Source organism: Gossypium arboreum, chromosome 3 (assembly GCF_025698485.1).
Source record: "Gossypium arboreum isolate Shixiya-1 chromosome 3, ASM2569848v2, whole genome shotgun sequence".
Taxonomy (NCBI): domain Eukaryota; kingdom Viridiplantae; phylum Streptophyta; class Magnoliopsida; order Malvales; family Malvaceae; genus Gossypium; species Gossypium arboreum.
The window spans coordinates 38,946,999-39,003,374 of record NC_069072.1 but is presented as its reverse complement, the minus strand read 5'-3'; the positions used below and the strand labels follow the sequence as shown (position 1 = coordinate 39,003,374).

The window sequence follows — 56,376 nt, the reverse complement described above, 5'->3', positions numbered from 1 at the left end:
TCTTTCTTCTTCAGGTTTAAAAGCTTGGATATTAGCCTTTAAGCTTCAGGTGAAAACCATGGCGGACACTTGAAATCTCCTCTGTAAATATTCTTATACATCGCCACCAAGTTATCATCTTGGAACGGTAAAAACTCGACGAGAAGAACGTATAAAATCACCCTATAAAACCAAATATTTGCCTTGGCTCCGTCGTAACAACCCATCTTGTTTCAAATGTTCCGTGAAAATGCTGAATCCAAAATCGATGACCTTCAAATTGCCTTTTTTGTCTAAGAGAAGATTCTCCGGCTCCAAACCATAGTGGTAAACGTTGATGCTGTGGCAGAAATCGACGGCGAAAAAAAGCTACTGGACGTAAACCCTAGCAAAGAAGATGGGTTTTGGTTTTAGATGTGTTCGCCATTTTTGAACAATAAAAGCTCGAGAAATTAAAAAAAAAAGAAAAGAAAAAAAAGAAATTGATACCCATGGAGTAAAGATGGGTTTTCGATTTTACCTTTTTTTTTTAAAAATAGCGTCATCTATGACGTCACATAGGTTTACTTCATTGACTAGCGTTTGACTGACAGTCAACTCATGTTTACCATTAAAATAGGCTGATTTTTGAAAAAAATCATAACGTTAAGGATGTCAAAAAAAGTCAAGGACACAAAACCAAAAACCCCTAAACATTGAGGGTAGTTTATGTAATTATGCTTAATTTTAATAGTGTTAATCCTAGCAATAGGGGCAAGTGTCTCTTGATAGTCCACTTCATAAGTTTCAGTGAATCCCTTAATTATCAATATAGTTATAAACCTCTCAATCAAACCATCGACCTTATATTTCACAATGAACGACACTTGTAACTAACCAATTTCTTTTCAAGTAGAGGAATGACTAGCATTATGATTATGAACAAAGCAAAAACACCTTAACACTTTTGGAGGTTGACCACTCCATTTTGTACACTCGTACCAAGACTACTAGTTTGATGAATTATTCCATAGTTCTTCAAATAATCATCAAAATTGTATTTTGTGTCATTATCAATTCCCAAAATATTTACTTTAGCATTAAACTGTATATAAACCATCTTGTGAAAAGACTCAAAAGCAAAATATAAGATCCTTAATGCTTGGCCCATTGAGCAAGGGTATTCACCCTTATAATCGAATTGCAAAAATTGCTTGTTAGTAGCGTGTATGTGTGAAAATAGTTTGCTCTTGTTAGTAGTGTGAAAAAAAAAGGCACAAAAATACATCAATTTTCAATTGCATCGAATATACCTTATCATCCTAGTGCAATAATCAATAAAAGTATCAAACCAACAATTACTAATCAAAGATGTAGTTCTAGTAAGACCCTAAACATCAAAGTAAATAGTTATAAAAAGAACAACACTTTTATTATTTCTTAAAAGATAGGAATTTCTAGAATGTTTGGCATACTCACAAGCCTTATAAAAAGAGGAATCAAATTGAGTCTTTAAAAATATATTAGGGTACAATTTTTCTAATACAAAAAAAATTGATGTCCTAATTGTTAGGTCTGTTGTATTTTTTTCTTGGTTGGCATCCTTATTTCTTCCAAAATATACTCGATGTAGATGTAACTACTTCCCTCCAGTATATATAATTTATCATGCAATTTACCACTACCAATCTTCCTCTTTGTTTGAAGGTTTTGAAAAACATCATTATTAGAAGAAAAAAAAACTCAAGTTTGCAATTTAGGGCATTAGTGATGTCATTAACAGATAAAATGTTAACATGAAAAGAGGAACAAGAAGTACAGAGGACATTTTAATATTAGGTGCACAGTTGATAGAACATGTTGTAGATACATGAGTAAAAGATCCATTGACTATTCTGGCACTATTTTTTGTTTGACATCTAGAGTAATTTAGAAGATTTTTAGAGAAGCTTCTTATGTGTTTATTCACTCCATAATCAATTATCCAAGAGGCAGTGTCAACATAGGCAATAAAGGCCTTTCTTGACTTCACAAAGTGGGGTTGTACTAAAGGAGTTTATTAATTCGATTGATCATCGAAAATAGCCAAGACGAGTTGAATTAGTCTCTAAAAAATGTGGAAGTAAAAAGTACAAATAGAGACAATGAAAGCGGTGATATATAATGGTTTGACCCCAATTGTCTGCTCCATTTTCTCAAATTCTCTAATTTGACAACATTTGAGAACAATGTTTAACCTTACAATTTCCTTAAGATTTCTACTCAAATATTAAAATTGAAACCCCCTTAAGGTTTTTAACCAAATCTTAAGACTCAACCCTCTTAAAAAGAATAACAAATAAGAAAAAAAAAATCCTCACAAGATTAGGATGTCTGTAAATTAAACACAAATATAAGGAAATCACTTGAGCTGATACAAAATACAATGAATACCCACAAGTGTTTACAAGAAGAAGATAAAGAATTGAAGCACCAAGTGATTGGTAATGGATTTTTTATATATCTTAAAAGCACTTGATCTATTGTAATCTCACTTGTTGTGGTAGAACCTTTAGAAACTAGTATTTATACCTTCTAAATGATTTTCATGCGTTGGGGATAAAAATACCAAATCATTAAATTCACCTGCAACAAAAGGTATCGATACTTTTTCTATAAGTATCAATATTATTAGCATTTAATGTCGATTTAGTAATCGTTAAAGTTAGTTTACAATGATACCAAAACCATTTTATCAATACCTGGTAAGAGGTGTTGATATTTTTTTGTGATTGTTTGAAAAATCGTTAAGTCAGAATGCAAAAACATTATCGATATCAAAGATGATATTGATAAAAATACAATATGTATCGCTACTTTTTGAAAAGATTCGATATTTTTTCACTTTTGTTCAATTTCGTTTCAAGTCAATAAACAAGTTTGATATTGATCTTGAAAAAAGTATCGATTTAAAAGTGTTTCAATTGAGTTAAAAAAAGTTTAAGCTGTTTATGAACTTTTATCAAAAAAATTTCAAGTGTTCAAAATATTTTCTAAGATGTTTTGGAAGTCTTTAAATGTTTTTTATGCTTTCGAACTCTATGATTTCTTTGTTAAAAAAATTATTCTAAAACATTTTTGTTTGTTATATCAAAACAATTTATGAAATAAAGCTAGTTTAACAATCTCCCTTTTTATATGATAAAATATTTTGGTAAATTTGTTTTTGAATTTGCTACTCTCCTTATTAAAGTTCAATTTGAATTAAAGACTTGATTTTATGATTTTGAAACAAAGATTTGATTTTATAATTTTGAAACAAAGACATGAGTGTGAAAACTAGTCACTTAAGTGTTGGCATTAAAAGATTAGTCATTAAAAAAATCAATAAAATACCAATAAATTTAGGTTTCCTTCCCCTTTTTGTTATATAAAAATAAATAAATAAAGCTAAAAAAAGAAAAGAAAGTGGTTAGTCCAAAGATAGATATTTAAATATAAAAATTAGTGAACTAACATTTGCAAAATAATTATTAAAGTATCCTAAAATACCAAATAAACATTAAGGTACAATCACATAGAAATAGAAAAGAAAATTAACTTTAAGGATGTAACCATTTTAGCCATTTCTAATAATTTCATACACCTAATTGTATAGAATTAAAGCATGATGTATATGAATCATAGAAGATCACAAAATATGCAAAAATTGAACATTTATATCAAATAAAATCTAATTAAGCACATTCAAAGGTTTTCAAAAATTTGTATAATAGACAATATTGGTCAAGAAAGATTAATCATGCAACCATTAACTCCCCCTAGCTTTTTGCATGTAAGAGACATAGATCCTTCATACATCCTTTTTCAATTAATTTTAAGTCAAAAAATATTTTAAAAAAAATCAAAGTGCATAAATTTATTTGAACACAAAATCAAGGTAAGGTAGTAATACCTAGTTCTCTCCTAAGTGTCCAAAATCTTTCTTTTATCTAAAGGTTTTGTAAAAATATCATCTAATTGATGAAAAGTGTCTACATACTCTAGAACAATATCACCTCTTTGGACATGATTTCTAATGAAATAATGTATTATTTCAATGTGCTTAGTTCCAAAATGTTGTATGAGTTTTTTAGTGAGACAAATAGCACTAATATTGTCACGCTTGATAGGAATAATATCTATATTAATTCCAGTCCTTAAGTTATTGTTTCATTCATAAAATTTGAGCACAATAACTTTCGGTGATAATGTATTCGATTTCAGTGGTGGATAACGCAACACTATTTTGTTTCTTGAAAACCATTAAATTAATATGTTGCCTAAAAATTAACAAGTACCGGAGGTGTTCTTCCTATCTAGTTTGCAACCTCTAAAATCTGTATCCGAGAAAGCATGTAAGCTTAATGATGAGTCTATAAGATACCAAAGACCTAAATTAGGTGCCTTTAAGGTACTAAAGATTCTTTTAGTGACTTGTAAATGAGATTTCTTAGGACAAGATTGATATCTAGCACACAAGCAAACACTAAATATAATGGCTGGTGTATTTGTGGTAAGATAAAGCAAAGAACCAATCATTGATCAATATATACACATTTACATTATTTATTTTTGTCAAGCTTTGTAGAAGAGATATATTTTCAAACATTTACATTCCAAAATATAAATTTGAAAGTTTGAAAATATGATTTGAAAATTTCGAGTCTTCAAATTTGAGTGGTTGTTCAACATACACTTCTTCATTTATAAAACCATTTAGAAAAACATTTTTATCATTCATTTTTAACATTCAATTGATATAATTTAAAATCATTAAAACATGTAAAAGCTAAAAGTATTTTAATTGCTTCTATCCTAGTTACGAGAGCATAAGTTTTATCATAATCTATTCATTCCTTTTAAGTGTAACCTTGAGCAACAAATCTAGTCTTGTTCCTCACTGTGCTAACACTCATCTAGTTTGTTCCTAAAAACCAATTTAATACCTATAGTAGATTTATCACAAGGTCTTTCAATTAGGGTTCATATTATACTTCTATCAATTGGTTTAACTTTTCTTGCATATATCTAATATTCATCATTTAATACTTTTTTAATATTTTTAGGCTCAATGAATGAGATAAATGCAACATAATTAGAAGTATTTCTAAGATAAGATCTAGTAGTTACCCCTTTGGATAGATTCCCAAAATATTACAATCCTTCTCATAATTGTACTCTCTTGAATGATGGATTTCCCTTTTCTCTAAGGTGAGCTCCTTTAGAGGATCTTGTGTATGTTCTTGGATCCTTTTATTTGATGATTGATCAATTTTCTCATCATTGTTTCATATTCCTCTAGATTGAGCTCCTTTAGAGGATATTTAATACTTAAGAAAAAAACTCATGTAAATCTGGAGTAATTATCTACAAACACAAAAGCATATTGTTTTCCATTCAAGCTAGTAGTCTTAATTGGTCCAAAAAATCAATGTGAATTAATTGTATAACTCTACTTGTAGGTACATCATTAATAAGTTTAAAAGAAACTTTCTTATGTTTGTCTTTAGCAAATGCATCACAAAATTTATCTAAGTTAAAATTAATTTTTGGCAATCCTCTTACTAAGTCATATTTAGTCAATTTATACAATATACTCATACTAGCATGTTCTAATTTCTTATGCCACAACAAATAAGTATCAAATGTTTGAATTATGCAAGTCTTTTAAATGCACCATGTATGTATTTTCTATTTTATGACCAAGAAATATAATTTTATTAAACACAATGTCAATTACTTTATATCCACTTGACTCAAAAATGACATTGAGACTTTTATCACATAATTTGACTAATACTTAGAAGATTATGCTTAATACTGTTAACATATAAAACATTTTTAACAAAAATCGAAGAGTTTTTTACTAATAGAGTCAATTCCTTAAATGAGTCCTTTGGAGTTGTCACCAAAGGTAACTTCTCATCTACTTTTTGGCTTCAACTCAATCAAATGACTCTTGTCACCAGTCATGTGCCTTGAGCATTTACTATAAAGGTATTATGAGTTTTTGCTTGAATTGCTCACATTGAAGTAATGCTCCTTTTTTTTGGAATCTTATATGGCCATAGGACAAAAGTATGTTTTTTTTTGTCCTTTATGAGTAACCTCAAGCTTGTCACATATCTCCTTGGCATTGGAACAAGATGAAACCCTATTGTACTCATTTAAACCAAATGCACAAAATAGAATGTGAATGGCTTTAGCATTGATTTATATATTCCTTTTATCTTCTTCACTCCATTCTCTCTTACTCTTTGACACTAATTGCTCTCCTTGTTTTTGAGAAATGGAAGGAACATTCAAGATGATATCCCAAACCACAAGATCATTCACTTGAATGAAGAGTATCATTTTTGTATTCCAATAAGAGCAATTTGCTTCATTTAAGTATGGAGACTTTTAGATGAACTGAGAATCTTCATGGAAATCTGATCCGGAAGTGGATGCCATAGTTGTAAAATGCTTTGTTGATGGTTTGAGCTTTTCCAATGATCTTCTCTTGGTTGTTAAACCGTCTTTAGAGACTAGCTTTGATACCAATTGTTAGCTCGATTGATCACTGGAAATAGCCAAGAGGGGGGTGAATTGGTCTTTTAAAAATTTGTGGAAGCAAAGAGTATAAATAGAGACAATGAACACGTTGATATAGAGTGGTTCGACTCCAATTGCCTATTCCACTACCTTAGTTTTACACAGCTAAGAATTTTCCCAAATTTACTAATTTAATAACTTTTGAGAACAATGTTTAAACTTACAATTTCCTTAAGATTTCTACCCAAATATTAAGATTGTAACACCCTTAAGGTTTTTATCCAAATCTCAAGACTCAATCCTCTAAAAGAGAATAACAAATAAGCAAACAAAAAAATAATTATCACAAGATTAGGATGTTTGCTAACTAAGTACAAATACAAGGAAAATACTTAAGCTGATAAGAAATACAATGAATGCTCACAAATGTTTTAAAAAAGAAGATAAAAAATTGAAGCTCAAAGTGATTAGTAATGGATTTTTTATGTATCTTGAAGCACTTGATATATTATAATCTCACTTATTGTGGTAGAACCTTTAGAAACTGGAATTTATACCCTCTAGTTGATTTTCAATCGTTAGGGATGAAAATACTAGATCATTAAATTCACTTGCAACAAAAGGTATCGATATTTTTTTCACGATTATCAATACTATTAGGATTTAATGTCTGGTACAATGACCGTTAAAAGTAGTTTATAGCGATATCAAAGACATTTTACCAATACCTGGTAAGAGGTATAGATACTTATTGTGATTGTTTAAAAATCATTAAATTAGAATGCAAAAACAATATCAAAGATGGTATCGATAAAAATATAGTAGGTATCGGTATTTTTTGAAAAGTATTGATACTTTTTGTTTTTGTTCAATTTTTGTTTTAAGTCAATAAGCAAGTTTGGTATCAATCTTTAAATAGGTATCAATAAAAATTGTGATTGTTTAAAAATCATCAAGTCATAATGCAAAGATGGTATCGATAAAAATACAATAGGTATCGATATTTTTTGAAAAGTATCGATACTTTTTACTTTTGTTCAATTTTTGTTTCAAGTCAGTAAGTAAGTTTGGTATCAATCTTGAAATAGGTATCAATAAAAATTGTATGAGTATCAATACTTTATGAAAGGTATCGATAATTTTTGTAAGAAGCAATTTTTCAATCGATTTAAAAATGTTGCAATTGAGTTGAAAAAAATCGAATCGTTTTTGAACTTTGTCCCAAATTTTTCTAAGTGTTTAAAACATTTTTTAAATTGTTTGGAAGTCTTTAAATGATTTTTATGCTTTGAACTTTATAACTTCTTTATTCAATAATAAATTTTATTCAAAAGCATTTTTTTTTGTTATATCAAAACAATTTATCAAATAAAGCTAATTTAACAAAGTCAATTTGGGTGAGGAGACACTTGAGATGTTGGATTTCATCAGAAGAGAAAGTCTTTAATAGTGGCCATCTTTTTGGTTGATTTTGTGTTTTAGACAAATTTGCTTAATTTCGTGCAGACTTTACTTGTTTTCCTTGGCCTTTGGTGGGCCAACATGTAACTTCCAACAAGTTTCTTTGATATGTCACTACCCAAGTAGTCACAATGCAGATGGTCTTTATACAGGTCACAATGCAGATGCCATTCCCAATTCGCATGTAAAAGCGATCGCCTTCCATATTTTTTCTGCAACTTTCAAGCAAAAAAAAATGTCTTGGAAATTTGATATTTCATAAAGTTGATGAGCTGTCATCTTAAGAGAAATTTTTTAGTCCCATTGACTGTAAGTGCGATAGTTCACTGTGGTCTTTCTCATGTCACCGATATTATAGCTCTGCAATCTTTTAGCTTTGATGAATAATCAACATGATCGTAACCATACAAGATAGTTGTTTCCATCAAACTTTATGAGACTGATTTGTAAAGAGAGATTATCGAAACTAATAGAAGTAACCTTCTTATTCTCTACCATTTTAATGAAAAAATTGGCAAATCAAAACCGAAAAAGACCTTGAATAATTCATTTAACAATAGCCAATTTAATCAATAAAAGACTTTTGGACCAACACCAATTGAAGTTTGAAGTAACACGAAAGGGTCAGATATAGCAAAACGACATTGACAACAATTGAAAGTCAAGATTCTGACGAGGTGAATGTCATGCTTTGACACATGGAGTGCACAAAAGACATAAGGGGTGCATGAGGCTCACATGTAGGCTAGATGTTCACCGAACTTGTAGGGTTGGCTAGCAATGGTGCTCCAATTATTCTAAGGGCAACAGTGAGAGAAGAAAAAGAGGATAAGGGAGTAAGAACCAATTTGTTGTTTCTAGGGTCTGAGGAAAATGGAAAAAAAAAAGAGAAATTAGACCTTTAAATTTGAATTTTTGGCTCTAATACCACCTAGAAAGCAAAGATTAATGAAAAATAGAAAAAATTGCTTCTATTGTGTGTTGAGAATCACAATTACATGGGTATTTATGTACACCATGTGAGCCTAAGTTAGAAACCACATTGAATATAATATTTTAAAATGAAAATTTGTGAATTAACAAAATATGATTGTCAGAATGTGATTTAGTCAACAAAAACCAACGAGTTCCTACAATTGTAGTGACAATTGTTGCAACTGGTTTCCTAATTGAAATGCAATTTGTGCAACACATGCTGCCATTCGTGACTTGGCTTCTACCACCCTTGCTTCGTGCAAAGCCCTCAACTCTTCTTTGGCATTGGGACCACTTATGATGCTTAGCTCTAATACCAAGTTTTTAAGGTCACAGGTTATGAAACGAGCCAATGGGCAATTCAATTGGAAGTTTACTTCGATTGAGGGAGTCTTTCCCTTGTTGCGATTTCTGTTAAAGAAGAAATAATATAAGGAGCTCATTAAGGAAGGTCCTAATTTTAGAACTTGTGAAAGAAAGCTCCTAATTAGACTTGTTAGGAAAACAGTTTTACACGCATGTAATTTAGAATAAGATTTTGCTTATTTTATTACTTATAATCATTCCCTTAAATAGAGGTTACATAGGGTATTTTCTTTAGAATAGGAAACTAAAATTAAGGAAAACTAAAAACATTTCATGCAATAAGATACTTGCTAAAATAAATGGTTCTAATATTTTGAACTTAGTTGTCTTCTTTTCCATTTTGGTGCCTTTGACATCTTGTCTTGAGGAAATTGTAACATTATGATAACCGGTAAGTTCTAAAAGCATAAATTTGAAAGCAACTGTAGGGTTGAATTAATGATCTATAAGTGGTTAAGCTGATAACTTACAATTTGTATACTAGTATCTAACAATACAATAATTGCTTTCATTTCCTGTCCAATTCTTTCTTTGCAGAGTGGATGAATCAAATGCTATTAACACATCAATAACAAAACCATGTCCCAAAGATGCAATTTGCGATAAAGAGAAATATATTAATGCTAAGGTATCTAGTTGGATTTTTTCTATTGATGCTCATACAACAATTTTCATTTTTCACCATCCATTCATTCTTCCTCATCTTCTTCTTTCTTGCATTGTGCCATGGGGCAGCTGGCTGGGTTTTTCATTGAGCAGGAAACATCTTTTTGCATTGTCATTGTTGCCCTCTAAATTGATCTGTGGATTGTTTTAGCTGCTTATGGGAGAAGGGAATAAATCACTACAAGATATGATATGTTGTTCTTCATATAGAAGATCATTTCCTATTGGTTTCTTTGTTCTTTATGCCGTAAGTAATATTCAAGGCTGAAAAGCAGGTGCACTTGCACCACCTGCACAGATGTTCCATTTAGATTTCATGATTGCAAAAGTTCATGCTGTTTAGATTAGTCTTTCATTTCTCACAATGCCATGTTCAGAACTGTTATGATTTCCAAAACAAAGCCTAACATTATTTCTTCCCTTAACCAGTATGTAAACAAACTGCTGGTCAGCAGAGATCCAATGCAACTTGGAGTGTCTCAAAACTCAATAAACATCTGGCAAGCAGTTAAGGCTGATAATATACGAGAAGTATATCGTCTCATTACAGTGTCAGACACCAATATGGTAAATACCACCTTTGATGATGTTTTCAGCGTTGAGTGGTATCACCATGTTGATGCTCAAAACTCGTCAATTGATATCCATAATGAGCACTTGATACAGAATGATCCATCAGCCTGTCAGAGAATCAAGAATTCAAATGATCCGGGGAGTTGTCTACAAGGTTGTTCACTGTTGCATCTGGCTTGCCAACGTAGCAACCCTGTAATGGTTGAGTTGTTGCTGCAGTTTAGTGCCGATATAAATATGCGCGATTACCATGGCCGGACTCCTTTGCACCATTGCATTGCTATAGGCAAGAACCCGTTGGCAAAGCATCTACTAAAAAGGTAGGTTGCATATTTTGCATGCTAAACCAAAATAAATTTCGTACTTAAAGGAAAATAGATGATACCATCTAACTTACGTCCCTAAATGATAGAGAAATAAGTTTAGCCTAAGTTCCAACCCAAAGGAATAACCTATTAGGTGAAGTAACCGTCCATCCATAGGGTCGAGGATTGCTCCAGACCAGTTCTCTTAGCCAATTTGTGACAGCCTTATCAGGGGCCACCATGTGGTGTCTGGTGGTTTAGAACTCCTGAGTCGACATGACTGTACCTCCTGATTCACAGGGTTCCAAGGGAGGTAGACAAAGACCTTGGCCCTCCCTTGGTTCCTTCAAAAACCTTTGAAACTCTTCTATATCGTTTTGTTAAGAAAATGGTAAAATTCTATTTTGAACCCCTAAAAATTTATAATTTGATCCCAGCGCCCCAAATATAAAATTTTTGGCTTTGTACCAGTTGACCAAAGTGGCTATGAAATACCATTCGTGACAATCCCTGGGCTTCTTGGCTATTGGGGGATGGTTACCTTTTATATATGCCCAAGGCCAATCTAGTTTATTTACAGAGAAGTATGAGAGTTGGACACACCTTCCCCTTGATGAGATGTCACTGGCAAACAGAGCTGTCATGTGGTCACATCAATTGTGCACTATACGACTGCTTAAATCTTTCTTGGAAGACCAAATTCGTTCTAGTTTGCCTTGAAATTTCTAAAATAGCGGAAAGCTTATTTGTAGTAGGGCTGTGAGAAGACTTATGGCTAAGTTGTCTGTGTTAACTTTAAATGAAATAGTCCCTAAATCTGGAGATGGAAGCTTCACCACATACCATTTTATTTGATGAACCTTATTTCATATGGTCTAAAATATTGGGTCATTTACGGATTATATGCCTATAGTGCTTGGTAAAACGAGAATTATACAGGTTGGATTTCAATTTTTAATATAATGATTTATGCATTAGTTTCTTAGTCTCATCTAAATGATTTTAATTTGTCAACAATGTGCAGAGGTGCACGGTCTTCAATTAGGGATGGTGGGGGATTTAGTGCATTAGATAGGGCTATGGAGAAGGGAGCAATTACAGATGAGGGGCTACTTATTTTGCTCAGTGAAAGCGAATGAAGAAAACTCGATTTCCTCTTATTTGTAAGCTTGTTTTTCTTTCATGATTTCCACTTATGTCGGCTGTTGTTGCCTCTTTGCCTAATAAGAGTCTGCTATTATCTTCTAAGTTGTCAACATTTCGAATTGAACTATTATCTTCTAAGTTGTCAACATTTCGAATTGTTTCTCCTCTATAATTAAAAGAAGAATCCCAAGACTGGTGAGTGTTGGAAACTTCCCCTTTGCGCTTGCTGTGTTATATGATCTTTTCTGTTGATTGTATGGTCAAAATTTTAGCTATATTCGTCTTCAAAGGGGAAGCAAATTTGATGGTCTATGGTTGTATATAACAACAATATATATTAGGAATTTACAAGTAAAATTACAATACAAATCACAAATAATATGTCTGATGAATTAGAATTCAAATTAATTCAATACAATGCATAAAAGATTGAAAATCAAAATATATCCAAACCCAGATTAAAAAAAAAAAACCTATATATGAGTCACATATAGTGAAATTTAGATCAAGAAAAATCTGAGAAAGAAAACCTCACGTGACATTCAAGCAGTGAGACCCGAATTTGGTCCGTCAAAGTCTCAGTACTTCAACATTGCCAACTACATTATCATTGGCCAACAACAATATCCATTTTTACCAACTGATTATAAGAGTTTACAAGTATAAATACAAATACATATAATTGGAATACAATCAGACAAAGCTAAAAAATTACGACAATTGCACGTGAAGAGATTGAAGACTTATGCATTATATTTGCGTATGATAAAACTCAAATATGAAAGCTCAAAAATTAAAAGCTTATAATAATGAAAATGCCTCATTGGCTCATCATTATCTTTTTCAAAAACAATAACATTTATTTTTAAAAGTTTACAAGTACAAATATATTATAATTAGAGTATAATTATAAATATATATCTAGACAAATAGACTGAGAACTGAAATTATCCAAATTAAAACTTACACATAAATTCAAACATGATAATTTTCCATAATAGTAGAATTCAAAAGTGGATATACAAGATTTAGGACCTCACTTTACGTCTTTTTCAAGATCAAGTTTCATTGAGGGGAAAAATTACTTTATTTTCCTCGGATACATTGCATTTATTTAATATAGAAAACTGAGCTTAATTTGAAGTTGGAGTCTTTTTCCCCTTTGAATGGAGCTCAAGTGTAACAGTATTAAGTTGATTATATTTTCATATCTTAAAGGTCATATCTAAGTTAAGTAGTATTTTTTAATTCTACTTATTAGATAAAAAGAAAGTCTTTTATACTTGTTTATTTCTCTACAAGCTATTTATTGCTTAATCCTTCAATTTTTTAACCAAACAATGATTAGGAACATTATAATTAAGATTTAATATGATTATATATTTAAAAGGTATTTAAAACATAAGTTTGAAATTTGCAAGCAGACCTCTACAAATATTTACTATTAAATAATTTGAAGAAAGAAGAGAATGAACGTTACATTTATGTGTGGTTTATCATACAACTCACTATTTATTCTCAAAGCAACTTAGAAGTTTGCAAAAGAAGAATCCCAAAACCCTCTCCTACAACTTCAATGCAATCATTTTAGTTTGAGTCCTACACAACGCCAACTTTTAACAAAATTGCAAGGGGACAAAATTTAATTAAAGGGTAAAGAAAGTATAAGGCAAGGAGGCCTGGGAGGAGCATTCAAAAAGCTAAATGCATATTACATACCTAAAGACTTGGCTTGCAGACTTCTTATTAGTCGATGGGAAATGGTTGACACAAATTGACACCTTCTCCGGCTGTCAATAGCTTAGCAGAAAATGAACAAGAAACCCGTCAGAGCTGAAAATCGAGCATATAATCTTCTTCTTCTATTGTAAATAATCCACGCAATGTACCAAGAAATCAATTAGAGATTCTCCAAACCAAACCACTAGTATAATAACAAAAGGCTTCTATTGCTTTCACGTCTCTTGTCACCAGGACGAGGGTTTGAACCTCAACAACCCCTTCCCCTGATTAAAAAGAAATTAAATATTCTCCAACACCACCATTTGAACAAGATATCTCCTTTTAAAAAGCCTCTCCAATGAACCAGCTAAACATGATAAAACCGAACTTACTCTAGCCTTGATTCATAACTACTTGGGAGACAACTTTTTAAGTATATCAAAGGATATATTAGGTTCAAAATGCTCAAATAGTTAACTTTTAAATGGTAAAATTTGATTCTAACCTTTCTAGTCTTTCATTATTTCAAAGGGCTAACAACCCAACCAGTGATAGGATTTTGCCTCCGAACTCTAAATTTCTTTTGTGGACCACTTTGTAGCCGTTCAAGCACCGCATATGTAATTGAATCAGGTGTTAACCCCTGCTGTTTAAGTTTTGTATACAGGTCTACTGCCTGAGCAGTCCTGCCGGTTTTCTCGAGACAGTCGAGTAAAATGTTGTATGTCACAATGTTTGGACAACAGCCTGCAGCAAACATTTCATCGAATAGTGCACAAGCCATCTCAACTTTATCTGTTTTGCCAAAGCACTCAATAAGTGTGCTGTATGTTACAACATCTGGATTTATTCCTTTCTCTTGCATCTCCTTGAATCTCATGTGAGCTTCATCAATATTACCATTTTTCCCGAGGCAATTGATCAAAGAATTATACGATACAGTATCAGGTCTACAATCACTTTGATCGAGTTCCTCAAAGATTTTGATAGCCTCATCAACTTTCCCAGCCCTTCCAAAGCTACAGATTAGAATATTGTAAGTAAATATATCGGGTGAAGGACCCTGCTGTTTCATCTTTTCATAAAGGTCATGAAGATGGGATATTTGCTTTAGCCTACCAAGTGCAGAAAATACCATGTTATACATGAATGCATCAGTGTTGATTCCCTTTCCCTTAATCTTACTTACCAGATCAATTGCCTCAGTTGTTCTACCTGCACTACAAAGGCTTTCCAACATTGAAACACATGCATCCTTGTCTCCCTTATCGTGAAAGTTCCACATGTTGCAAAATAACCGGTGAGCCTCGCTAGCATGACCCAGCTTACTCAATGTCCTTACAAGATATGCATATATTGACTTACTCATATATTTCTTTGATATTTCAATAACTTCATCTAGTTTATTAAGTCGCCCTTCCACAACCAAAACATTTAGAATCACACTGTATGTAAATTCACTGGGCCGACAACCATTCTCGACCATTTCATGGAAGAGGCTAATAACCTTGTCAACCATCCGCCCATTGGCTAGTGCCTGAATCACAGTATTATAAATAATCGAATTAAGAGAACAGCCTTTTGACACCATTTCATCAAAAAGTTTCAGTGATTCATCACATCTACCGAGTTTTCCATTCATTTTCATCATAACTGTGTACGTATACTCATCCAGCACACAATGCTTTCTTTTCATGTCTTCAAAAACCATGTACGTCTGATCAACCTGTCAAATGCTGCAGATCAGATTAGCACCTCAGGGCACTTGAAATGGATGCATTCAGTAACAATATCAAAACTAGTATTAGTGCACACACACACACACATATATATCTAAAGGGGGGAAACATGTTCTGATGCAAAATGTAAAAGTAAATACCACAATTATCAAATCTAGGGGAACAAGTGCAATATTTTACTTCTACGTAAGACAATCATGTTCAAAATAGTGTTACATTTTAGTTCTTAATTCATTTTGAGTCAATTAATTTAGATTTGCTGTTCAAGTAACTGTTTAAGAAGTAAACGCAAATAATAAGTAGCAAAAAGCAAGTAACAAAAACACCAAGAAAATGAGCCTTGAATCTATGCTTTTACAATCAACCACAGGATTTGCTTTTAAACCCCAAAATACTTGAAATCAGAAAACCAAAAGAAACCATTAAGCAGTAGTCAAAAGAAAACCAAATCGAATTTGTAAGAACATATCAATCAATTAAGAAGAGAGTAAAATAAAGATCAAACCTTCCCATCCTTCGCCAAAGCATTCAACAACATGTTATAACCAAAGATATCTAACTTGTAACCTTTCCTCTTCATCTCCCCATAAACCGAAAACGCTTTCCCTGAGTCAAATGACCTTAAGTAAGCTTGAACCAAGCACTTATAAGTGTAAGCATTCATATTCAACTCCCATTTCTTCACTAGCCTCATACACGTGCCCAAATCCTCAGTGTTCCCGAAAAACCCTATAAGGATATTGACAGTGGAGATGTTTCCACGTATGCCAGACTTTTCCATGTCATCGAGGAGCGACCGTACGGTGTTGAAGCGATCGGGGCGCAAGGATTTGGAGAGGATGAGGAAGAGACGAGAATAGGTGAATGGGTCGTGGCGGAAATTGGGGGACAGGGAGGAGCAAAAGTGGAAGAATTTCAAGGCGAGGGAAGGGCAGTTTAGGGATTTAAGAATGAGGGAGGCTTCATTGGTGGTGAGGGTTGGGGAGAGGGACGAAAGGTACTGTGAGAGATCGGTGAAAGGGTTGGATTGGAATTGGGATTTGGTGAGGATGTGTGTCACTTTGCAGATGAGTTGGTAGCGTGGGATCGGGTAGCCGCGAGAGTCGGTGGCGACGGTAGGAAGGGAGACTTCGGCGGAGAGGGAGCGACCGCCCGGGGAAGTTGAGGTTATTTTGGCTATGTATTTGGTCGCGTAGTGGCGGCGGCTACTGGTTATAATGTGGTGGAATCGGCGACGGTTGGGACCGAGCATCACGGAGGGCTATTATTGCGCCACTTGCGATTCGCTCTACAAGGGTTCTTCGCCGTTTTGGTTCAAAAAATTGAGTGAAAATGAGGAAGTCAAGATCAAGGACTCTTTAGGACAACAACTAAACAGTGACTACAAAATTTTGGTGTTAAAATTGGAAAAGGATGGTTTTTAGATAAACTTACGGAAACTATTCGATTGAGTCGAATTAAATTAAAAATTTTTAATTTAATCGAGTTGATAAATCATATTTTAAAAATTAAACTTAATTTAAATTTTTTTCAAATTGAATCGGATCGAGTAAAAAAATTTTGAGTCGAGTTAACGAATCTTATTATTTATATAAAATATTGTGTTTACATGGATCGATTATTTAACTAGTAGACGAAGTATAAATAACTTAATGGTTTTGACTTTTAACTTTGAAAAAGGTAAACATTTATCAAAACGACGTAGTTTTGTCTTTTATTATTCAGATTTTCAGATAACTCGAATTGTGTAATTCATATTCGAGTTAAATCAAAAAACTTAATTTTTTACTCGAGTTTATCCGAATAACTTGATTAACTCAAATAACTCGAACTATCTAATTCAAAATTTGAATTTTTTATTGAGTTTTTCGAATTGAATCGGATTTTGCTCACTCCTACTTGCATCACTTAATTTTCCGTTCAATTAATTGAATTATTTAACTGGCTAATTTAGCGATATATGTCGTTTTTTTTAAATTAGGGTTTCAATTTTTTTAAAAAATTAAAGAAATAGATCATTTTTTAAGAAAAAAAAAAAGAAAACCTCGTCCAACTGGGTGTGTTTTCTACACCGTTGGCAAGAAAACGTGTGCGCTTCCCCCCATGGTTAATTCCAAGGGTAAAAAAAATTAAATGCTGAACAGTCCAAAATTTTTCCTATAAATACCACTAAATTTTACTTTTTTTCACTCACATCCTATTCTCTCAAATCTTTCTATTCTTTTAACTCTCTAAATTCTCTCAATTTTCACAAGCTCTTATTCTAAACTTTTCGATATTCTCGTTTAAAAATATTAGTTTGTTTTAATTATTTTGTATTTTATTTGTTCAGATTAAGTTTTCACAAATAACAACCTCTTTAATTCATTTCGACGAGAAGCACATTTTCGCAGCTCAAGTAGTAATGGTAGGACAAAATTTTAAATTTCGTTATTTTCAATTAAGTTAAAATTAATTTTTTAATATTTTAAAATAATTTTTTTTGTCATTATAAATAGGTGAATGATTCTATTTTGGAAGGGATCATACATAATTTAGCAATGCCTCCTATCACCGAACTTCATGGTTACTTACACTCATCAACAAGTTGGTGGAAAAACGGAGGCCCAAAACACACACTTTCTATCTTATATGCAGCTAGTGTACAACCACACTCGAGGACATAGCGTTATAACTCGGTCTACTGGTGGATAGGCTAGTCATCATGGAATCAACGATCGTTCTCGGTAAAGAAGACCTCGCGTGGCATTATTGGGCAATGTATCGAACTCGTTTGAAGGTGGCTGGTTACAAATGAAGTGGTTAGAGATCAATTTCAAAAAGCTTCCTTTGTACAAAACTGAGGTGGTCAAAAGACAATACGCCTGAGCATTCATTTTAAGGTCAATTAGGGGCTTTTTAATGCTTGATAAATCTCAAAATTTGGTGCACATAAGGTGGCTACTACACTTAGTGGACTTTAAAGAATGTGAAAAATTGAGTTGGGGATTGTCGTGTTGGCCACGTTGTACCAAGAGTTGTGCCGGGCGACGAAATCAGATATGATGTCAATCGATGGTTGCCTTCTCCTGCTGCAGTTGTAAGCTTGGTGGCGACTACCGTTTCTACATCCCTGAGTGAGCGACCCATACAAGTTCTTGTTGGTGACAAGGTAAAAATTATTTGATAATAAATACGTAGTTTGTATAATAATTGTTTTTATTTATTATATGTTTGAACTAACACATCGCTTGTATAGGTGGAACCATGGGCCGAATTACGTAGGACTACCCGACCAACTGGAAGATATTAGGTTGTTGTTAGATCAACGCTCGAAAGCCGATTTAGTTACTTACTCTTTCGAACCTATATTAATTACGCAGTGATTTGTAAAATAAAATTTCGTAAATAACAGAATTTATAATTGTGCACTTTAGTTTGAATGGATGTCATATGCCGACACGGATATCATTTATTACATCTAGCCAGAATTGTTGGCCAATCAGAGGATGTAGGACGCAAAGGTGCTGTTGATAGTGTACGCGATTGTGGAAATGTACGAATCAAATCGGGTGATGCAGCAGTTCGGGTGAAGGCTAAAAATTCCGCCGCCATTGCAACACATGGATGAGTTATACAAGGTGGACCTTCAAAGGAAGAACGATGAGCACTGGAAAGAGATTCACAAGGACTACATAGACGTTTGGGATCGTAGGTTGGAATTCTTACCCTTCCATGAACCATTTTTCTCAACAGACACTGTGGCCTGTTTAAAGTACATGTCGTGGTTTAAGTCATCAGTAAGTTGTATCTACTATTGGTGGAGGCGAGGAGTAGGCAACTTCATTAAAAGATGCAACGACGATCACCCCAGCAATGTAAGGCCGAACGCGGTCGCACGATGGGTTCATCATCGGCTTCGACCGAAGAACTGCTGCATATGTCTACACAATATCCCGATCAGTTAACTCTACTTATTCTTGTTCATTTCACTAACCCGTGTTTTTTCAGAAGCACCACACTACGTAGCACTGCACGTCCCTAGTTCTTCTGTTCCCGCAGGTACATATTTCAGGGCACTGATGTAAACTCAAAATTATATAGGGTACTTAATTATTATGTTTATCTTGAGTAATAATTATTGAAATAAGTGAATTTTACTTAATTAGTAATTTTAGACATGAATTTGGAAAGTATATGAAATTATGCTTAATTACATTATTTTCATGCATATTTTATATTAATTCATGTTAATTTATTTATGTATGTATTTTTAATTTATTTATGTATGTATTTTTCACTATGTAGGTAGTATACTGAAAACATGATTTAAATAAATAAAAGATGACCATGCACAAATTATCCATGTGGATGGCAAGACCATGCAATTTTGGGCATGGGGACAAAAACATAAAAATCACCAAAATTAAGATAAAACCACTTACATGCACAAAACCTAGCTTAGTCGAACCTTTTACTTCAACTATGATCTTCTTCTTCCTTCTCCCAATTCGGCGGTAAGCTAATGAAGATGATGATGATTTTATTTTATTGTAGTTTATGTTTTCTTATTTACTAATTTACTATTTTACGTTTATAATTAACCTCAACATATAACCAAATGATGAACTAAACCATCCATTATTTCTAGTAATGGTCTAATTATATTTTAAAGCCTACAAATCATGAATTAATGTTCATTTAATACAATTGACTAATAGCAGTTGACTTTTGAAGTTTTTACGATTTAGTCCTTTTATTTAATTAACTATATAAACGTTAAAATTTTCTAACCAAATTTTAATACGACACTGAAATAATCATATAAATATTAAATAAATTATAAAACACTAACTCACTTACTGAAATTGTGGTATCAGAATTACTGTTTTCGACACAACTAAAAAATAGGTTGTTACAAGAAAAGTCATTCTGTATGTGTGACGTATAAATATCATAATGTTTGCTCTGGAACTCACTAAGTTCTATGAACTTAATCCATTTATCTTCCATTCTCAGGACCACCGAAGAAATAAAGAACCTTCAAAGACTATGCTAGAGGATTCATATTGCGTGAGGATTATAGTGATTTTGTATTATGCATGACAAATAAGGGTGGTATCAAGGCTTGAAATTTGAAAAACAATATTTTGTAACTAAAAATGTATCCGTTAAACCGTGTTCTTTCTTTAAATCTTTACAATGAACTTTTATGGTTTAAAAGTGTTTGGGTCCTAAGGCTTAAATGTTTTATATATTACTACTATAGCATATACGTGATTATTTTTGTAAACTTGAGGTTTTCCCAATTACATTTCTGTAAAGAAAAGACTTTAAGGTTGTAACGCACCATTCGTGGATCTTCCTTAAGGGTCAGGAATGGGGCACTACAACTAAGGCATTACAAAATACGTAAAGTAAACATCACAGAAAAAGCCACACAGGCTTAATGGAATACACCATGAAGGTCTTACAGAACACGTCACTAAGGCATCATAAAGAATTACTTGTTTACTATCTCGTTAAACCTCACCAGAAGGTGTCGTGGGTTTCCTCCCTCATGGTCTTATACTTAACTTCATGTCGTGATTGTCAGTCTAATTCATATTTTACTAAAGGCATCACCATGAATATTTTCATAATCATGCCATGGGTATCAGCCACATGGACTTACATGTTCTAATGTCGTGATCTGTTAGTCCAATCTTTGTCTTACTAAAGGCATCACCATGAGTGTTTTTGTTGTCATATAATGTCATGGGTCTCTACCACATGGACTTACACATATTTTTATATTGTGATCTACTAGTCTAGTTAGCAATATAACTGTCCTACTAGAGGTATCATAAATGGATGTTTTACTCAGAAGTTACTTACCCAGATTTGTTCACATACTTGCCTAATTCTTACTTTCTCATATCAATTTTCACATGCATACTTACCATTTAATTTCTTATTCAAACAATACCTAATACATATCATCATTACACATACAGAATCTTTACATTACTTTGCATACACACTAACCAATTATCCGATATGTTATCATCATATATATCTCCACTTAAATAGTTCACATACAGGAGTCAAGATAGATACTCACCTATACTGTAGCTTAAACTTCCAAACTCAAACATCCATCTTGAACAAGCAGCAGCAATTACTTAAATAACATGAAACTATCAATAAAAACCATTTACTGACAATGTGTTATCATATCAACTATAGATGACCCCCATGCAAGGCCTCTTATTCATAACTTGTTGTTTATATGCTTCTTAACAATCTTATTCTTTCAAAAACTTAACACGCAAAGCTATCAAACTTACCAAGAGGTGGAATACCTACTAATTAATTCAAAAACCTTAAGTTTCAGCTTAATAAAAAAGAGAGAACATTTAAGTTTATGGAAACGAACTAGAGAGTAATATTGAATGAAGAAAAATCATCTAGACGAGCTCATCTCACCATATATATACCCCCAGTTTCCCCTTAGTGGAACTTGACAAGTGTCAAATGCATACAAAAGTGGTCCCCTAAATGTCCTACAAAAATCGGAGAAATTATAAAAGAGAAATTCGATGTTGATACTATTTGAGCGGTCAAATCATTCAGTTGATGCTTAACCAATTACGTTACAAAACCCCACATACACATCGTTCAAAAAAACTCGGTGTACCATAACGACCGATAACTAATATATGGCATGTCATACTCAACCAGAACTTCTAAGGTGTACTCTTAGCTTGTCGTACTCTTTCTTCTATTTGAGGGATACTACGAGAATAAATCCTTATGTAACGCCCTCAACTTGACTCAATTCATCGGGTCTGAATCTTGGGTGTTACATTACTATTACTGACTTATACATGCTTAAGACACAATTTTTTTTAAAGAAATACATCTTATTAGTAATATTGCCCAACAATGTATATTACATTTATTTATATTGTCCCACTTATTTAGCCTCTAAGTAATATTACTGACTTAAATTATTTGGCTAACACAACTAAGTCATCATAAGGCTTATAAATAAATTTTCGAAGCTTGTACAAAAACATTTCTATCAGACTCAAACACAACTGTGTAACCCCAACTCTGTATATATAAGTGCCAAACTCACTACTCCTTTGGCGCAGCCTTGACGTTGCCCCTCCTGACGCTTCCTTTACTTGAAACACAAACACAAATGGGTAAGTTCGATAGAACTTAGTCAGAAAACCCTCTTTTACTTGAGCCCTTATTCAAGTATTTCATCATTTGTTTCTCCTTCATAACTTTGACCCTATCGATTGAACAAACTTAGCCATAACTTTCTGTACTAGCTTTTCTTTCAAAGTTAAACCGCAGTTACCAATTCTCAGAATATTATGTTCATTATTCATTTAGAGTCTGCTCGTAGGTGTTGTTTTTAGCTGGTCATAATGAGAACAGTTCTTCAAATTACGCCACAAAGGCGTTCTATTCCAAAGATAGCCACAGAGGTGTTCCTTTCAAAGTCTCGCTACAAAGGCGTCCTGTAACGGCCTAATTTTCAGTGGTGTCGGAAATGGTGATTTGAGATCACTAAATTCGACAAATAAGATTGAACAAGATAGTAATTTAATATTTATGAGTCAAGTAAGAATTTAGAAGAATTTGTGAAATGGTGAAATTAGTGAATTAAAAGAATTTATTAGGTCAAACGGGTCAAAAATGAGGTATCGAGACCTCAAAGTTGAAAATCGAGCTATAAATATTTTATAAATATTTATGGAGTGTCATTGAGTTAGTATTAAAGTTCCGTTAGAAAATTTTAACGTTTGGATGGCTAATTAATTAAAAGGACTAAATTGAAAATAGCGCAAAATTTGTTAAATTGTGAGTAAATAGCTTAAGTATTTAAAAAGATGGATTTAAAGAGCAATTAGACCCAAAGGTTAATGGCTGGACGGTTTGGGTATGAAATAAGCAAGAAAACAATGTGAACAAGGGGCAAAATTGGAAATAGCGTAAAAGTTAATAGTTAAATAATGATGTAATTGACAAATCTAGACATTTCTTCATATTTTCTCAGCTAAAACGCCATAGAAGGTCTGGAGAAAGCTGGTTTTTCATATTTTACATCATGTGAGTTTAATTCTTACTTTTCTTGATAATTTTTATGTTTTTATGACTTTTACAATTAGGTCCACTTGTAGAACTCATTAGTTTTTGATTTTATGGGTGAAATTGGAAGTTACCCTGGATGGATAAGGGAATTTTATGATGAATTATTATGAATTTTAAGTTCTAATTTTATATTAAGGTGGTTTTATTAAGTGATTTTGATAGGAAATGATATTTAGGACCTAATTGTGAAAAAGTTGTGAATTGAAGGTTTCTATTGAAATTAAGAATATAAAAGGTTTTGAAATAGTTTATAATGATAAAATAAAGTGTTAATTGAGAAAAATTAGTTCAATTGATGGGTGAATTGAGAAGGACTAAATTGTGAAAATTGTAAATTTTGGGGTAAAAGTGCAATTTTGAAATTTGAACAGCATAAATTGTGAAGTGAAATAGAATTGAAATGGATGCTAATGAAGGAATGATTTTATAATTATAGATCAAGAAAACGAATCAATCGTGGAAAGGAGAAAATTCAAGAATAGTCCCTAAATTTCTCGACTTTTACAAATTAGTCCGTAAGTTCATATGGCAAAGTTCAATGTTTTGTTATGAAAATCTTATGATTGTTAAAGTATTTTATTGTTGATGAATACTATCAATTTGCATTAACTAATAAATAATGTGTAACTAAAAGTACAAATTAGTAGGAACAATAGATTTGAGTGCCTCTATTCGTGACCTCGATGAATTGACGAAAAATATGTGATAAGCGCGTTTAAGACCATAGCTGGGCTATGGCATCGGTGCAATGTGATAATGTGACTCAGATAAGACCATAGTTGGGCTATGGCATCAGTATAATGTGATAATGTGATTCAGTATAAGACCATGTCTGGATATGGCTTCAGATGATATGTGAACCGTGTAAGACCATGGCAAGGCTATGGCTTCGTGTGTGATGCGATCAATGTGAAAGTCCATAGTTTACTATGGCAATGTGATAATGAAGCACTCAATTCCTTATTGTTCCCTAATTTGACAATGAAGTAAATGAGAAATGGGCCTAAGGGAGTTAAATTGTGAGTTGCCATATAGAAATTATTCCAATGAGTTATTAATGAAATTGTGATTTGGAGGATGAAATAGTTAAACTAATAGATATATGATTGTATACGATATTTTATATGATTTGTGTTTATATGCCTATGAGCTTACTAAGCTTCAATAAGCTTACTTGTGTGTGTTTAATATTTTTATGTAGATTGACTTGAAGTGAAGTGGGTAGATCGGATCAACACAACAGGGCACACTATTCAGATCAATTCCGGTAGTTTTTGTTTTATGTTTAAAGATTTATATGGCATGTATAGAGTTTGAATGAATTGAAGTAAAGATGTTATAAACTAGTTAACAATATTTGTACTAAAACAGTTTTCGGTAAGTAGCAGTAGTTTGACTTTGAAAAATCACTAAAAATAGTAGAAATGGAATTAAATAATTAATAAATTATGGAATCGAATCTTGATGAGTTTATTTTCATATGGAAGAAGCAAAACAGGTATATGAGCTATATTTTATGAGATGTTTAAATTTTTGTGAAACAGGGCCAGAGCGATTTCTGGATCCCTGTTCTGACTTTGGAAATTCACCATAAATTTTACAAAGATAATTAGAAGTCATACTTTATATGTACAGATTCCTTATTGAGTCTAGTTTTATTAGAGACAAACGGCATAGTCATTGAATCTCTGTACAGAGAGATATCTGATTCGTAATACACAAAGGTCAGAGTAGTCAAACCCTGAAACAGGGGAGATTTTAAATAATAAACTGTACTAATTGGCTTGACCAAAAATTCTAGAAAAAAATTGGTAAGTAGATATATGAGTATAAATTCAGAGAAAATTTACGGATTTGGATTTCGAGTTTTATAACTCGAGATATGAATTATTTAGAAACTATGACACAGTTGGACAGCTTGTCTGAAAAGTATTATATAAATTATCTAAATTTGGTTAAGTGCTCAAATAAGTTTAGTAGTGCCTTGTGCTCGACTCCGCAACGGTCTCGGGTAAGGCGTTACATTTATTGGTATCGAGCTTGGTTTAGCCGATTCTCGAATATGTATGATGTGAAAAGTGTCTAGAATTACATGCCATATAAATCGTGATAGTGTGTGTGTATGATCCGATCTAATCCTTGTTTTTATTATAGATTATCTTCGATTTGAAAAGATGTCGATAGACCGAACAAACCGAGCAAGAAGAAGTTAATAGCAGAGTACAAATCTCGAACAAGGAACAAGTAGTGAAGCTCTGATTTCATTGATGCGAGAATAAGAACTCAAAATATGATTTATGGATTCATGAATCGGTGGTATAATGAGAATGTGCGAGAAAGAAATCGACTCGCAACCTCCTCCCTATCTCAACATCTGTAGTACCCGGTTGCTCCTCCACCTCCTCCAACAACTGAATCTGCAAACGTTCTCCATTTGAAAAGCTCGAAAACATGGGGCTGAAAAATTTCGGGGAAGAAATGACGATGACCCCGTTTAAAAGTGAATATTGGTTACAAAGTATAATGAGGGTTTTAAGCAAATGGCGTGCTCACCGGATGATTACTTAATATGTGCCGTGTCATTATTGAAAGAAGAAGCTTATAACGGTGGGAAACAATAGAAAGCTGTTGTTCTACCGAGAAGATCACTTGGGAATTTTTCAAAATGAATTTAAGAAGAAATATGTCGGTAGAAGATATCCGGATAAGAAGAAAGAGAATTTCTCGACTTATGACAGGAAACAAGTCGTTGGCTGAATATGAAAGAGAATTTGTTTATCCGAGCAAATATGCTCGAGATATAGTACCCATGAAGAAGAAATGTGTATCGATTTGAAGAAGGGCTTAATGATGAGATTAAAATGATGATAGGGGCATTGAGATACGAGAATTTGTTGTTCTATCGATCGTGCTCGAAGCTTGAAGAAGTATATAATAAAAGATGCAACGAGATAGAAGAAGTAAAGAATCTTTCAAAAGAAGTGCATCTAAGTCATTTTCGGCTTTACAAAGTGAAGAAATCTAAAGAGGAATTCAATGAGCCACTTCAAGATCAGAAAGATCAGGAAAAAGTAGGCCAAGACAACTGATTACAAAGCATCCGACAGACCATTGTTAGTGTGGGTAGTGTACAAAATACCCAAAGGCCCAAGTGTCAACATTGTGGAAGAAGTCACCCGGTGAATGTAGAAGTAAATTAGGGCTTGTTATAAATGTGGGGCCACCGATCACTTTATTCGTGATTGTCCCCAATTACAAGTAGAAGAAGTGGAACAGAGGAGAAACCGAAAATTCTTCCTCAAAAGGAAGACGCCTCGTCGAAAAAAGTACACTGAGGGCTACTCGTTCGGTATGAAAGATACTACTAGCCGATCGAAGTTAGGGCTCCCGCTCGTACTTATGCCATTCGAGCGAGAGAAGAAGCAATACCCGGATGTAATTGCTGGTACTTTCTATCTTTATGATGTTCTGTATGCTTTAATAGACCCGGTCTACTCATTCATATATTTGCACTATGTTAGCATCCGAAAAGAACTTATTTGTTGAGCCTCATCGATTATGATGTACAAGTTACAAACCGTTAGGTCAAAGTGTGGTAGTTAATTTAATATGTCATAACCGTCTCACCGAAAGTTAAGGGTCGTGATTTCCCGCCGATTTGATGTCGCTACCCTTTCGGAATTTGATGTTATCTTGGGCATGGATGGTTAATGAAACATGACGCAATAGTGAATTGTCGAGAAAACGAATTAGCTTGAAATGTCAAACAGAGACATTATTTTGGTTGAGTCTGGAAATTTGGATGACATGGTTAGAATGATTTCCTTTATGTCCGCTTTCGTAAATTGTTGCGTAAAGGAAATGAGGCTTATTTAGCCTATATTCTTGATACTCAAGTTCGAATCAAAGTTAGAGCAACTATCTATTGTAAATGAATTCATGGATGTATTTCCTGAAGAATTACCAGGGTTACCACCCGATAGAGAAGTTGAGTTCGTGATAGATGTGCTTCCGGGAACAGCTCCCATATCGGTGACACCGTATAGAATGGCTCCAGCAGAATTAAGAGAGTTAAAAACGCAGTTGCAAGAGCTATTAGACAAAGGGTTTATCAGACCGAGTATGTCGCCGTAGGGTGCACCTGTCTTATTTGTGAAAAAAAAGGATGGTTCATTGAGGCTGTGCATAGATTACAGGTAGCTGAATAAGGTAACAATTAAAAATAAATATCCTTTGCCTCGTATTGATGATTTATTCGATCAGCTTAAGGATGCTACAATGTTTTCAAAAATAGATCTCAGATCTGGGTATTATCAGTTAAGGGTAAAGGAATGTGATGTATCGAAAACAGCTTTTAGAACTCGGTATGGTCATTATAAGTTCTTAGTTATGCCATTCGGTTTGACAAATGCTCCTGCTGCTTTTATGGATTTAATGAATCGAATTTTCCATCTTACCTAGATAGATTTGTGGTTGTGTTTATTGACGATATCTTGATCTATTCAAAGACGTAATCCGAGCATGCTCAAAGACTTGAGAATTGTACTACGATATTAAGGAAAACAGTTATATGCAAAATTTAGTAAATGTGAATTTTGGCTTCATGAAGTGGGATTCTTGGGTCACATTGTGTCGAGTTGATGGTATACTGGTAGATCCGAGTAAGGTGTCACGGTGATTAATTGGAAAACTCTAAAGAATGTTACGAAGTGCTAAGTTTCCTTGGATTAGCTGGTTACTATCGTCGATTTGTGAAAGATTTTTCACCGATTGCTTCACCGATAACTAAATTATTACGAAGAATGTTGAGTTTGTATGGTCCGATGAGTGCCAACAAAGTTTTGATCAATTAAAGAAAATGTTGACAGAGGCTTGGTGTTAACTCACTGAATCGTGTGCCATATGTAGTATATAGTGATGCGTCTCGAATGGTTTAGGTTGTGTATTGATGCATCAGAAAAGTTGTAGCATATGCTTCTCGACAGCTTGAAACCACATGAGAGGAACTATGCTACACATGATCTTGAGTTAGTCGCCATAGTATTTGCTTTAAAAATTTGGAGACACTACCTATATGGAGAGAAATGTTATGTGTATATGCACCATAAAAGTTTGAAATATTTAATGTCTCGAAAGAGCTGAATTTGAGACAGAGGCGATGGTTAGATTTGTTGAAAGATTACGATCTTATCATTGATTATCATCCGGGTAAGGCAAATGTAGTGGCAGATGCACTTAGTGAAATCATCATTATTTGCTCTTGAAGCGTTAAATGCTCATTTTTCATTAATGAAAATGGTTCTATATTAGTTGAATTAAAGACAAAACCAGATTCTTTCAACGAATTTGGGAATTGCAAGATGAAGATCCGAAGTTGGTGTTGAAACGACAAATGGTTCGGGATAATTTGAACTTAGATTACTCTATTGATAATAGTGGTATGTTATACGATCGTAATAGAATTTGTGTCCCGAATAATCTAGAATTGAAGAAGGATATCTTATCAGAGGCTCATAGTAGTATGTACTCGATTCATCCGGGTAGTATGAAGATGTATTGTGATTTGAAAAAATGTATTGGTGGCCCGGTATGAAACGGAAATTTGTGAATTTGTGGCAAAATGTTTAATCATCAACAGTAAAAGTGAACATCAAGTGCCTACTGTGTTTGTTACAACCCGTAATGATTCCGAATGGAAGTGGGAACATGTGACGATGGATTTTGTATCTGGATTGCCGGTGACTCAAGAAAAAGATTCGATTTGGGTGATAGTAGATGATTAACTAAATCGGCACATTTTATTCCGGTCGTAATGCATTTTTCACTTGATAAGTTAGCGGAATTATATGTGTCGAAATTGTGAGATTACATGGGTGCCGACATCAATTATTTCGATCGAGATCCGAGGTTTACTTGAGATTTTGGTATAAACTACAGGAAGCTTTAGGTACTAAGTTAAAATTTAGTACGACTTTTCACCCTCGCATGGATGGACAATCGAGCGAGTGATTCAGATTTTGGAAGATATGTTAAGGTGTTGTATACTCGAGTTCGATGGCGGTGGGAAAGGTACTTACCTTTAGTGAATTTGCTTATAATAACAGTTATCAAGCTAGTATCAAAATGGCACCGCTTGAAGCTCAGATGGAAAGAAGTGCGAGAACCCCATTGTATTGGTCGAATTAAGTGAATCGAAATTAGTCTGAGTGGATTTAATTCGGAAACTAAAGAGAAAGTTCAGATTATTCGGGAAAGTTTGAAAGTCGCTTCCGATCGTCAAAAGTCGATGCTGATTTGAAAAGAAGAGATATAGAGTTCAATGTGGGTGATCGTGTGTTCTTGAAAGTTTCTCCGTGGAAGAAAGTTTTACGGTTTGGTAGAAAAGGAAAGCTTAGTCCACGATTTATCGGACCATACGAAATCATTGAGAGGATCGGTCCGGTAGCTTATAGATTGGCCTTGCCTCCAGAATTTGAGAAGATCCATAATGTATTTCATGTATCTATGTTGAGACGATATAGATCAGACCCTTCACATGTGATTCCTCATACTGAGATAGAGCTACAATCAGATATGACTTATTCGGAGGAACCAGTGAAAGTATTAGCTCGGGAAGTTGAAGAACTACGGAATAAACGAGTACCGTTAGTAAAAGTGTTATGGCATCGACATGGATTGGAGGAGGCAACCTGGGAAACAGAGGAGTCAATGAGATCACAATATCCAAATCTATTTTCAGGTAACAAATTTCGAGGACGAAATTTTTAAAGGGGGGAGAGTTGTAACGGCCTAATTTTCAGTGTTGTCGGAAATGGTGATTTGAGATCACTAAATTCGACAAATAAGATTGAACAAGATAGTAATTTAATATTTATGAGTCAAGTAAGAATTTAGAAGAATTTGTGAAATGGTGAAATTAGTGAATTAAAAGAATTTATTAGGTCAAACGGGTCAAAAATGAGGTATCGAGACCTCAAAGTTGAAAATCGAGCTATAAATATTTTTATAAATATTTATGGAGTGTCATTGAGTTAGTATTAAAGTTCCGTTAGAAAATTTTAACGTTTGGATGGCTAATTAATTAAAAGGACTAAATTGAAAATAGCGCAAAATTTGTTAAATTGTGAGTAAATAGCTTAAGTATTTAAAAGATGGATTTAAAGAGCAATTAGACCCAAAGGTTAATGGCTGGACGGTTTGGGTATGAAATAAGCAAGAAAACAATGTGAACAAGGGCAAAATTGGAAATAGCATAAAAGTTAATAGTTAAATAATGATGTAATTGAAAAATCTAGACATTTCTTCATATTTTCTCAGCTAAAACGCCATAGAAGGTCTGGGGAAAGCTGGTTTTCATATTTTACATCATGTGAGTTTAATTCTTACTTTTCTTGATAATTTTATGTTTTTATGACTTTTACAATTAGGTCCACTTGTAGAACTCATTAGTTTTTGATTTTATGGGTGAAATTGGAAGTTACCCTGGATGGATAAGGGAATTTTATGATGAATTATTATGAAATTTAAGTTCTAATTTTATATTAAGGTGGTTTTATTAAGTGATTTTGATAGGAAATGATATTTAGGACCTAATTGTGAAAAAGTTGTGAATTGAAGGTTTCTGTTGAAATTAAGAATATAAAAGGTTTTGAAATAGTTTATAATAATAAAATAAAGTGTTAATTGAGAAAAATTAGTTCAATTGATGGGTGAATTGAGAAGGACTAAATTGTGAAAATTGTAAATTTTGGGGTAAAAGTGCAATTTCGAAATTTGAACAGCATAAATTGTGAAGTGAAATAGAATTGAAATGGATGCTAATGAAGGAATGATTTTATAATTATAGATCAAGAAAACGAATGAATCGTGGAAAGGAGAAAATTCAAGAATAGTCCCTAAATTTCACGACTTTTACAAATTAGTCCGTAAGTTCATATGGCAAAGTTCAATGTTTTGTTATGAAAATCTTATGATTGTTAAAGTATTTTATTGTTGATGAATACTATCAATTTGCATTAACTAATAAATAATGTGTAACTAAAAGTACAAATTAGTAGGAACAATGGATTTGAGTGCCTCTATTCGTGACCTCGATGAATTGACGAAAAATATGTGATAAGTGCGCTTGCTTAAGACCATAGCTGGGCTATGGCATCGGTGCAATGTGATAATGTGACTCAGATAAGACCATAGTCGGGCTATGGCATCGGTATAATGTGATAATGTGATTCCGTATAAGACCATGTCCGGGATATGGCTTTCAGATGATATGTGAACCGTGTAAGACCATGGCAAGGCTATGGCTTCGTGTGTGATGCGATCAATGTGAAAGTCCATAGTTTACTATGGCAATGTGATAATGAAGCACTCAATTCCCTTATTGTTCCCTAATTTGACAATGAAGTAAATGAGAAATGGGCCTAAGGGAGTTAAATTGTGAGTTGCCATATGGAAATTATTCCAATGAGTTATTAATGAAATTGTGATTTGGAGGATGAAATAGTTAAACTAATAGATATATGATTGTATACGATATTTTATATGATTTGTGTTTATATGCCTATGAGCTTACTAAGCTTCAATAAGCTTACTTGTGTGTGTTTAATATTTTTATGTAGATTGACTTGAAGTGAAGTGGGTAGATCGGATCAACACAACAGGGCACACTATTCAGATCAATTCCGGTAGTTTTTGTTTTATGTTTAAAGATTTATATGGCATGTATAGAGTTTGAATGAATTGAAGTAAAGATGTTATAAACTAGTTAACAATATTTGTACTAAAACAGTTTTCGTAAGTAGCAGTAGTTTGACTTTGAAAATCACTAAAAATAGTAGAAATGGAATTAAATAATGAATAAATTATGGAATCGAATCTTGATGAGTTTATTTTCATATGGAAGAAGCAAAACAGGTATATGAGCTATATTTTATGAGATGTTTAAATTTTTGTGAAACAGGGCCAGAGCGATTTCTGGATCCCCTGTTCTGACTTTGGAAATTCACCATAAATTTTACAAAGATAATTAGAAGTCATACTTTATATGTACAGATTCCTTATTGAGTCTAGTTTTATTAGAGACAAACGTCATAGTCATTGAATCTCTGTACAGAGAGATATCTGATTCGTAATACACAAAGGTCAGAGTAGTCAAACCCTGAAACAGGGGAGATTTTAAATAATAAACTGTACTAATTGGCTTGACCAAAAATTCTAGAAAAAAATTGGTAAGTAGATATATGAGTATAAATTCAGAGAAAATTTACGGATTTGGATTTCGAGTTTTATAACTCGAGATATGAATTATTTAGAAACTATGACACAGTTGGACAGCTTGTCTGAAAAGTATTATATAAATTATCTAAATTTGGTTAAGTGCTCAAATAAGTTTAGTAGTGCCTTGTGCTCGACTCCGGCAACGGTCTCGGGTAAGGGGCGTTACACGTCCTTTAATAGAGATTACCATAAAGGCTTCCTTTTAATAGAGATCACTAGAAAGGCATCCATTCAGATATAGCCACAAAGGCATCCTTGTACGAAAATTGCCACCAAGGCACTTCTTTTAGGTTGCATTACACAAGCTTCTCCTTATAGATTACCAAGCTTCATATAGTTTTTCATGCATTGGACATTTCTAAAGCAATTCTTTAAATCGTTCCCAAGCTTCATATAGTGTTTCATCCTCTAATTGCTGAAAAGATGTGATGTCATTTCTAAGCTTGACATTCATATTTGGTAGATTATACCGTAGCAAAAGCCTCTGGCAAAGATCATTCCATGATGCCACTATTCCTGACGGAAAATTTTTTAACCATGCTTTCGCACAATCTCTTAGAAAATATGGAAATAGTTTAAGTCGCAAAGCATCTTCAGGAACACCCTGTTGTCTAAACGAGTCACAAACCTCTAAAAAAAGTCTTAAATGCAGTCTTGGATCTTCTGTAAATAATCCTCTAAATTTTCCTACTATTTGCAACATCTAAAACATTATCGGTTTCAGCTCGAATTGTTGAGCTTGTATGTGCAATCTGACTATCCTTAGATTCAGGTCAACCAAAATTGGCACAACATGCTCTCAGATTGGTCTATTTCAGTCATCTATTACCTGACCAATAGGAGGATTAACATTTTGACCATTTGGATTAATATTGAGACCAGGACCATTTGGATTATCATTGAGATCGAGATCATTCCTGTTTCTAGTCAATTTTCTCAGTTCTTTTCACCTTCTTCGCAAAGTTCTCTCAATCTCTAGGTCAAAAGGATACTCTTTGTTAGCAGGAATGCCTCTTCTCATACACTACTGGCAAATCTGTAAAAATTAAATTAAACTAATGGAATTAAATAAAATAACTAAACCAAATTACACCAAATTACCGATCATTGGCAACGACACCAAAAACTTGTCGCATGTGAAATGATATGCGATTTGTGCAAGTATACACGTCGAATCAAGTAATAAACTGATGAGTGAGTATCGTTCCCATGAGGATCAAATTGAGGCACAAAAATGGTCAAGTTATTATAATATAGTGTTATTAATGCTATGGCAAAAACAATAATAAGAATGCAGTATTAATCTAAAGGAATAGTGATATACGCAGTATATGTAACTGATAAATAATTGGAAATGCTATGACAATGCAAGGGTAAAAATATAATGGTAATTATGAGAATAATTATGCGAATAACAAATAAATGAACAAATAAACAACTAAGGATGCTATAGAAAAGATTCTACGGCAAGGGATAAGGGATATACGATATTGATATGGAAGGTTGGGATTATTAAGAATCTACCATTTCTACTTAATGCCTCGGCAAAATTGTAATCAATCTACTGTTCAGAAGAGTTCTAAAGTGGTCTGCTTCTTTCGAGAGCAGAAACCTCAAGTTACCTTGCCCATGTCTATAGGCCTTTAATACGGTACCCTGCATTATTTCCTTCTGTATGAACGCTACTCTATGTCTAGAGTCTACTACAAGTATCTGTCGAGTACTTGATCATATCATTCAATTTCGGTCCAACTAATCCAACTTTTCTAGAATTAAATTAGTTTATGGGCATGCTGCACTGCCGTCTATGTTTAAGGGTTACACAGTCATCTATGTTTAAGAACTACACACATACAATTTAGAAATAAAAACAATTGAATGAAACAGTAAATTAATTCATATATATGCTTCAACCATTAAAGAAAATAAAGGTTTCATAAAGTAATCCCAACCCTATGAGATTTAGCTCATGGGTTGGCAAATAGAATTCAAAACCAAAATATCATTCAACATCGTTTTCATCAAATAAATTCACAGAGAAATAGTTAAGAAATAACAGAAGAATGCCGGGAAGATAGCTTTTGCGTGCCCAGTTCATACTTCAACGGCACAATGTCCTGTGGCGGCTGAGAGGGACTACCTTCATCTTCCTCTTTCCTTCTCTACTCAATTGCTACCTTCTAGTTTCACCTATGGATATCTTCTATTTTGTTCGCTATTTAGGGTTTCCTCTTTTGACTTTTTATAGCTTTTTCCTAGCGTAAATCCAACAACCCATATTTATCTTCTCCTCTTTTTATTTTTTTTTAGGATAAAAATCAAAATCCTAGGATTATCTTCTCCTTCTTTTTAGGCATATTTTTCTAGTACAAGTACAGTTTGGCTAAAATTAGTAAGCATTGGGTGTTGACTCGGTCTTCCTGGAATTGTCACGGTATTTGTACTGACAAAATGTCCAACCTTTTACCCCAACAAACCTTCACTCATTTATTTCTTGTTCCTCAACCTACACCTACCAAACCACCAAACACAGCCCTACCACAGGCAATTAAAAGTGCCTAATATTTAAACACAATCCAAGCTCCTAATGAAATGATGAAAATATGGATGAAATGTCCTAAAATGCAACTAAATGTAACTAAGTACAATCAATTAGTGTTTCTGATGATAAGGATTTGCCTAAACTCACCGTTGTGAAGTTTGCCCTTAATCACTTGTACTTACCCAATAGTACTTTCCATATTCCATATGATGGCATGGCCCAGTAATGGTCTTACACTAGAGATTCGTGTTTCTAGTCCCGACGGACCCTTTAGACAACTTCGGAGACATACACAGACACTTTATGCAAACTCATACTTGATAGACTTATTCCTTTTAGACTTCTTCATGAAAAATGGATTCGTGCTTCTTGATATGTAACATATCCCTTTAAACTTCATGCATAGACCCTTTACGCAGTGACTTACTTATGATAGACACAACCATGTTTTCAAACATATTTTATATGCATACACTTCTTTACTTATCAGGTTCAATTTCATGCTATAGTCACTTAGCACAGAAATATCTAGAGTACAAACATAAATGTAAGAGTTAGTCTAGAGACTCACTTGTCAACCTCAATAGCAGCTTGGGCTCCAAGTTTGCACATCCACATGTAGACTCTTGAAAGTCATTCTACACCTTTTTATTTACACTTAAGCAAGCTCACTTTAGCAGGAAAAACTTATGTGAGTCTAGAACACTTACCACAGGTGAATGAACAACTCTATACTTGAACTCCGATCTTTAGTCTTACAATCCCCTGATCAACAACTATATCAAGGTAGCAATCGTGCTCTTTTTAAATAGAGAGGAGATGATAACTTTCCTTCCTTTAGAAGCTTTTTTCGTGAAACTTGACACGTGTCACTCAACTTTCAAACTTTCCCTCATTGATGGCTTACAGTTGTAAGGAAACGTGTATAAGAATCCAAAATCTTTTCATATTTTTTATTTGATCGATCGTTCATTTCTAACTATCTCGTTAGTGTATAATCTACATATTGACTAAATTAACTAGGCGTGATGTAACCTTGGCGACATCCTCTACCACTCATGAACCCTTGACATATTTTTCCAATTCCTCATTCTACATGTACACATACTTTACGGAGCATATTCATTGCTTTAAATTTCTATTATTGCCTATGCGCCATACTAACGCTCCAAAACATTAATTAGGGGAGTAGGATCGTGCCAACCAAATTTCTTTTGACCTGTACACCCAGAATCAAGATTTCACTAAGTCTAGATGTTACACCTTAAATACTTCTGTAACACCCCTAAATCGTATGTTGTTGGAATAGGGTTATGGAACATTACCAGATAAACAAAATATTAAACCATTCAAATCATACATTAATACAAACATAATCAAATTTCATTCAAACACATCCATAATGTCCCTTAATCGAGCTCTCGAGGCCCTAAAAATACTATAGAAACAATTCGAGACTAAATCAGAAACATTTGAAAATTTTAGGAAAAATTTGAAAAATTTGGACTGTAGGGGTCACACTACCATGTGGCCAGACACGTCCGTGTCTCAAGCCGTGTAGACATTCGAAATAGGGATACATGGTCGTGTCCCAGCCTGTGTTCATACCCGTGTAATTCACTGACTTAGGTCACACGGCCAAGCTATACGCTCGTGTGTCAAGCCGTGTACCCTTTGAAATGATCTCACACGCTTCTGTGGCAAGCCGTATGCTAAGCCGTATAATAGCCTAACTTACATGTCTTGAATCTACAGGAGACATACGGCCGTTTGAGCACTCAATTTTGACATTTGAGCACTCAATTTAGCAAAAAGGACTAAATTGTAAAAAGTGTAAAAGTTGAGTTCTACATGCTAGAGGTGTCTAATTGTTATGAGATTTTAAATTGAAGGTCCTTAGATGGTAATTAGACCATTTTAATTTAAGTTGGACATAAATAGACATGAGGTAAGAGAATTTTAGTGTTTTAAGAAAATGCATTTTAGTCATTTAGTTAATAAAAGAATTAATAATCAAATTAAAAGCCAATTTTTGCTCATCTTCAACCCTTGGCCAAAAATTTTAAAGGGGAACCATAGATAACGTTTTTTCATCTTTTCAAGCTCGATTGTAAGTCCGTTATTGCCTCGTTTTTAATGCTCTTTACATTTTTGAAGTCGTTATCACTCGATTTATCTATTTCTACCATTAATTTGAGAAATTATTAAGGTCTAGGGTTTGACCCTTGTTAGATATGTGTGTATTTTGATGTCTAATGGTAGAAAATGTGTGTTTGGTTATGATAAACAACTTTTGCTAAGTGATTTTTGATGAAAATGTCAAAAGGACCAATTTGTAAAAATGTTATAAAATGTGTAACAGTGTGATTAAATGGAAAATTTACAACCTAGAAAGAAAGGAAGAACTCGGAAAAAATAAATAAAATAAAAGAATTTGGAAAACCCTAAAAATCCTATGGATTTAATGAACAATAGGGGCACTAATTCTCTGTTGTTGCCTTGGTAGTGTCGCTGCTACTGCTTCCTTTGGCTCCTCAACTCACTCTCAACCTCCCCCGAAGCCTTCTTAGCCTTTCATCAGTAGTTTTAGGATTTTCAAAAGCTCAAGGATTAAGCTTTGATTTTTTTTTGGCTTTTAAGATATTTTCTTAGAAATACAAGGCAAGATTTTGAGAAGATGAGGAAGAGAGAAGTGTTTTGATAGTCGGATAAGTCGGAGAAAGCCATGGATGGCGGTAACTCATGATGGTAGAAACTAGGGCTATAAGAAGAGGAATGAGAAGAAAAAGAAGAGACGATACAAAATTTAAAAAAAAATCAGGGATAAAAGTCAAAAAGAAAAATAAAAGTTTTTTTGAAAAAAATTATATTATGACATCATTTATGTCACGTGTTACAATCTTATTCCGCCATTTGTCCTAAACTTAAACTTAGCGGCATTAGGCTCAAGTATCGATTTAGTTGACGGAAAAAAAAAAGTTCGAGTATCAATTTAAGACAAAAAAAGTCATAAGTATCAATCCAGGAGAAGTGTACAAATTCAAGTACCAATTTTATATTTAATCCTATTTTATACCCATATATATATATATATATATATAAGAAGAGGGAAGTATCAATTAGATATTGTAAAACATTGTCATAAACAATTAATTAATTCAAGTAAGTATTTGCACATCAAAATCGAAGTATGCTTAGTAAGTGCTTTAAACACGGCCACATTTACAATTTTCCATACATTTTCATGTGAAACCCCCCTTCTCCTCCCGAGGCAAGGGAAAGAAATCAAAATTGAAAAAAAAAAAATTCTCTACGAGATTTAAATTAATCCCCAAAGGATCATATGTTAGCTAACATATATTTAACAAAGAAAACTTTACAAGCAAACTTATCTTCCCTTTCTCCGCTTGTAACCTGGCACCTGTAACCAGCCAATATCCTGGACTATCTTGAGGCCCTTTACATAATTGCGACGTTTCTACGAACTTCAATAGCTTTGGTGTTTGAACCGGCACCGGTGGCCCTGTTGGGTACACTGCGGAATCCACCACAACCGCCACCTCCTCCTTTTCTTTCAAAGCGTTGCCCGTTAGGGATTGGCTTATCGCTGAAAGTAAACCCGACCTTTGTGAAAACCCTGAGTCGGCTTGCGCCCAACTTGACTGCACTATGAAAAAACCAGACACCTTGGAAAACAACAGTCTGAGATGGAGAACACTCTTGGAGTCGTGTTTCTTTACGTTCAACTGTGCGCCGGTGACGATGAAAACGGCGTCTTTTCCAGCGGCGGTGGTCCATTCCGGGTTGTATTTGACTGGGGCAGTGCATACATGGGAAAACTTTTTGCGATGAATGGCTTCGAAGAACCGAACAGGATCGTCTCTATCTTCCGATGCTTGCCAGTATTGCATGTCGTCCATCTTGTTTTCGAATGTTTTTGGTAGGTTACATAGATATTGAAGGTGAATTGCTAGCCTGAGAAACGAAAAGAAAAAAAAAATTCAGAATTTTATAGTTGAAAAAAAGGTTATTTGATCACTGTAAATTTCATAGTTATTCAGAGATACCTATCGCATTTGAAGCCCTCAAGATACAAACGCATTCCAGTGATTGGCCTCATCCCTACTATGACCTGATGATAGACACCAGTTCAGTTTATTGAATCAAATAGATTACTGATTTTCAATTCCATCGATTCGGTACTTCAGTCTAGTTCAGTTTTGTATTCCGTATATGAATGTATGCAGAGGTTTTAATATATATAATGTACCTGAGAAGTGTTTACATAAAGCTTTGGACCCATTAAATTGAAATGAAGGGCTGGTGATGAAGAAGCTCTTTTGGGGGAAGGACCCAATGGAAGGTCATTGTGAATGGGAGCCCAAATCTTGTGTGATTGGAAGTCAAGAAAGTACTGTAGGTCAGCTATAGGAGGCTTGTCTGCAGTTACATTATAAAAAATTGAAAATGTCATTCCGTTTTTTTTTTTTTTTTCTTAAACTGCGAGTGTTTGAGGTATATTTGAATATGAGAATGGAAACTTACAACGAAGGTATAAGTTGATGGCATGGGATAAGAAACCTTTGCCAGGGACAGCTTTAAGCAGAGAAGTGATGGGAATGAAGTTAAAGTGAATGGCATCAGGCCTTCCAGCAACTGTGGGAAGCCACTCACAATGGCTATTAGCTTCTGGGTCACCTCCCCTTTTGGAACATATAACAGAGATTCCCTGCAAAAGCTCTTCCCTTAGATTAGTCTTTTCCAGCATTATAACCAAAGTTAACAATATTAATATCAGTTCTCCTTAATGTAATTAAATTACCAAACATATAAAAGGAAAATTGAAATTAATGTATGGTTAAACCTACATCTTTGGTACTGACGGAGGGGTAGCTACTGAATGCAAGAGGTAGTTGATCAAAGATATTGAAAGCTTGTGGTACCTGTTCAGCATAAATAAATTAAATTCGGAGAGAAATTAATATTGTTCAAGTATTCAAAACAAAAACACAATAAAATTATATGATATAAATAATTTGTAGGGAGAAAAAACGCAACAAGGATGAGGCACCTTTAGCCTTTGGTCCTTGATGTTGGGGTTAAAAGAGCAAGTGCCTGTAAATAATTGGTCACCAAGGTCATCTAGATGTTTCTTGAGCTGTGAAGGTTGCAAATTTGACGATTTGTCTTGCCTGACCAGGACTACATCTTGGCCACCAATGCTTAATCCCACTATCACGTGCGTCCCGTATTTCTCTATGAATCTGCCAATTATTCCCCCCCCCCCCCCAAAAAAAAAAAATCACATCAAGCAAAGCAGTTCACACTCTTCTCCCAAACTATTTAATGTATAAATTCAATGTATTTTAATCAGTGGACAAATATTTCTTCACAATTCAACCTTCATTTCAAGAACCAAATTGGGAAAAGGAAAATTTTCTTTCATCCCACAGTAACCAGATAATGAGATGGTATGCATATCAATAGACTTAGATTTTAATTTGATTCCTAACATTTGTAAGTTGAATAAAAAAAGGAATATTTTGAAAATTCTTCTTTATTAATAAGATTTTCATAATTACGTTTCAAAGTAAAACAAAATTAGAATTTCTAAAATTAACAATTTTTCATTAAAATTTGAAAGTAGGATTATCCAAAACTTGAATCTACGACTTGATGTAAATAAAACTTTAAGCAACATTAAGTGTCATCATACCAATAACTAGTTGAATCAACATTAGCATATTCATAAAACAATAAATCCCAAAATATATATGCTCTCCAGAAAATTCTAACATATAATTATGGAGGAATAACATGTAGACTTTTGACTTTGAGACCTAGCATAGTCTCTGAGTTTCTTGTATTTAAGTGGATTCTTGAGCATGATCTTTTAATGGAGTTGAACTTTGGATTTTGGATGGACATGAAACTACAACATAAATCTTATATATTTAATAAATACACAAAATATATTTAAAATTTATATCATTTTACACTTAAAATTTTAATAATTGATTTTATATTTTAATATAAATGTGGGAAAAAGTATAAATCAACTGAGTGACTGACAAATGGTTACATTTATTTTATTTTTTTTGAAGAGTAGTAGAGAAGTTGGGAAGGGTGTTGAATTTATGAAAAAGATATTAATTTAACATCCAATGATAAATGTAAATTGATCTTTCTTTTCTTTTCTTTTTCTTTTTTTTGGGGGCGAACACATCCATCATTTAAACAACAAACTTTGACAATTTCATAATTGCATTTTATTATTATTTAATTAAAAACCGTTGACATCATGGCCAATTGATAACCTAACATCTATTTCTAAGGATTACTTGCAATTGTTGACATAATTTTTACCTAAAATTTTTATCTACTTTCTTTTTCTTTGCTAATATAATTAAATTTTTACTTTCACTTCCCATTAACATGATTTATGAATGACAAGATCTTGACAAAGACCCCGATTACTTAGTTATAGAAGTCAACTTTTTCCTTGACATTTTTGTATGAGCAGAAAAGAAATTAACTACTTTCTTTCTCAATAACTAAATTATTTTTACAATGGTTTTGGGTTAAAAATATTAAAGGTTTAGATTTTTTTATATTACCTACTTTTATATATAATTCTCTAAAACTTTTAAATTTAAAGTAAAACGCGTTTAAATATATTTAAATTAATATTTTATTATTATTATAAAATAATAATATTAATTAAATTAAATCTCAATCAACTAAAATGAAAACTTAAATAAATAAGAAAATGCAAACCAAAATAAATTAATAAAAAGAAACATGTGACAAATCTATCATGCCACTTTTCATTATAGAATTGTGTAATATTATAATATAAAATTTTAATTATAAAATATAAAATTACCAATTCTTTTGATATTCTGTAATTTATTTTAAAGAAAGATAAAGAATTAGAAATTTAAAAGAAAATTCATCAGTCCAATTTAATAACAAGTCCAGCATTTTCAAAAGTTTAGTTTGAAATTCTTTATTCATTAAATGAAATAAAATGCACTAATTAACATCCCTTAACATTACAAAACCAAAATTAAAAGTAAATAAAATTATAATTAGAAAGGACAATCAGAGACAACATGTTTTTTTTTCTTATAAAGGTAGAGATTATTCCAAAATAAAATCCATAATAAATATTAATTAAATATTTAAACACAATCCGTTTATCATTTTACTTAAGATTCAGTTAGTTTCTCATAACTGTCCAATTAACTTTGTCATTAGAATGTTACTCTGCAATTTACTATTAAATGGTTAATAATTTATGTTACTATAATTTTCATAAAGTCAAAACTTCTCACTTAAAGACCAAATCAATAAATGTGGCTGGAAATTGAATATAGAAGTCCGCTTAAGAAATATTTACAAAATGAAACGACATTTTCAGCTTTTTTTTTCTTTAAAGAATAAATAATAAAAGTTTGAAATCTAATCCTATAACGTCATTTGCAATAGTAAATCTCATGAAGTCTATCTAAAACTGTTTAAACAGTCTTAATTAATTCACATGCTTTTTTTTTTTTTATTATCTTTTTGTCCTTTTCACACTCTTAAAACATTATTATTATTATTATTATTATTACACTATTTAATTCTTTACTTAAAATTTATCATCTACTGAAATTTTAAACCTAACAAACTAATATATTTTTAAATAAATTTGGACTTAATAAGTTTGCAAGTCATGATACCAACTCAATTTGAATTTATAAAAAAAATCATATTCTTTAAAAAAATCAATCAAATAAATGGATAATTATATTACTTAATTTTCATTTATATATTTCTTTTATAAAAAATTCGTTCACTCTCTAAAAATTCCATTCTCTTGAAATCTATATCTTTAAAAATACTACATCTCCTTTTCTAATAATTTCCATTATCTTAAAAATATAATTTTCTTAAAAGATTAATTATATATCATGATATTTTTTGACCCGACATAATCGGGTAGATTAAAACCAATATTTTTATTTTCATTTTCAATAACTTAGAAAAAAAATCTCAAAACTACACATAACTTAGATTTCATATGCAATTAAATACATGAATTTTGATTTAGTGCAATCACACACATGAAATTTTAATTTTAGTTCAAATGAATATATGAAAATTTTATTTTGATTCAATTACAGATTTAAAGAAATAAATGTATCACTTTCTTTTATATTAGATAAATATAATCATTTGTGTATACAATATGTAAACTTAAAATGGTATTATATTGATAATTGTTTTAGTAATTTGTGAAAATTGAATTAAATCAAAATTCTATATATGTGTAATATTGCATGTTTGACTAAAATTCATGTATAATTTTAAAATTTATCAAAAAAACCAACAAGTATTATGCATAATTAAAAAAACATTATTAATACCAGAAATTGAGGCGAAAAAAGAGCAGTATCTAGATAGTTACCTTGCCAGTGCAGGAGGATCCCAAGCAGAAGGAACATCATTAAGAACTTGATCAGAAAGCACGAGAGGAGATCGATCGATATGGAGATTGAACAACACTATGAAATATCCATCAAGTCCTAAGCATTTGGTTTTGGCTGCATCTTTCGCCCACAGCCCGCTTTGGAATCCGAACATTGAATTGAATTCCCCGGATGGGATTTTTCCCCCTAGACTGCATTTCTGGTTGAAAAACTCCGCCATCTACATCCACAATCATCATAATATTATATATGTAAATCTAAATAATAAATGAAAACAACCAAAGAAATTTACATACCTGATTGAAATCAAGCATATCAGACTGATAACGAGTGCGATCGCCTTTGTCGCATTTGATATCAATGGAAACATCTTTGAAAGCTCCAAAACCAGGTATGGTGATCTCTTTTTTCTCGGTTTCATTGAGTAGAATCAACCTTTCTCTGCCTTTGCAGTACTTGAGTCGAAAATCCGATGTTAAATCGAAGCCTCTTCCCAGGCTGCTAATAGCCTTCTCCACTATTCCATTATTCATCTCCTTAATTATTTCCTTTGCTAATAAGCTATAGAAGAGGCTAGAAATGAATAATATCGAAGGCCGTAGAAATATTCCTGGCTCTTATTTAGAGAATGTTGAGTTGAGACTGGGCATAATATACTTCGGGTGGGAACGCTCTAAAATGCTCCAAACTGTAATCAAATAAACTCTACGAAGTTTCCTTTTCATTCCATTTCTTGGTTTTTAGTTCCAACTTTGACTTGAATTTTTTTTCTTTTCCGGTTTTATTATGCCCCGATCCCTGTACTTTTGAAATTTAGTCTTATTTTTGCTATAGTAACGATATTAGCCCTTAATATTTACACCTTTTATCAACTTGGCCCTTTATTCTTTGAATTTTGAACCTCATCCTTTTCAAAAAAGTTGAACTTTATCATCACCTTTTCAGAAACAATCAACTTTCAAAAGCAATTGAATTGCTGGTTTTTTAATGGACATATTAATGAAAACGTTAAATTTGTAAACATGGCAATCCATGTATATTTCATGATATTTTTAAAAAATTATAATTTTAAAATTTTTATTTTATTTTTGAATACTTTTATAAATTTTAAATTATTTGTTGGTGTGGCATATAAGATAAATAGTGGCATATCAACATGAAGTATGTGTGGATCATCATGTAGGTTGCCATGCTAACATCGTTAAAAAATTGATGTTTTAGTCATCATTTTCGTTTAAAAATAAGTAATTTTAATCTTTTTGAAAGGTTAATGACTAAATTTAGTTAAAAAAAAAGAATAAGGGTCAAATTGATAAAAGATGTAAATGTTGAAGGCTAAATTTATCATTATGCCTTTTTGAAGTTATAACTAAATAACTATATTAAGAGTTGCCAATGAGGTTAAGGTGGAGGCCCTAAGTCTTTGAGTATCCAGGTTCAAGTTGCAATTGCTATGTCTAGGTATTTGTCCCATTGCGTCCTTATGTCATATATGGATTTTACTCAATTCTTGGCTTATTGTGTTTTGTACTAGTTTGATTCTATATCATAGACAATCAAATATATATCTATTCTGATATTTATATTATACTTGTGAATGTATTGTAATTGTAACAGTGACACTTTTAAAAGTTATATCAATAATTTTAGAAAGAATCAATAATTATAAGCATTGAACCAAATAACTTAACTAACTATCCCACACATAGTCTTCTTAGGTGGAGCTCAGAATTAACCCTCATGATCCAAGGCCTCAGGCTTTGCAGAAAATGTCAGTGCCTCGTAGGTTAGTCCCTCTACTTTTTGTATCAAAAAATTAATCCCTCTACTTGCTTGATTTAAAAATCAATGTTCAATTGGTTGATTGAGTCTTAACCAGATTGACATGAGCATTGTTTTTAATGCAAGAGGACGTGAGCTCGAGTGCACTAAAGCGTATTATCCTCATATTTATGGGTTGGGGAGGAGTTATAGGTAATTCTAAGCATTATGTGTATATATATATATATATATATATATATATATATATATATATATATATATATATGATAAGACTTATAATGAAATTGTTAAAAAAATCAATGTTCAATTGTTAATATCGTTAAAGAACTTTTGTTAAATTTTAATATGTGGCATTTTAATATTCAAATATCCAATTTAAAATTTAAAATTAAATTAATAACATATATTCAAAATTAAGAGAAGTGAATTTACAATGTTGTTTATTAAACCAGACAAGTTGAGGGACTAATTTCTTATAATTAAAAGTAAAAGGACTGAATTACAAAAATCCAAAGAGTACAGGGATAGGGGGACAGTGTTAGACTTTTTTATATAAAAAAGATTTTTAATATATATACTATAGCGTTGCTTGTGTATATATCCTTTCACACGAGCTAAGCCTGATTGACGCTTACTGTGTCATAAAATATTAACCCAATGGAGAGGGCGATGCTAAAGATTCAACTTCAACTATTATGAAGAAAACCATAGACTCCAACATGTTGCGTACACACAACCGATTTTTCTTTTTCCATGTTTAACCTATTTACTCCCCGCCTATACTTGTACCCTTTTTAATACATCTTTAATATAGTTTTTTTAATGGTTTTAATCCCTCAAAAATTTAGTCATGAGTTAAGTCATATTCGAATAAGTTGACTGACATTTATAAATTAAATTATATTTTTATATGAGCTGACACTATATATTTTTTTAAATGTATTTTATTCTACAATTATAAGGAAAGATGTATTTCTTACAATAGAAAAAAGACCGCATTCTACGGGAAGTAAGAGAGTTTTAAAAAGGATCAACTATAAAAATAGTTACTTTTGTTTACCTCATATTATGCTTTAGTCATTTATGTTTAAAATGTTATACTTTAGTCATTTATATTATCGTTTTGTTATGAAGTAGTCACTCTATTGTTAAACTCCATTACCTTCTTAACGGCAATCCTACATGATAGTCCAAATGGATTTTAAATACCAACTTGAATGTCCAGTTGCTGAGATGAAAATAGGTTTTAATTTAAATAAATTTAATTTGGATTGTCACGTAGGACATCTAAGTTGGCATTTAAAACCTATTTGGACTGCCACGTAGGACCGTCGTTAGGGAGGTAACGAAGCTTAACGGTAGAGTGACACTTCGTAACAAAACGATAACGTAAGTGACTAAAACGTATCAAATATAAATAATTAAAATGTAATCTGAAACAAACAAAAATAATTATTTTTATAATTTACTTTTTTAGAATTATCTCAATAAAATAAATTATATATAATTGTATGAATAATTAAATTAACCTCCAATTTAAAATATCTCATTTTTAAATATCAAATTTGTGCTATGTATGAAAAGAATGAAAAAAAAAACTCTCGGGATAAATATTCTTAAAGCTAACTGATGTTCAACGGTCTTTAGTTAACGTACTTATGTAAAAATAAATAAATAAATAAATTATCAACTTTTTGATGAAAAAAACAAAACCAACAACGGTTAGATAAAAAATCTTTGTTTAAAAAATGATTGTTCGTCTGTAGCACCCTCAAATAAGAAAAAAAAAAAATTAAAAGACATTCCGAAAATTGTGAAGTAGTTTTATATGTTGTGATAATTTGTGATAAGGTCAAATGACGACGAAAAATGTGCCTATCCAACCAAGACAAATAATTGGAGAGATCAATCATTATTGCAAGGAACTACAAAGGCTGCTTCCAAATTTTAATACGTATTTATTAATCATCAATCCTTTCCCATGCCAATATATCCAACACAGGATTCACATAAAAAGCTCGCATAGAAAACTCGAAAAAACACTGTTTGTAAAATCAAGTTTTTAAAATTTATCTTCAAATTTATTGAAACATAAGCTCGCGTAGAACCACATATAAAACATATTTTTAAAAACATAATCACATATTTTGAAAATAGAGTTTACAGAAAGGTTTTCTAGTTTGTTTGTTTTTTTTTTTAAATCCGTAAGTTCTTAAAAACGCAATGGTTCGTACATAAATAGTAATCTCAAAACACTCACCGATTAGTTGAGAATTTAAATAAGTTTTGCTTTTCTTTGTCCTTGCTGGTAGATGGTCCAGCTGGTTCAGAACATAAATAAACATGCACAAATTACTTAACAAATCACACAATATTCAACATACGAGCGAACCTAGTTTTCTAGATAATTAGCCCTAACAAAATAAAGGCTTACCTTGATTTCTAAGAATTTTGGTTCAGAACAAAGGCTTGACAAAAAGAATAATCGATGAGAAAACTCTCTATGAGAAGGGCTTAATTTATAGACACTAAGTGCTTAATACTCTTAGTATACCCTACTTGTCTTAGGAAAAGGTTACATGCTTGGATAGTGTCCTAATTGGAAAACAAGTCAACTTCCTAATTTAAGTGTAACTCAACTTATACTAGCGAACCCTAATTCACTAAGTCAACTGGCGAACCCCAGCTCGCCAAATCAAATGGCGAATACTCCTTACCACATCCTTAGGCATACACTACTCGCTGATCTTACTGGCGAACTCTACTGAAAGTCTTCTAGCGGACACTAATTCGCTGTACAACTGGCGAGCCCTCTGCTTGCAAAGTCTAAGCTTCCAAACCCTATCTCGGGATGTTACAATGGAAATAACTGAGAATTCATTTAAATTTTTCGAATTATTATTTAATTAATTGAAATTCGAAAATGGAATTAAATTAATTGGTCATTTTGAATTCGTTGAATGTAAAAATTAAATATATTTTCTCATAGATTCTTTTATAGTAAAGTTGTCATGATTTTAACGAAATTAAAATTGGATTGAGAAAATTATTTAGTTTGAAAATTTAATTCATTTAAAATAATATTTATTTGGGAAATAGAAAAACATATATTGGGTTGGATTAAATTATAAAACGTTAACTTAAAAGTATAGGAAGCACATATAATTGCATCCAATAAATGAGAGGCCTGAATCCCTATCATTATACATATAAGGGGAAACACAGCTTATTAGTCGCCCCTCTCTCCTGGTTCAACTAGGGGATTTGTTTTTTTATTATTATTAAATAAGTATTATTTGTATTCTACTAATTCAACTAGGGCACCACTTCCTCTCCATATAAATAGATGGCACCGTAGGGCTAAAATATACAAGTTACACACAAGTTTAAGATATTGTTATTCTACCCAGAAATAGTGAGAATTTATTTCTAAGTATAAATTATATTTTTTGAGAATACCAATTCTATTGATTTCTATAGAGATTTACTTTCCTACTGAAAGTCAAGAAAATTATTTATGGTTTTGTGTTTGAATCAAAATTGTTCGAGGCCACACACAAAGCAGTTTGTGGTATGAGAATAGCAGAAAAGGTCGTTCAGTTAAATGTTAGAAATGTCTAGGATTCGTCTCGCTCAAAGCACATATATTATTTCGGGAAAAAAATTATTGCTATAAATATCATAAACCAGCTCGGTTTTTCAATTTTTTATTTTTATGTTGTGCAAGAAAACCATTTTCGAACCAAATTTTTTTCCAACATAAGGCTCTAACAGAAACTTAGTAGGCATTCGTTTTTGCAACAACATGAGTGGTTATGTTCAAATCGCTCTCAATGGGGCCTTTTCCTTTCTTTTGCAAGTTCCTTCATTTTTCCCATTTAACTCATGTTAAAGGAAATCAAACAAAGGATTAGAAATATGTTCATTATGTGTGCTAGTATTTTGAGACTTCCTGTAACACCCCTAACCCATATCCGTCGCCGAAACAAGGTTACAAAGCATTACTGGAGTTTATAGAGCAATCATAAATAAATCATGTCATTTACTATTCATTTTCCAAAATTTATCATATCATCCCTTTAATGGGCCCTCAAGGCCCAATTTAAGGATTAGAAACGAATCGGGATTAAATTGGGAACTCAAAAAATTTTGCATGAAATTTTACAATTGTTTTCATATACAGAGGTTACACGCCCGTGTGGGTAGGCCGTGTGGCTCACACGGTCGAATGACACACCCATGTCCTAAGCCGTGTGGTATATGAAATAGTTCGCACAGCCGTGTCCCCAGCCGATGTAACTCTCTGACTTGCAAAACATTAAGGTGAAGTTTTTACATGGCCAAGGCACACGCCCGTGTCCTAGGCCGTGTAGCACACACGGCTGAGACACACTCTCGTGTCTCTACCCGTGTGCTCAATTCTAGGCATTCTATTTCTAAATTTTAAGTTGTAGGGGACACACGGCTAGACTACACACCATGTGTATGGCCGTGTGTCACACACAGCTGGGACATACGCTCGTGTCTCTACCCCTGTGGATGAAAATAGGCCATTTTAAAGCCACTTTTCTCACTTTTTTTTTTTTACAATCAACCTGCATACAACTCTTTCATATACCAATATAATTCAACCAATCAACCAATAGAAGCCAAAAATCATGTTTTAAACTTATTAAGCCATCACAAAACTCCCTTGCATACACTTACCATAATAACTCCATTCATTAAATACTAAAACTACTACTATGTTTTTGCATACAAACATAAACATATGAATCATTCACAACCATATGTCAAGTTTCACTATTTTCTAAACTAATCCTATACATGCCATATAAACCATGGGTTGTATTACAAAAATCTATTGGAGAAATCTAGATAGTGTGATTCGATGTGTTGATCCGATCCTCCAAACTCACGTTAATCTACAAGGAACATTTAAACACACAAGAGTAAGCTTATAGAAGTTTAGTGAGTTCATAAGCTTTAAAGATAAATCTTATCAAACCATTTATAAGTAAACATTAAATAGAACATTTCATTAACATTTCCTGCTATTCACAACTTCAATTTGATGAATACTCATAATTGAGCTCAATATCAAATATTTCATAGATTCTTTCACAATAAAATTATATAACACTTACCAATACTTGTCAAATTAGAGAACGTCTTACGGATATGAGTACATCGTTTTCTTGATGCCATAGTCCAACTATGGTCTTACACATATAATACCATGGCCTTGCCATGATCTTTCACTCATTGTGCCATAATCCAATTATGGTCTTGCCTTTAGGATGCCATAGCCTAGCTATGGTCTTACACTTATTCACATATACTGCCATGGTTCAACCATGGTCTTAAGTTCAAAATGCCATAACTCAATTATGGTCTTTTCACTGAAATGCAATAGTCCAGTTATGGTCTTACATTTAACACTTTTCCATGGTCCAACCATGATCTTACTCGTCAGTTCATCACTTCTCAATAAACGATAGTACTCAATTCCTGTGTTCTATTAATTTGAACTTCTGATCCAAATTTTCATATTTTTATAATAATCATAATTTAACAATAAACATAGTATATCATTCATAAATTAACAAATAATCAGGAGAATTCAACCATATGAACTTACCTGGGGTGATTTGTGGAAGTTGTAAAAAGTTTAGGGACTAATAAACTATTTTCTCTTTTCCACAACTTTCTTTGAGCTGTTCGTCTATAATATAAAATTTCCATTCATTAGCATTTAATTTAATTCTAATTCACTTCGCAATTTATTCTCTTCAATTTTCTAAATTTATACATTTACCCCAGATTTTACAGTTTTTTCACTTTAGTCCCTAATCAATTAACCTATCAATTGAACTAATTTTTCTCAATTAAAACTTTATTTCATCAGTCTAAACTATTATATAACCTTTGATATTCAGAATTTTAGCACCAAATCCTAATTCTTATTTTTTTCACAATTAGATCCTAAAATAAATTTCTATTGAAATCACTTAATAAAATCATTATATAATAAAATTAAAGCTTCACTTCTATGTTAATTCATCATAAATACCTAGAACTCATCAATGGTAACTTTCAAAACTATCCATAGAATCAAAAACTAATGAAATCAATAGTTGGACCTAGTTGTAAAAGTCTCAAACATATAAAAATTACAAGAAATAATCAAGAATTAAGCTTACATTGAGTAAAAATATGAAAACTAGCTTCTTGGAGACCTCCTATGGTGTTTTTGGCTAAAGATAAATGAAGAAATGTCTAGAAATTCCATTTAGTCCAATTTTAACTATGAAATTTTTTTTATTTTCCAATTTTGCCCCTTGTTCACTCTAGTTTTGTTGTTTTCTTCTATACACTTGCCGTCCAACTTATTACCCATGTGTCTAATTGCCCATTTGGTCCTCCCTTAATTATCTCTTATACTATTTAATCATTATTCCTTTAATTAACAAGTTTTGCACCTTTTTAACTTTAGTCCTTTTTAATTAATTAACTATCAGAACGTTAAAATTTTCGAAACTTAAATACTAAATCATTAATATAAATATTTATAGCTCTATTTATGAAATCGAGGTCTCGATGCCTCGTTTTTTACTCAATTTACCTATTACACTATTTTAATTCACAAAATTCACTAACTTAAAAATATTTCTAAAATCACATTCGACTCATAAATATTATTTTATCAAATTTTCAAACTTACTCATCGGATTTAGTGAGCTTGAATCATTGTTTTCGACACCACTGAAAATTAGGCTGTTACACTTCCATGCTTCTTACATGGGTATTATGAGACTTCACCCACTTTGGATATGGTTGATTGCCATTATATTTTCCTTTGTATGGCTTCCATTCTGTTTCACTCCTAGTTGGAAGTTGGTTGTTCGACGAACTATTTCAATTTCCCTTTTCTGACAACTGTTTCAATTGTATTTTTTTTTTAGATATAGACACTATTGTATTTTATACCTAATGATAAATGCTAAAAGTAACATGTTTTAACCTCATTCTTAATGCATTTTTGGATAATTATTCGATGTTAATTATGAATTTTATACTCCTACTCCTTTAAAGTCATGTTTTTATGCTTAAAAGAGCATTTGGGAGCAACATGAGTGAAAATTGAAAAATTGGAGCAAGCTACAAGAGCCACACGATTTGACCCATTCCATATGGCCTAGCTAAATGGTCATTTGAACCACACGGGCTATCACACGACCATGTGGTAAGCCATGTCGATTGCTCAAATTTGCACTCTGAATAGTAAAAAAATGTGATTTTTAGGTTTTTCTGGCATTCTAAGATGTATATATGAAAAAAATAAAAAGATAGGAGGGATCGCCATAAAATATTCAAGAAAACAACTTGGAAAACATCATTAATGCCAATTTTGAAGCAGATATTGAAGACTCACATTTTATTTATTAAAAAGCCATCATGAATTTCCTTATTTCTTATGGTTATATTGTATCTTAGATGTTTTTATTTGCAAACATGAACTAATTTTCTAAATATGTAGGGGAGATAAACCCTATGATGGATTCTGTTGTTTGATTTTTATTTTACGCAAATAAATACTTGGATCTTGTTCTCAATTATGTGTGTTTAATTCTTGGTTTGATATTTCTAGACTGTTGATCCATGTTTGATGAGCTTAAATCAGAGGAGGAATAAACCCTATTTAAGAGTAGATCTTGTTTAATTAAGTGGAATGCAATCTTAAAAATGGAACGACAAAAATCTACTGGATTAGAGTCAAATCTACTAGGAGAATCCATAGCTCGAGTTAATGTGATAATAGGGGTTTTAATTAGAAAGAAATTTCAATCAATCAACTAAAGTCAGTTGCTCTCACTCTTGAAAGAGATATTAGCATAATTTAGGGATTTCTATGGATCAAGTTGCTAAGCTATGGATCAAGTTACTAAGTAAATAAATTGCGTAATTTAGATTGATAGTGACATATGAAATCTAGGTGAATTCTTTTTTTGGTATTGTTTCGCTTCTTGGTTATTACTCGATTATTTCCATTTTTTTTCTTTTTCGTGTTCGTAGTTAATTAATTTAGTTCATTTTAGTTTTAATCAAATCACTCAAATTTATCTATTAAATAATAGAAAGACAGTAATTACTTGTATTTTTAGTGTTCGTGGGAATGATATCTTTGCTACCGTAATTACACTATTAATTGATAGGTGCACTTGCCATGGTCAAATTTTTAGTTAATTAACGACGCATCAAGTTTTTTGCGCCAATGTCAGGGACTAAAATATTAGGAAAATTTAATTTCTATTAATTTAGCCTTTTTATTTTTATTTTATTTTTTTGTTTTAATTTTAATTTTTCTTTTGTTTTATTCTTACAAGTTTTTTTGGTTTATGGCTAGAGGCAACTCATTGGAACTAATAATTTTTTACAACAAAATTAAAAAAGACTACTCACAGAAATTGTAGAGAGGTCAGAGAAGCGAGGCAATGTCAATAGATTGTAATAGACGATCAAGAAAAAAATGACATTACTGAGGAGATGGATAATAATCTTGGTAACCAGTCGAACATAATTCAAATGGTGCAACAATATATTCAGTTTGATGGGTTACAAGATGAAGATCTGAATGCTCATTTGACTAACTTTGTAGAGATTTACGACACATTTAATATTAATGGCGTTACTGATGATACCATATACATACGATTGTTCCTATTAGTTTTGAGGAGCAAGGCAAAACGGTGGTTGAATTCACTTACACGGGGTTCTATCATGACTTGGGCTCTAGATAACTGAGAAATTTTTGTTGAAGTCCACCAACCAAAACAACTAAGTTGAGGAATGATATATCTTCTTTTGTTCAATTTGATGTTGAGACACTTTACGATACATGAGAGATTTAAAGATTTTCTGAGAAGGTGTCCTCATCATGGACTACCTTTGTGGCTCCAAGTTCAAACTTTTTACAATGGTTTGAATCTCTCAACTAGATAGATGATTGACGTAGTAGCTGACGGAACATTGAATAACAAAATACATGAGGCAGCCCAAGAGTTTATTGAGGAGATGGCACTGAATAATTATCAGTGGAAAATTACGAGAGTAAAACCTGCTAAGACTGTTGGAGTTTTTGATATTGATGCAATTTCTATGTTCGTGAGACAGGTTGAAGCTCTTGGTAAGAAAATTGATTATTTGAATTTTCTAAGCAAGTGAATCTAATAATGCAATGTGATGCGACTGGAGCGGGGATGATTAATTTAGAATATTTTCCCTTTAAATCTAACATAAAGGCATGAACAAATCGACTTTATAGGTAATAATTCTAGACCTCAAAATAACACCTATAGTAATAGTTATAATGCAGGATGGAGGAATCATCCAAATTTCTTTAGGGGTGGCCAATGTAATCAAAGGTCACAACCCCTTTCGAGTTTTCAGCAACCTTATCAGCAAGAAAAGAAACCAAACCTTAAAGAGATGTTAGCTAAATTTATTTCAATGTTCGAAATTTTGAACATTGAGAAAACTCAGAAAATCAACAAGCATCAATTCAAGGGACAATTTGCTATACTGATTTCAGAGAGATAGTAGGCTAATTTACCTAGTAACACTGAAACCAACCCAAAGGAGCAAGTCCACGCAATTATTGTTCGAAGCGTGGAAGGGTTAGTTGAGCATGAAAAGAATCTGAATCTAAAAATTGTTGAAAAAAATGATGGGTTTGAGGAAAGCAAGAAAGAGCATAAGGCAATGATTAAAGAATACAAACCACAAATTCTATATCTAGCAAAAGTGAAGAAAGATCGGATGAACAAACAATATGGTGAAATTTTTGAAATTTTTGAGAAATTACATATTAACTTATCTTTTGTAGAAGCCCTTTCGCAGATGCCAAAATATACAAAATTTTTGAAGGAGCTGTTAACAAATAAAAGGAAGTTAGATGACTTGTCAATTGTTGAGCTCAATGAGGATTGCTCAGTTATTCTCCAAAACAAACTACCCACCAAGCTTAAAGATTCATGGAGTTTTATTATTTCTTGTTTTATTGATAGCTTAAATGTAGAAAAAGCTTTGGCTGATTTGGGTGCTAGTATAAATCTTATGCCTTATAAAATGTTCAAACAGCTTGATCTTGGGAATCAAATTCCACTAGGATGAGTATTCAATTAGCTGACAGATCAATTAAGTATCCTAGGGGAATTATTGAATATGTACTTGTTAAAGTCGATAAATTTATATTCTGTGTTAATTTTGTTATATTGGACATGGATGAGGATATTGAGGTACCCATGATCTTAGGTCAACCTTTTTTAGCAACTACTAGAACTGTTATTGATGTGGGTAATGGTGAACTTGTGTTGAGGGTAGGTGATGAAGAGGTTAGTCTTCAAGTACGTGAATTTGTGAAAGTTTCTAATGAGCAAAATGATACTCATTTTTCTGATAATGTTAGTAATCATGGAACTCGACATTCTTTACAAGAAATCACTCATGAATATGTGTTAGAATAGTATCCATTTCAAAGTGACAGAAATGAAGGGACGGGTGAAAGAGATTGGTGTAGCTTGATGAATTAGATGAATGACGAGCAATGGTTGATGAGAAATCGAGAAAATACAATGAAGTAACAAAAAAATGCCATGGTGTGCATTTAAAGAAGACAAATCAATTCAAAGTTAGAGACAAAG

The 56,376-nt window shown here is 32.5% G+C and overlaps 3 protein-coding genes, 1 long non-coding RNA gene and 2 other non-coding genes across 9 annotated transcripts; 3 read left to right on the top strand and 3 right to left on the bottom strand.

The window, feature by feature from the left end:
• Positions 1-9,858: 9,858 nt before the first annotated feature.
• Positions 9,859-12,214, top strand: LOC128290309 (ADP-ribosylation factor GTPase-activating protein AGD2-like). The gene is made up of 3 exons (XM_053025659.1): positions 9,859-9,943; positions 10,411-10,874; positions 11,884-12,214. Exons 2-3 carry the CDS (start codon positions 10,444-10,446, stop codon positions 11,996-11,998), a joined length of 546 nt encoding a protein of 181 aa, XP_052881619.1. The 5' UTR covers positions 9,859-9,943; positions 10,411-10,443; the 3' UTR covers positions 11,999-12,214.
• A 160-nt stretch (positions 12,215-12,374) lies between these two features.
• Positions 12,375-16,888, bottom strand: LOC108474584 (pentatricopeptide repeat-containing protein At1g51965, mitochondrial). Of its 4 annotated transcripts, none has more exons than XR_008280049.1 (4): positions 15,972-16,888; positions 14,233-15,453; positions 13,725-13,795; positions 12,375-12,604 (listed from the first exon to the last, which is right to left on the bottom strand). XR_008280049.1 is itself a non-coding variant. In XM_053025656.1 (4 exons), exons 1-3 carry the CDS (start codon positions 16,716-16,718, stop codon positions 14,248-14,250), a joined length of 1,836 nt encoding a protein of 611 aa, XP_052881616.1. In that variant the 5' UTR covers positions 16,719-16,887; the 3' UTR covers positions 13,443-13,805; positions 14,233-14,247. The 4 variants fall into 4 exon arrangements, 3 of the variants coding, with proteins under 3 accessions (XP_052881616.1, XP_017632044.1, XP_017632045.1); XM_053025656.1 differs by lacking the exon at positions 12,375-12,604 and having other exon boundaries at positions 13,443-13,805; positions 14,233-15,264; positions 15,382-15,453; positions 15,972-16,887; XM_017776555.2 differs by lacking the exon at positions 12,375-12,604 and having other exon boundaries at positions 13,443-13,805.
• Positions 16,889-23,480: 6,592 nt separating this feature from the next.
• On the top strand, positions 23,481-25,002 carry LOC128290135 (uncharacterized). Its single transcript, XR_008279778.1, has 2 exons — positions 23,481-23,554; positions 24,798-25,002. It is a non-coding gene; the product is annotated as an uncharacterized LOC128290135 (long non-coding RNA).
• Positions 25,003-33,215: 8,213 nt separating this feature from the next.
• LOC128291295 (small nucleolar RNA R71) lies at positions 33,216-33,317 on the top strand. The gene has a single exon (XR_008281071.1). It is a non-coding gene; the product is annotated as a small nucleolar RNA R71 (small nucleolar RNA).
• Positions 33,318-38,667: 5,350 nt separating this feature from the next.
• Positions 38,668-44,608, bottom strand: LOC108475600 (MACPF domain-containing protein At1g14780-like). The gene is made up of 8 exons (XM_017777581.2): positions 44,188-44,608; positions 43,870-44,111; positions 40,486-40,678; positions 40,283-40,357; positions 39,960-40,143; positions 39,685-39,854; positions 39,482-39,546; positions 38,668-39,389 (listed from the first exon to the last, which is right to left on the bottom strand). The coding sequence occupies exons 1-8, from the start codon at positions 44,422-44,424 to the stop codon at positions 38,765-38,767; spliced, it is 1,791 nt and encodes a 596-aa protein (XP_017633070.2). The 5' UTR covers positions 44,425-44,608; the 3' UTR covers positions 38,668-38,764.
• A 9,905-nt stretch (positions 44,609-54,513) lies between these two features.
• On the bottom strand, positions 54,514-54,618 carry LOC128290738 (small nucleolar RNA R71). The gene has a single exon (XR_008280525.1). It is a non-coding gene; the product is annotated as a small nucleolar RNA R71 (small nucleolar RNA).
• Between the last annotated feature and the right edge of the window lie 1,758 nt (positions 54,619-56,376).

What these genes read in the sequence shown, in the direction of transcription:
- LOC128290309 (XM_053025659.1), top strand. Translation starts at nt 10,444, where the DNA reads ATGCAACTTGGAGTGTCTCAAAACTCAATAAACATCTGGCAAGCAGTT. An exon ending in GCAAAGCATCTACTAAAAAG is followed by an intron (nt 10,875 to 11,883) that starts GTAGGTTGCATA and finishes AACAATGTGCAG; the next exon opens with AGGTGCACGGTCTTCAATTA.
- LOC108474584 (XM_017776555.2), bottom strand. Translation starts at nt 16,718, where the DNA reads ATGCTCGGTCCCAACCGTCGCCGATTCCACCACATTATAACCAGTAGC. An exon ending in CTTTGGCGAAGGATGGGAAG is followed by an intron (nt 15,454 to 15,971) that starts GTTTGATCTTTA and finishes AGCATTTGACAG; the next exon opens with GTTGATCAGACGTACATGGT.
- LOC108475600 (XM_017777581.2), bottom strand. Translation starts at nt 44,424, where the DNA reads ATGAATAATGGAATAGTGGAGAAGGCTATTAGCAGCCTGGGAAGAGGC. An exon ending in CATCAACTTATACCTTCGTT is followed by an intron (nt 39,855 to 39,959) that starts GTAAGTTTCCAT and finishes ATGTAACTGCAG; the next exon opens with ACAAGCCTCCTATAGCTGAC. An exon ending in TTTATGTAAACACTTCTCAG is followed by an intron (nt 39,547 to 39,684) that starts GTACATTATATA and finishes GTCTATCATCAG; the next exon opens with GTCATAGTAGGGATGAGGCC.